General features: G+C 39.6%; 2 protein-coding genes and 1 long non-coding RNA gene across 3 annotated transcripts; all 3 read right to left on the bottom strand.

The window, feature by feature from the left end:
• Positions 1-16,617: 16,617 nt before the first annotated feature.
• Positions 16,618-17,295, bottom strand: LOC115223661. Its single transcript, XM_029794334.1, has one exon. The coding sequence runs from the start codon at positions 17,293-17,295 to the stop codon at positions 16,618-16,620; it is 678 nt and encodes a 225-aa protein (XP_029650194.1).
• An 8,353-nt stretch (positions 17,296-25,648) lies between these two features.
• Positions 25,649-29,189, bottom strand: LOC115223660. The gene is made up of 4 exons (XM_029794332.2): positions 29,173-29,189; positions 28,025-28,134; positions 26,283-26,396; positions 25,649-25,797 (listed from the first exon to the last, which is right to left on the bottom strand). Exons 2-4 carry the CDS (start codon positions 28,122-28,124, stop codon positions 25,649-25,651), a joined length of 363 nt encoding a protein of 120 aa, XP_029650192.1. The 5' UTR covers positions 28,125-28,134; positions 29,173-29,189.
• An 11,752-nt stretch (positions 29,190-40,941) lies between these two features.
• On the bottom strand, positions 40,942-45,505 carry LOC115223563. Its single transcript, XR_003882815.2, has 3 exons — positions 45,369-45,505; positions 42,424-42,656; positions 40,942-41,053 (listed from the first exon to the last, which is right to left on the bottom strand). It is a non-coding gene; the product is annotated as an uncharacterized LOC115223563 (long non-coding RNA).
• Between the last annotated feature and the right edge of the window lie 4,976 nt (positions 45,506-50,481).

Genomic DNA, 50,481 nt, shown 5'->3' with positions numbered 1-50,481 from the left:
ACTCACGCTATTTCCTCCCTTGCCGTCTAATTTATTTTTTACATATGTGGTGTGAGGGGAAAGGGGATCTTTTGAAGTAAGCGTGAAAGCGAAAGAGACTGAGAGAGCACGATTCGATCAGGGAATTTCTTTCGAAGTTGGCGTGCCGTGTGTGTGTATGTGTGTGTGTGTGTGTGCGTGTTTAATGGGGTGTGCAAGACAGAAAGTGTGGTGTGTTCTTTTGTTAGTGTAGTGCTGGTGTGTGTGTATGTGTGTGTGTGTGTGAGAGAGAGAAAACTGAAATTTTTTTAAAACACTTTTTGTAGTGAGTGAATGTGTGAGTGATTGAAAGGGAAGAGAGAGAGAGAGAGAGAGGTTTGTATGGATGAGTGGCTGCAGTAACACACACACACACACACACACACACGATTACACAAAACTTACGTACACCTATCGCATGCATGTTTTTTGGACGCATACTTGTTATATTTACTTTTTTAATGAGTGAACGTGTGAGTGATTGACAGAGTAAAAGAGCAGTTGTTTTGTATGTATGTATGTATGTATGCATGTATATATCTTTATATATAAAAGTGAAGTTGTGTGTCTGTCTCCTACGATTTAGATTCCTAACTACTCCCACATTTTGCGGTGCAGGTTAACCAAAACCGGGTATCTTATAGTCGTGATTCATATCGAGCCCTTCTGGGTATTAGTGCACGTCTATCTTAAAAGGTGTCGTTGCTAGGGCCAAAAACCCACTTTCACAAGTCCACTCCCATTCTTTTCTGTATCTGTCTTCCTCACTCACTCACGCTATTTCCTCCCTTCCCGTCTAACTCCCCTACACATTCTCTTTATAACTTCGTCAAACGGCGTTCTTTTCTGTATCTGTCTTCCTCACTCACGCTATTCCCTGCCTTCCCCTCTAACTCCCCTTCACTTTCTCTTTATAACTTCGTCAAACGGCGTTCTTTTATGTATCTGTTTTCCTCACTCACTCACGCTATTTCCTCCCTTCTCGTCTAACTCCCCTTCACTTTCTCTTTATAACTTCGTCAAACGGCGTTCTTTTATGTATCTGTCTGCATTCATAGAGACAATTATCATCGCCACCACCACCACCACGACACAATCATGAGAACAAATATTATGAATCAGATATTTATTGCGTTCATTTATATGTGTGTGTGTGTGTGTGTGTGTGTGTTCTATATATAAATATGTATCTATAATGTATATATACAAAGTGTATATATCTGTATTTATGTATATTAAACTTTTTAATACTTTTTAATAGTTATATATATTTTTAAACAAATTATAAATATAATTCAATGATTTTTATTTTAAATTTAAATAATTTAAATTTTTCAATTTTATATATTTTCTATATTATATTTTTATTTTTATGTTTTTGTTTTTGCTGTTCATTTGCCTATTAGTGGTTTAATCTCTAATTTAATTTATACATATATATATATAATTGTATACATTTGTATATATAATGCGTGCACACACACACACACACACACACACACACACACACATATATATATATATATATAATGTGTGCATTATGTGGTCGGTCGGTTGAGCTGAAAATATGCACACCTATGTTAAAAGTGCTGGCAAGTTTGCATGACAACTAATTTTTTCCTCAAATGAAAGGCGTGACCTCTAGGACAAAATTCCTCATCTTATAAAATGTAGCCCCAGTAGACCCGTATGAAATCGGGTTAAATTAACCAAAATGAGAAAAGGGGTCTAAATGGGGCTGGAAGGGGATTAAAATTTAGGGGAGCGGGCGTTAAAGAATTCTCTGTTACATCAAGCTAAAAAATTTGTGCCAGCCTTTAATCGTCAATGTGTTGCCGTCCATGATAAAGAAGTTTTGAATGCTTGCCATGGTGAGTCTACGGTCGTGAGAAAGAATCACTTCAAAACTTGGTGTTTACGAATTTTCTTTTACATCAAGTTCAAAATTTTACGCCAGCCGTTAAACTGTCAATACGTTGCTGTCCGTCGTTAAGAAATGCCAGCCATGGAGAAAGGAGAGAGAAACAAAGAGGGAGAATCATCATCATCATCATCATCGTTTAACGTCCGTTTTCCGTGCTAGCACGGGTTGGACAGTTTGACCGGGGTCTGGGAAGCCAGGAGGCTGCACCAGGCTCCAGTCTGATCTGGCAGTGTTTCTACAGGTGGATGCCCTTCCTAACGCAAACCACTCTGTGGGTGTAGTGGATGCTTTTTACGTGCCACCGGCACAGAAGCCAGTCAAGGCGGCGCTGCAATCGGCCACGTTCGGATGGTGCATTTTACGTGCTGAAAGGAAGCAACAGAAAGAAACAACCACACTCTTACCCGCGCGTAGAGCGGGTCACCTTCAGCTAGTATATATATATATGTGTATATATATATATATATATATATATATATATATAGCATAATTAATCTCAGAATGAGATTGAAACAGTAATCGCTCGATAATGTAAAGTATAGAAGCCATCTTATCATGGCTAACCACATTGGGGAGGGGGTGTTACTGTAGCTTTATAGCCAGCTAGAGACGACGATCTCTTGGGGCTATAAAGCTACAGTAACACCCCCTCCCCAATGTGGTTAGCCATGATAAGATGGCTTCTATACTTTACATTATATATATATACTAGCAGTATCGCCCGGCGTTGCTCGGGTTTGTAAGGGAAATAACTATATAAGCATTTTTAGAGAGTTACTTCCCTTATAGATGCCAATTCGGGCTTTCTTAGCCATTTCTGTTTTGGTGTCTTCAAGCCATGAAGTCGTTGTTCTAAAAGAACGTTGGTCTCCTTGACAACGCTTTACGACGTTGATTTCCTTACACTCCCTTCCCCACAGCTTCACGAGGGAGGGAAGAAGGGGGAGAAGCAAACATAGGTGCAGGTGTTTGAGCGTGGACGCCAACTCCGCCGCCATCGACACACAAAAAATTATGCATTAAAATGGAATAAAAAATGATGTTAAATAATTTTTAAAATCGTAGACTCATCGTAGACGCGCGCTAATAGCCAGACGGGCTCGATATTAATCACGACTATAAGATACCCGAATTTGGTTAAACTGCACCGCAAAATGTGGGAGGAGTTAGGAATCTAAATCGAAGGGGACAGACACTCACACAACTACAGTTTTATATATATAGATATATATGTGTGTGTGTGTGTGTGTGTGTGTGTATACATAGATGTATGTGTGTGTATATATATATATGTTGATAGATAGATGTATATATATATATACATCTATGTGTGTTTGTGTGTGTGTGAGTGTTGTGTATAGGTTTTATTTAAAGTGACCTAAAAGTAGGGATTGTATTTGTAAGGTCAAATCGAAAACAGGAAGAAAGGAATAAAGGAAAGAAAAAAAGAAAGAAAGAAAGAAAGGAGAGAGATAATACAGAGATGAAGACAGGGAAAGTGTACCAGTTAGTGGTCAGTCAAGATAACTCGACGGTAGGAGTGGGGAAAGATTAGGGTGATATAGAAAGAAAGGTATTAGTGTCTAAAGAGATTAAAGGGTAAAGAGTAAAGGAAGGTCAGATAGCCGGAATGAGGGGGGGTAATATAGATATACATCTATCTATGTATATATATATATCATCATTATTGTTTAAAGTCTGCTTTCCATGTCAGCATAGAAAGCAGCCATTAAACGATGATGATGATGATATATAATACTAGAAGTATCTCCCGGCGTTGCTCGGGTTTGTAAGGGAAATAACTATATAAGCATTTTTAGAGATGTAAAGTATAATAGCCATCTCAATATGGCTAACCAGAAAGGTGGGGTGTTACTGTAGCTTTTTACGTTTTGAGATTTAATAATAGATTTTTAAAGAGTTACTTCCCTTATATTTGCCAAAAATGCATTAAAAATGGGAAAAATTGATGGTAAATTTTTTTTTAAATCGTAGACTCATCGTAGACGCGCGCTAATACCCAGAAGGGTTCGATATGAATCACGACTATAAGATACCCGGTTTTGGTTAAACTGCACCGCAAAATGTGGGAGTAGTTAGGAATCTAAATCGTAGGAGACAGACAGCACACAACCTCACTTTTATATATAAAGATATTGCTCTACCATTGAAAGTTTAGGTAAACTTTGTCACTCACTCACTCTCATCCCACAACAAAAATAAAACGCATTAGTTACCCGATTTCGGCGCCAAAAATTGCAAAGGGAAAGTGCTTTAGGTTTTCAAATCTATTCTGTAATCTTGGATTATGATGTATTATATCCAGTGATTCTAACAGGTATATTTTGTTTTAATATTATACTTTTACTTTTTCACAGACACACACAAACTCTAACGTGATCGTTTTAGATGCATTCTTTACCATTTTTTATCTGTCTACTGACTTCGTTACCACTAACTTCAGATCTTTTCGGTTTGACCGGCAGTTTTTTAAAATAATTTCCACGTAACAAAAAATTTTTAAACTTCGTATACTAGTAGAATGTGTTTATAAAAAATCTTTTTCTCTTGGCTTTATTGAGAAAATTCTATAGTTTGTAAGATATTTGTTGTTTTTTTCTTCAATTTCTGCAAATTTTCTTCAATTTCAACCAATCACTGACATCTATTGAGGTAAAAAGCATTCTGTGCCGTATGAATATGTCCCTCGTTTAAGAAACAGATTGGGTTTATTTACATTTCTGAAGAAAAAAATATACCCTTACCCCCATCCCTAACCCTGACCCTAACCCTAAAACAGATTGAAATGCAATAGATCGATACTAGGGTCATAATTATGGGTGACAATTTCATATGACACCGCTAGAAAAAACTGCCGTTCAAACCGAAAACATCCGCAATTTTTAACCAATTTTAGGTCACTGGTAATTAATATCATGGTTAAAACTGTTTGTTAGTTCTACTTTACAAGATACACGTACGTGTAACAACAGGATCCAACAGGTTTGTGGTTTATGTTTCTTATCATGCTCACAGTCCCAATGCTTTTCAGTATTTTTTCCAGCAGTCATAGGAGGTATTTGTGTTGTGCAAGTTAATATATTGAGGTGAAAAGTAGGTGATTTTCCTAGTCAAGTGCTTTTGGAATTTATAATAAATATTCACTGACCAATAGGCGCAGGAGTGGCTGTGTGGTAAGTAGCTTGCTTACCAACCCCATGGTTCCGGGTTCAGTCCCACTGTGTGGCACCTTGGGCAACTATCTTCTACTGTAGCCTCGGGTCGATCAAAGCCTTGTGAGTGGATTTGGTAGACGGAAACTGAAAGAAGCCCATTGTATATATGTATATATATATATATATAAATATATATATATATATATATATATATATATATATATATATATATATATATATATTATATATATATATATATGTGTGCTAGTTATAAACAAGGGCAAAAGAAAAATATTTCTGATTCTTTTTCTTTTTTCTTTTGCCCTTGTTTATAAATTGTTTATAAATTTAACCTTTAAAGGTATTTTTTAATATGTTGGCCATTGATAGAGTTTTTTCGAAAAATTTTATCCTATATTAGATGTATATATATATATATATGTGTGTGTGTGTGTGTGTGTGTGTGTGTGTATGTTTGTGTGTCTGTGTTTGCACCCTCCCCCAACATTGCTTGACAACCAATGCTGGTGTGTTTACGTCCCCGTAACTTAGCGGTTCGGTAAAAGAGAACCGATAGAATAAGTACTAGGCTTACAAAGAATAAGTCCTGGGGTCGATTTGCTCGATCGACTAAAGGCGGTGCTTCAGCATGGCCACAGTCAAATGACTGAAACAAGTAAAAGAGCAAGCTATTGATATGCAGGCGAGGCATTTTAAATTGATTTAATTTTCCTGCTGAATGATACCTGAATACTTCTGCTAATCTTGTCATGCTCTGTATTGTAATGATGAATTTATGAATGAATTTTCTGTCTATTTTCTAACTGTTTGTTGTTTTCTTCTTTCAGATGTCTCACACTTGTGAGAATAAGGCAGAGAACTTATGTTACGTTTGAGGTGAGGTAACCTTTGCATCACAGAAGCACAGCAGGAGTGGCTGTGTGGTAAGTAGCTTGCTTATCAACCACATGGTTCCGGGTTCAGTCCCACCGCGTAGCACCTTGGGCAAGTGTCTTCTACTATAGCCCCGGGTCGACCAATACCTTGTGAGTGGATTTGGTAGACGGAAACTGAAAGAAGCCCGTCGTATATATGTATATATATATATATATATATATATATATATATATATATATATATATATATGTGCATGTGTGTTTGTGTATCTGTGTTTGTCCCCCTAGCATTGCTTGACAACTGATGCTGGTGTGTTTATGTCCCCGTAACTTAGCGGTTCGGCAAAAGAGACCGATAGAATAAGTACTGGGCTTACAAAGAATAAGTCCTGGGGTCGAGTTGCTCGATTAAAGGTGGTGCTCCAGCATGACCGCAATCAAATGACTGAAACAAGTATAAGAGTAGAGTAGATATTGCCAAGAGCTTAAAATGTGTGTACAGAGGTTCAACATGGCAACAAAGCCACAACTCGGTCCTTCATGGACCGGGACGGGTGTAACCTACATGAATCCACGCAGATGTGTATGAAGTTTCAGCGGCACTTTGTCAACTGTTTGGGGTGCGATGTGTGTCAGGGATGGAGGTGGCTTTCACCCCCTACTTCAATGGCATGCCACACCTCTCAGCAAAATGCTGATAACAGCCGAAGACATATGGTCTTTTCAGAGGACTTTGGGGTTGGGGCCTATGGATAACTTCCAGAAATTCCAGGCCTGGCAGTGCTACAGGGGAGCCCAGCCAGTTCGAGACAAGCATTGCAGACACAGAAGTGCAGTCAGACCTGTCCGAAATGTCCACAGGGCGATGAAACCGTCCTGCATGCACTTGTCCAGTGTCTGTGCATTACAGACTTGTGGAGCTTTGTCAAACAACTGTTGTCGCGTGCAGGACAGATCTGGTTATCAGCCGAGTCCATCGTGAAGAACGTATTGTTCAACACCCCACTTGTCCCTTGTATTGTGTCATCCCTATTTATTTTATGTTCGGCCCTTGTGGCCAATAAAAGAAAGTATTATTATTATTATTATTATTTTCTTTTCCTTCTTTCTTCAAATTTTCTTCCATTTCTCGCCGGGTGTTTTCCGTACACCTAGGGCAGAGAAGCTCATTGTATGCATTCCCAGATTACACACGTAATTTCACAGATAAAATATGTAATTTAAAACATTAATAAATAAATAAATTTACGAATGGATGTTGTTTTCACAGCGATAATGCTCTTCTCAGTACATGAGTCGTTCCAGTTAATATGATGTTTTGCACTCCCTGAGGGATGGTAAGCCTAGTATCATTTTCAAATAGGTTTCAGTACCTTTTTTTTAACATTCCGGAGATCCTACAATCACTGGTACTGTAGTCGCCTTGAGATGCCACATTTTCTCAATTTCTATTAGCAAGTCTTTATATTTACTGATTGTCAAATTCTTTCGCTGCTATGTCGTGATCGCCAGGAATACTCATGTCAATTAATAAACACATCCTTTTTGGTTGATCTTTTGTAATAATATCCGGTATTAGCTTTTATAGTTTTGTCGGTATGTACAGGGAAGTCCCTCAGTTACAGTTTCAGGATGGTGTTTATACCATTTGTCAGCGGTTTTGATTTTATAATGCTGACATATTGTCCAGTGTAAATACTGGCCGACTCTGTCATGTCTTGCTTATATTCTGCAGGTGCTAAGACTCTACACCCTGAGATTAGGTGGTCTATAGTTTCAATCTCATCGTTACAGAATCGGCGTTTTGGGTCAGCTCCATTTTTATCACATTTTTTTATTTATATATATATTATTATTACTATTATTTATATTATTATTTATTATTATTATTATTATTATTATTACTATTATTTATTATTATTATTATTTATTATTATTATTATTATTATTATTTATTATTATTATTTATTATTATTATATTATTATTATTATATTATATTATTATTATTATTATTTATTATTATTATTATTATTATTATCATTGTTGTTATTATTATTATTATTATTATTTATTATTATTATCATTGTTGTTATTATTATTATTATTATTATTATTATTATTATATATTATATTATTATTATATTATTATTATTATTATTTATTATTATTTATTATTATTATTATTATATTATTATTATTATTATTATTATATTATAGTATTTATTATTATTATTATATCTTGTTGTTATTAAGATGGCGAGCTGGCAGAACCATTAGCACGCCCACATCAGGTTAAATGCTTAGTGGTATTTCGTCTGTTGCTACATTCTGAGTTCAAATTCTGCCGAGGTCGACTTTGCCTTTTATCCTTTCTGGTTCGATAAATTGAGTACCAGTTACGCACTGGGGTCGATGTAATCAACTTATCCCTTTGTCTGTCCTTGTTTGTCCCCTCTGTGTTTAGCGCCTTGTGGGTAGTAAAGAAATAGGTATTTCGTCTGCCGCTACGTTCTGAGTTCAAATTCCGCCGAGGTCGACTTTGCCTTTCATCCTTTCGAGGTCGATAAGTACCAGTTTTGCACTGGGGTCGATGTAATCGACTTAATCCTTTTGTTTGTCCTTGTTTGTCCCCTCTGTGTTTAGCCCTTTGTGGGTAGTAAAGAAATAGGTATTTCGTCTGCCGCTACGTTCTGAGTTCAAATTCCGCCGAGGTCGACTTTGCCTTTTATCCTTTCGGGGTCGATAAATTAAGTACCATTTACGCACTAGGATTGATGTAATCGACTTAATCCGTTTGTCTGTCCTTGTTTGTCCCCTCTGTGTGTAGCCCCTTGCGGGCAGTAAAGAAATAAGAATCGTTAGCACGCCGATCGAAATGCTTAGCGCATGTAAATGAGAATGGGCGATCATTCGTTTTGAGACGACACAAAAAACAAAAAACAAAAAAACACTCTGTTAGTTTCCGTAATCACTTGTTGCCTTGACAACTGCGTGCTTGTTCTGTGTGTAGTAGTAGGAGCACTCCGTCGGTTGCGACGATGAGGGTCCCAGCTGATACGATCAACGGAACAGCTTGCTCGTGATATTAACGTGCAAGTGGCTGAGCACTCCACAGACACGTGTGCCCTTAACGTAGTTCTCGAGGAGATTCAGCGTGACACACAGAATGTGACAAGGCTGACCCTTTGAAATACAGGTACAAGAGAAACAGGAAGAAAGGGCGAGATAAAGTTGTGGTGAGAGAGTACAACAGGGTTCACCACAACCCTCTGCCGGAGCATCGTAGAGCTTTAGGTGTTTTCGCTCAATAAACACTCACAATGCCCGGTCTGGGAATCGAAACCGCGATCCTCTGACCGCGAGTTCGTTGCCCTAACCACTGGGCCATTGTGCTTCCACCACTTCTGTGTGGAATGTAGATGTAACAAAAACAATGTCTCATTTTAAAATTGGAGAAAAAAAGCCTTGCACATTTGTTCTTACCTGGTTCAGGTGTGTATGTAAAAATCTGTAAATTTCCTAGAAGAAAACGCGATTTTACATACGCACATGTAGCAGGTAAGAACAAATATACAAGGCTTTTTTTTTCTCCAAGTTTAAAATGCGACCTCCATACGTGGAGGTTCGTGGCTTAGTGGTTAGAGCGGCGGACTCGCGGTCGAGGGATCGCGGGTTCGAATCTCAGACCGGGCGATGTGTGTGTTTATGAGCGAAAACACCTAAGCTCCACGCGGCTCCGGCAGAAGGTAATGGCGAAACTTCTGCTGACTCTTTCGCCACAACTTTCTCTCACTCTTTCCTCCTGCATCTTGCAGCTCACCTGCGATGGACCGGCGTCCCGTCCAGGTGGGGAACTATAGGCCAAGGAAACCGGGAAACCGGTCCTTATGAGCCAGGGGTGGCTCGAGAAGGAACAAACATTCCGTACACATAGATAAATAAATACAGAAAAAGCATGCTCGCACTCACACTCACACACATACACACACACACACACACACACGTACACTCAATAGCTTCTTCCAAGCGTCCATCGGAAACTAACGGATATTCGTTTTTATTGCGTACTCAAAATGAATGATCGCCTAAGAATGTATGAGTGAGAGACGAGTGTGTGTGTGTGTGTGTACGTGTGTGTGTGTACGTGTGTGTGTGTGCGTGTGTGTGTGTGTACGTGTGTGTGTATGTATGTGTGTGTGTGTGTGTGTGTGTGTACGTGTGGTGTACGTGTGTGTGTGTGTGTGTGTGTGTTACGTGTGTGTGTGTATGTGTGTGTGTACGTGTGTGTGTATGTGTGTGTGTGTCTGTGTGTGTGTGTGTGTGTGTACGTGTGTGTGTGTGTGTGTGTGTGTACGTGTGTGTGTACGTGTGTGTGTGTCTGTGTGTGTGTGTGTGTGTACGTGTGTGTGCACGTGTGTTTGTGTGTGTACGTGTGTGTGTGTGTGTGTGTGTGTGTGTGTGTACGTGTGTGTGTGTATGCGGCCTGTACGGCAAAATCTGGCAAGCTGACTCACGGACATGTTACATCCTGAACTGCGACAAGTCGAATTTAATTTCAACCAATCAGCAAGAATCTCGTTACTCGGTCGCTCGACCTGCTAGAAATATCAGCCAAATCTTCCTCGGCTCACACCCTCGGGTAAAGAAGGGTGCGTTAAAACAGAGTCACTCTAGATAGCGGATCTTTTCGGTTTGAACGGCAGTTTTTAAAAAATATTTTCCACGTAACTAAACACTTTTAAACTTCGTATACTGGTAGAATGTGTTTATAAAACATATTTTTCTCTTGGCTTTATTGAGAAAATTCTATAGTTTGTAAGATATTTGTTGTTGTTTTTTGTAGTGGATGCGTGGATGTATTAATAAATACATAAGTGCTTTGTAATAAATTAAAGATTTATTATCACTACATCAATTTGTAAGCAATGTTACACATCGCTTGTACAAAATGCATATCAAATAGTGGTTGCAAATAATACATTTTAAAGGAATGCATAATACAGGATACACATTAAAGCAGAATATGTTTGATGGTGTGTGTGTGTGTGTGTGTGTGTAAATCATGCAGTACAGAGTCACCTTTCTGAATATTCTTTCGTCGTCCTCATAAATGCGTGACGTTCTCTTAAACGTTGGTTCGGCTTCTCTCCAGATACCTATTTCTCCGTTCTATTTATAACATCTCAAATAGCCAGAAAAATAGATATACCGCAAGAGTGTTATTGCGTACAGTAGGTCGCTGGTCGTCCTGTTAAACTTCGCCTGACCTGCTCGGGTCAGAGGTCGAAGGGAGACGATCCATCATTTTTTGTCAGAACAAAGAGATTCTGATTTCGCGCCTTTTTGTGCATTGGTATTTACGACCAATGATTCTTGGGTCTGATTTCGAATCCAAGCTTTGAGAAGGAAGTGCTAATTCTTACATTTTTTTCTTCAATTCTGCAATTTCAACCAATCAATGACGTCTATTGAGGTAAAAGAAACATTCTGTGCCGTTTGAATATGTCCCTCGTTTAAGAAACAGATTGGGTATATTTACATTTGTGAAGAAAAAAAGATACTCTTCCCCCCACCCCTAACCCTAATCCTAACTAACCCTAATCCTAAAACAGATTGAAATGCAATAGATCGATACTAGGATCATAATTATGGGTGACAATTTCATATGACACCGCTAGAAAAAACTGCCCTTCAAACCGAAAAGATCCCAGAATCACTCTAGATGGTCCTTAACCTAGACACCTCCGTATCCCTGACCCACCTCTACATACTCCTATCATAAAACCTAGTCACATACACACGTAGTTTACTATTCCCACTGTGTCAACAAACAATCGCCTACAACAAACATACCAGTCGATCAGAGCCAATTATTCTCTTTGTTACACTCCCCGGTGTATTATTGGTCTCAAGAGCATATTCTGCATATTGGATCTTTTCTTTTGAACGGCAGTTTTCAACACAATTTCTAGTTAACTAAACACTTAAAACTTCGTATACTGGTAGAATGTGTCAAAATAAAACATTTTTTTCTCTTGGCTTTCTTGAGAAAATTGTAATTTGTTTGTTTAACGTAGTTTAATTTAACAATTAAGAAAAAAAAATAGGGTTAGGGTTAGGTTGAGGGTTAGTGACAGGATGTTGTCTCAGTTTTAGACGCAGCAATGATTTTAGTTCAATCGATTGGTTAAAATTGCCGAAATGCTCGGATTTTCAGACGAAATATCTTACAAACTATAGAATTTTCTCAATAAACAAGAGAAAAAGATGTTGTATAAAACATTCTACCGTATACGAAGTATAACATTTTTTAGTTACTAGAAATTATGTTTCAAACTGCCGTTCAAAAGGAAAAGATCCGTATAATTTGTTTAGTGAATGTAGACGTGTTTGGTTCTTCTGTCGGTCAGAGCGAAACAGAACGGGGTGTTTGTATGGAAGGATAGTCGGGTTATAATTACGTTAGGTGTGAAACTGACGAAGAAAAACAGCATGAAACTGCCAGTCTCCGAGATTAGTTAAAATTTCTATATCCTGATATAAATATTAATCTTTACACGGGATTCACATGGTTCCGTGTTCAGTCCCACTGCGTGGCACCTTGGGCAAGTGTCTTCTACTATAGCCCCAGGCTGACCGTGAGACAAATACTCTTTGCCCTTAAGTCACGTGCCTTCAAAATCTATATATATGTAGCGGGTATGATTCTTGGCCACAACTTTGGTCTGATCTGAGGGTAGCCCTTAAAAGGACTGTTATCGCAATTAGATCCGATCCAAGAATAGTCCTAAAAAGAACTGTTATCGTAATTAGATCGGATCTGAGAGTAGTCCTAAAAAGCACTGTTATCGTAATTAGATCGGATCTGAGAGTAGTCCTAAAAAGGACTGTTATCGCATTCAGATCAGGCTTGAATTAGCCCTGAGAAGGACTGTGGTCGTAATCAGCAAAACAGGACAGACGAAAGCAGTAGTTGAAATGACGAGCAGACAAGAGGTGTAAGTTTATACAGCGATTTATTTCAGGCGTGAAATAGCAGTACAAATGTTCGAGGTGGCGTGAGTGGCGAGCGTGGCAGGCGAGAGGGACACAATTTACATCAGTCGAGTGCCAAAAATCCAACTACCTTTACAGCGATTTATCATGTCTATTTATACAAAAATATCAGCAGTGATGTTAGCCAGTGTCCAATAGAATGGCAGGTAGGTAGCTTTTGTCCAATGAAAGGTCAGGCAAGTCGCTAGAGGTAGTTGCTTTGTTTTCTCTGGTGATGGCAGATGTATTTCCGGTGTCCGTGCAAGTTACTTCCGGTGACTGTACATAGCCCCCTGCCAGATCTTTTGTACAACAAAAGAGCGACAAATCGTACAGTGATGAGTCAGAGAAAAGAAAAATATATATATATAACAGATAAAAATGAACTACAAAATGATGAATGAGCCTGTTGGATTTGGGTTGATCTGCCTGTGGATTGCGTGACAAAAAGTCCCACGGGCAGAGAAACTACCGGCAATAAAATGTTTTTCGTGACAACGACAACATGAGCACATGGTCACTAAATGATGCAGGAAAGATTAGAAACAAGCAATATAGGAATGTTTCGCAAGAAGCATGTTTGTGAAAACTCGGTTTTAATGATATTTCACGTATTGTGCCAACTTGGGGGCCAATGGACACGTCGTCCACTTCTTGTGACAGGAGATGAAACAGGCGGTTTGCTGGGAATGCAAGCTGCTGGTGTCTCTGGCGTAGAAACCGTAATCCTGTCCATGATGGCTTTTTTTTAATCTGTCCACACTGACAGAATTCTGCTTACCATTGATCGATGACAAAATATTTTGTTTGTGTTTCTAGGACACGGTAAGGGCCAGAATATGGAGGTTGAATATTAGTGAAGATGGTGTCATTTCTAACAAAAACGTGCGTCCATTCGCTAATGTCTGCAGGAGAGATGGGAGCAACCATCTGACCAGGTAGAACCAGGGTGGTGCCGTACACTAATCCTGCAGGTGGGTCCGAATTGTCCTAACGGTGGAACGATGCCAAGAAGGATGAGTGGCAGGTATTCAAACCAGTGGGTCTTGTCTGGGTACACTTTATTGCAGCTTTCAATTGACGATGGAATCTTTCCACAAGACCATTAGCTTGCGGGTGATAAGCTGTTGTGCGGATGTGTTTACATCCTAACAGACGAGTCAGTTCCCTGAAGAGATGGGAATCAACTTGGCGTCCTCTGTCCGTTGTTATATTCGCTGGGGAGTCATAACGTGATACCCAGTGTAAAACCAAAGTTTTAGCCACCGTTTCCGCTGAGGTATCACTTATAGGAAGAGCCTCAGGCCAACGGGGAAAACGATCAATGCAGGTGAGCAAGTGAATGCAGTTCTGTGATGATGGTAAAGGTACGACGATGTCGATATGCACATGCTGAAAACGTGCATCAGGTTGCGCGAATGTGCCCAGTGGCGTTTTGATGTGTCTGTGGACTTTGGCTTTCTGGCAGGCAATGCAGCTCCTGGACCAGTCGCGCACGTCCTTGTTAACGTTGGTCCACACAAAACGAGCGGAAATGAGTTTCTGTGTAGCCCGGATTCCCGGGTGAGACAAACAGTGTAACGCAGAAAAAACTTGTTGTCGATGCATCTGGGGTACGTACGGTCGTTCATGACCAGTAGAAATGTCGCACCAAATTTGTCCCGGAGAAGAAGAAGGAATGGGAACTTGCTGAAACTTGAGGGATGGCGAATCTCGGAGTTTGATAAACTCTTCGTCAGTCTCTTGGTCAGCTGCAATTTGATGAAGGTCGATGCCTGAATCCACATGTATTGCGTTCAGCGGGATTCGGGACAGAGCGTCAGCTGCTACGTTGTCTGATCCCTTGATATGCCGAATATCGGTTGAATATTGGGAGACAAAATCCAAGTGGCGAAGTTCTCTCGGTGAATGTCGATCCTGTTTGGTACGGAACGCATAAACTAGTGGTTTATGGTCCGTGTAGATCACGAAATCCGATCCTTCGAGCATGTGACGAAAATGCTTCACTGAAAGGTAGGTTGCCAAGAGTTCACGGCCGAACGCACTATATTTGGTTTCAGTGGGTTGCAACCGCTTAGAAAAGAAGGATAAGGGTTGCCAAACGCCGTCGACATATTGTTGCAAAACGCCTCCAACCCCCATGTCTGATGCGTCCACTAGCAGCGAAAGAGGAGCGCCAGACCTGGGGAAAACGAGCATGGAAGCGTTTGCCAGCATTTCTTTCAGACCGTTGAAAGATGTTAATTCTTCCTCGTTCGAAGTTATGTCTTCATTTTTCCGAGTCGGTTGCGACGAAGGTCCGTGAGGAGTCGGGCTGCGTCAGCACAATGAGGGATAAAACGCCTATGAAAAATTAACCAACCGAGGAATTCACGTAGTTTCCGAAGTGATGTAGGTGCTGGAAAATTGCGGATAGCGTCTACTTTCTCAGGAAGTGGACGAATGCCGTCTTTATCAATCATGTGCCCGAGAAAGGAGAGTGAAGGAACGCCGAGAACGCACTTGCTTGGGTTGATGATGATGATGCCGTTCTCGGTCAAACGTTGGAACATAAGATCCAAGTGCTTCTCGTGTTCTTCCTCAGAAGTACTTGCTACTAGTACATCGTCGATATACGCGTACACAAAAGGTAGGTCACGTAATACGGTGTCAATGAACCGTTGAAAGGTTTGTGCAGCGTTGCGCAGACCGAACGGCATTCGCAGGAATTCTAATAAACCGAACGGTGTTGTGATTGCCGTCTTTGGAATATCAGCAGGCTCCACAGGTATCTGGTTATATGCCCGCACCAATCTATCTTAGAAAAGATGCGTGCGCCTTGCAGAGAGGCAGAAAAATCGTGCAAGTGAGGTACAGGGTAATTATCGGGCACTGTGGTATTGTTGAGTGCACGATAATCCCCACATGGTCGCCAGTCGTTCTCCGTTTTTTGGGGAACAAGTGTGTAGAGGTGCAGACCAGTTGCTGGAGGAAGGGCGAATGATTCCAAGGTCCAGCATGTGCTGAAATTCCTGTTTGGCGATTCGCAATCGGTCTGGAGGCAGTCTCCTTGGTCGGGCAGCTGTGGGTGGTCCTCGTGTCTCGATGTGATGTGTGACACGATGTTTAATGGGTCCATCTTACATACCGGGCGAGTGATGTCTGGATATTTCTGGAGAATGCTGTTGTAACGCGAAGGCTCTGACTGACAGATTACAGGGCTCACTGTCGGTTGCGTGGTAAATATACCTCTCACAGTGAGGTTTGTGGTGGTGTCAATAAGCCTCCGGTTCTTCATGTCCACCAGAAGGTTGAAGTGGTGGAGAAAATCGGCTCCTAAGATAGGGGTCGGTAGGTCTGCCACGACGAAAATGAACTGGAAACGACGCCTCAGGCCTAGATTCAGGGTCAGTGATTTCTCACCGAAAGTCGGAATTGACGATCGGTTCACTGCCGCAGAAAGGACGGTGTTGGATGTCGTTTGCCCGAGACTAGTGATACAGGAATAACACTCACCTGGGCTCCTGTATCACGAGATAGCAGATGCCCGTCGCTTGGTCGTTAATAAAAAACAGACGATTTTTTTTCTCAGTACCACGGGTGAACGTCGTCGCTAGGCCCTGGCCTGCCCGTTTCCTGGGTGGTATTCAGGAAAGAGCACGGGGCCTTGCACTTAGATGACTGTGCGCCGAATTCTGCGTGATACCAGCAGATGTTGCTAGACACACGATTTTGACTGGGACTTCTGGATCTTCGACGGTGAGTGGACCTTGATGAACTGTTGCTGCGCCGCCGGTGTGTTTCCAAGGTCCAGTTTTCTAGCCTGTTTGTGAGGGCTTTAATTTGACCAGCCTGCTCCCTGATCATAGCTCGCAGCTCTGCAATCTCGGAGGTAGAGTCTGGGGACGCTTCGAAAGGGTTCGTCCGATGGTTGATTTGTGCCACAGAAGAAAAGGGGTTTGACACCTCAGCGATTCTATCTGCGACACGCGCAAGTTCCTCCGGAGTTGTTGTGTCGGTGGTCGACGCCAGAATGCTCTGCATTGGTAAGGGCAGGCGCTGTAGAAAAAGCCTTTTCGGAACCTCTTCTGACAGCGGTTGGTCCTCCATCAGCTGTCTCAATTTACGCAGCAGTTGGGACGGGTTTCTGTCCCCCAACTCTTCTGCAGACACGAGTTGGTTGAGTCGTCTCTGCTGTGATGCGGTAGTTTGCATCATTAATTCCTTGCGGAAAGCTTCGTACGACACCGTGCCTGGCGGTGCCATGACTAGGTCTCTCACCTCAGCCAATACTTCTGGTGGGACTGACCCAATGATGTGCGTGAGTTTTGCAGAGTCGTGCTTGATACTATTCGTGGCGAATTGTGCTTCTATGTGGACGAACCACAGGGCTGGGTCGCTGGACCAAAAAACGGGACCTTCATGGTTAAAGCTTCTTGCCTGGTTGGTATATCGGCCTCTGTTGTTGGTTTTGGCGTGTCCATGCTGATTCTTGATATGCTGTTCGCTTGATTCGTTGTCGGGGTCACCAATTGTAGCGGGTACGATTCTTGGCCACTACTTCTGGTCTGATCTGAGGGTAGCCCTTAAAAGGATGGTTATCGCGATTAGACCCGATCCAAGAATAGTCCTAAAAAGCACTGTTATCGTAACTAGATCGGATCTGAGAGTAATCCTAAAAAGGACTGTTATCGCATTCAGATCAGGCTTGAATTAGCCCTGAGAAGGACTGTGGTCGTAATCAGCAAAACAGGACAGACGAAAGCAGTAGTTGAAATGACGAGCAGACAAGAGGTGTAAGTTTATACAGCGATTTATTTCAGGCGTGAAATAGCAGTACAAAGGTTCGAGGCGGCGTGAGTGGCGAGCGTGGCAGGCGAGACGGAACCGATTTACATCAGTCGAGTGCCAAAAATCCAACTACCTTTACAGTGATTTTTCATGTCTATTTATACAAAAATATCAGCAGTGATGTTTAGCCAGTGTCCAATAGAATGGCAGGTAGGTAGCTATTGTCCAATGAAAGGTCAGGCAAGTCGCTGGGGGGGTAGTGCTTTGTTTTCTCTGGTGATGGCAGATGTATTTCCGGTGTCCGTGCAAGTTACTTCCGGTGACTGTACTTATATATATTTCTTTACTGCCCAGAAGGGGCTAAACACAGAGGGGGCAAACAAGGACAGACAAATGGATTAAGTCGATTATATCGACCCCAGTGCGTAACTGGTACTTATTTATCGACCCTGAAAAGACTATGTTTGAAATCATCTATTGAACTGACCACACCTATAATGTAGTCAATCATACCAAAAATGTAAAATCATAAACCATTCTTTATTCTACAATCTTTAATCGTTGTTGAATATCGATTTCATATAAATTAGATCTCAGTCCGCAAAGTTTATGAATATAATTCTCTCGAGAACAATTAAAATAACGAATGAAACTCTTGCAATGAGGACAAAGAACAGGGATTGAGTCCATGAGGAGTCCAGCCCGTTCTTCATTTTGGTTGAGTTTATCTACCAGGTTATTTCAAGGACTGGTACTTGGCAATAGCATCGGAATATCGTAGCTTCTGTTTCTCATGTACACTTCGTTTCAATAGTTGTCTTATTTCGTTCAAAAGATTCTCCAAATGAATCAGCTGGTTCTAGAAATAAAAAGAAAGTGAAATTAATATATATATATATATATATATATAAATATATTATATATATATATATATATATACTTTATTTAAAGCAGCAAAATTCAATAAAACCTGTTACTCTGAGTTTCACGTTCCCGTTCGTCGGACACTTTTTGCTAGAAAAACTGTCCGATGAACGGCAACGGGAAACTCAGAGTAACAGGTTTTGTTGAATTTTCTGCTGCTTTAAATAAGGCATATTTCTCTACCACTGGTATTTGAGTACTCTTTTTTCCACCTTGTTTCACATTTATGTGTTTACTCCGGTATATATATACAGATAAAGGGTGAAATATAATAATTTAATAAAATCAACAATTTCACCGAGTAGTATTTCGGTATGGAAAAGGACCATATTCGGTAAAATTATATATAATTATAACAATGAGGTTTTTGCAACAATTGTTGCAAAGACCCTCATTGTTATAATTATATGTATATTATATATTATCTTCATCATCATCATTTAACGTCCGTTTCCCATGCTGACATGGGTTGGACGGTTTGGCCGAGGACTGGGAATCCTGTAGGATGCACCTGGCTCCAATCTGATCTGGCAAGGCTCCTACAGCTGGATGCCTTTCCTAATGCTAACCACTCTGAGAGTGTAATTCATGCTTTTTACGTGCCACCAACACGGGAGCCAGTCAGGTGGCGCTGGCACTGACCACGTTTGGATGGGGCTTTTTATGTGCCACCAGCACAGGGAGCCAATCAAACAGCACTAGCATCGTCCTGATGCTGGAGTTGACTTTGCTCAAATCTTAGAACTGAGAAGCAGGACTGGCACCAGGTCCTATGTTCTGATGCTTTTTTTTTTTCCCAGGAAGAAAAATGGAATGTTGCATCGCTTCATATTTTCTTTTAGTTTGTCTTTGAAGAACAAGAGTGGAATTCCAACAGACTTTCCTGCTGGAAAATGGCCAAAGAGAAGTTGCTTTAGAATTCTAATATCACTCATACATGAGAGATGATCTCATACATTCTGGAAACTACCATACCTATTTCTTTACTACCCACAAGGATAAACATAGAGGGGATAAACAAGGACAGACAAACGGATTAAGGTCGATTATCGACCCCAGTGCGTAACTGGTACTTATTTAATCGACCCCGAAAGGATGAAAAGCAAAGTCGACTCGGCGGAATTTGAACTCAGAACGTAGCGGCAGACGAAATTCCTATTTCTTTACTACCCATAAGGGCTAAAACAGAGAGGACAAACAAGGACAGACAAACGGATTAAGTCGATTATATCGACCCCAGTGCGTGACTGGTACTTATTTAATCGACCCCGAAAGGATGAAAGGCAAAGTCGACCTTTACGGAATTTGAACTCAGAATGTAGCGGCAGACGAAATACTACTAAGCATTTTGCCCGGCGTGCTAACGTTTCTGCCATTGATGTAATTGGTTGGGAGGCACTTCACGAAACTGAGGAATTACCAAAACTAATGGAGGACCGAGATACCTGACATAATTTTTTCCTACTATAGGCACAAAGCTGAAAACTTGGACGAATGGTCTAGTTAATTATATTGACCCCAGTACTCAACTGGTATTCTATTGACCTTGAAAGGATGAAAGGCCAAGTCAACCTTGGTAGTATCTGAACTGAGAACATAAAAGAGCCAGGAGCAAAACTGGTAAGTATTTTGTCTAGCAAGGTAACGATTCTGTCAGCTTGAGGCCCTAACCTGACATATCGCTATGGTTTCAAATTTTGGCACAAGGCCAGCAATTTCAGGGTGAGCGTAAATTACGTCAACCCCAGTGCTCAACTGGTACTTATTTTCTTGTCCCCCAAAAGAACAAAAGGCAAAACTGACTCCAGCAGAATTTGAACTCAGAACGGGAAGGCGGACGAAATGCCAATAACCATTTTGCCCAGCATGCTAATGATTCTACCTCCTGTTTGACACCTTAATACAGAGAATAATATTGATTTCGCATTTTGGCACAAGGCCAGCAATTTCAACGAATCGGGTGGAAAGCTGATTACATCGACCCCACTGCTCAATTGGTTCTTATTTTATTGACCCCGAAAGGATGAAAGTTAAAACTGACATCAGCAGAATTTGAACTCAGAATGTAAAGACGGACGAAAATCTCTTAAGTATTTTGCCTGGTACAGTAACGACTCTGCCAGCTTGCTCTTCTTTAGCTGACATATCATAATAAAATTCCTCATGGTAGCAGCTACTTGAAGAATGAAGAAGTCATACCAACCCATCCTTCCATTAATCCTGAGCCTCTCAACCATTTTCTGCCCTCTGGACCACTTTGGATCCTATTTTACTCAAAGAGATCTTCTTAACCATTCAATGTTTAAAAATACCCATTCATTAATTTTTTTTATTCTTTTATACACTTCAACCCTAAGGCTGTGGCCATGCTGGGGCACCTGGTTATTGTATTAAAACATTCTTAAAGTATTGGGTCATCCCATAAATGAGGTTTTTTCAGTTGCATGCATTAAAAGTCAACTTCCTTTATAGCAGGTAGTAATTTTACCATGTACTTATTCTTAGTGCAAGTTTTGAAGAGTGCACTTCGATTTTAACAGTTATTTTTTCAAAGCTATAATGGAAGCGACAAAGGAGCATATTTGGCATATTTTGTTTTATGAATTCAATAAAGGCAACAATGCAACGAAAAGTGCAAGGAATATTAGCAGTATATGGGGTCATACAATAAGTGTAGCCAGTGTCAATAGTGGTTCCTGAAATTACGAGCCGGAAACTACAACCTAGAAGATTGGCTTCATCTTGGAAGATCTGTAGAGCTCAACAAGACAACCTGCAAACCCAGTGGAAGAAAATCCCATCGTAACTGTTGAGGAACTAGCAGAGAAGCTTGGGTTTGGTAATTCAACCATTCAACTTAAGTCAGTGTTAGAAGAAAAACGGCCATCTTTGGTTTCAAGACGGAAGTTGTACTTCCATTAGGATAATGCTTGGCTACATACAACGATGACATTCCAAAGCTGGAGCAGTTTGAATGGGAAACGATGCCCCACCCAGCATATTCACCAGACATTGCTCCATCTGATTATCATTTATTCCACACTCTTCAAATAATTTGGACAGGAAAAATATGAATTATGTAGACAAGGTGTTGCCCCAGCATGGCCGCGGCCTTCGGGCTAAAACATTTTAAAGGATTTAAGGATTTAAGGTCTGAACCGTACTAGAAGAGTATTTTCTTTATGGACAAATGAATTTTGGTAAAGGCCCTTGCAAGTCTACCAGATAAATAATGGAAGAGCATTGTAGAAAATGAAGGTGGGTAACATTTAGATTAAAAAAGATTTTAATTATCTTTATTTTGAAAAATAAAAGAAATATAAAAAAAACCACATTATTTATGGGATGATCCATATTTTTGTGTATTTTAGAAGTATAACCAATTTATCAATCATCAATCAAACAATCATTAATCCATCAATCAACCAATCAATCAATCCATCAATTAATTCATCAATTAATCCATCAATCAATCCAGTAATCGATCAAATAATCAATCATCATCAATCCATCAATAATATCCATCACCAATCCATCAATCTGTCCACCATCTATCCATTAGTCAATCTATCAATAAACAACGACAACATATGTGATAATTAACCATACCTGAGGGTTTTCCAAATTGAGATAAACCATGTGTTCTAAAGCCATTGAGAGAGATGCAGCCTCTGACGAACCGCTCAACAAACGGTCACTGTAACCTTCCAGCATGTCCTTGAAACAACTCTTGGCATTTTCGAATTCCTCTTTCATCAGCAGATAGCAGTGCGCAATCGCATGAATGGTATTCATCTTTCCGGTGTAGTTTGGGTGTATCTGGTTGTAGATATCCAAAGCCTCATGAAAAAATGTCAGGCTGTAGGAGATTTCATGCCTGGAATATGATGGCCATAGTGGTTCAATGGTAAGATCGAGTCCAAAGTGGTAGTGGTGGTGGTGGTGGTGGTAGTGGTGGTGAAGGCAGCAGTGGTGGTGAAGATGTTAACAGTGATGGTGATGGTGATGGTGGTGGTGGTGGTGGTGGTAGCAGTAATAGTACAGATGGCAGTGATTGGTGGTGATGGTGGTGATGATGATGGTAATAGTGGCAATAGTGGTGATGATGGAGATGCTGATGGTGATGGTGGTGGTGGTAGTGGTGGTGGTGGTGGTGGTAGCAGTAATTGTACAGGTGGCAGTTAGAGGTGGTGATGGTGGTGAAGGCGGCAGTGGTGGTGAAGATGGTAACAGTGGTAGTGATGGAAATGGTGGTGGTCCTGGTAGTGGTGGTGGAGGTGGTCATTGTCATGACAGTGGTGGTGGCGATGGCAGTGGTGGTAATGGCAGTTATTCACGAAACAGGGAGAGAGAGTGAGAGAAAATTGGGGTGAAAGTGTACAACAGGGGGCGCTACCCTCCCCCTTGTGGAACTTTAGGTGTTTTTTCTCAATAAACACACACAACGCCCAGTCTGGGAATTGAAACCATGATCCTCCGACTATGAGTCCGCTGCCCTAACCACTGGGCCATTGCACCCCCACACATATATATATATTATAACTTAGGGTATCTACGAGATACCGGCATGCTGAAAATAGCAGCCAGGATCTGACTCTAAAACCACCTTAAGTGTTCATATAACACAAGGAGAGAAGACAAAATGACAAAATAAAACTAGTAAAAAATTACTGGATAATTCCAGATCCCGGATTTCTAGAGTTAGATCCTGGCTGCTATTTTCAGCATGGTGGTATCTCGTAGATACCCCAAGTTATAATTTTAATAATAATTATTACCTTTGAAGGTTTTTATTTCCATGCTGGCCACTTGATAAGATCGTTATTTGATTTAAATTAACAATCTTATCCTTATTTATATATATATATATATATATATATATATATATATATATATATATATATATATATATATATATATATATGTATATATATATATATATATATATATATATATATATATATATATAATATAATGCACACACATATATATATATATACACATACATACACACACACGATATGTTTTTGTGTATGTGTTAATAGTAAGAAACTCTCTCTTCAGTGTGTGCAGAGAAGAGTTCCAATACACAAACTCCTTACATGGTCATACTAATGGCTGCATGCTCCAGACATGTGTTATATGACAGCAAACATGGAGCAATGTATGTACATGTTCATCATCATCATGTAATGTCCGTTGTCCAGTGTTTGAGTGGTACCTGGATGGTTTGACCAGAACTGGCAAGGTGGGGAGCTGCATCAGACCCCAGTCTGATTTGGCAAGGTTTCTATAGCTGGATGCCCTTCCTAACACCAACCCCTTCACAGATGTGCTGGTTGCTTTTACATTGCACCACATGGGCGCCTTTACATGGAACCATATGGGTGCTATTACATGACATTGCAGAGCTACTTTTATTTGGTACCACCAAAAGAGATTTGCACCACCAGAAGGATCAATCTTAACACTTCTCCATCAGAGTACGGGTCTTCTTGAGTACGGCATGGTACCGGGTATCACCATGTTTAATCGAGGAAGATCTTTTACGGGTCTACCAGTGGTATATGCTGCACACTGTACCGACCAACTATGCGCTCCTCTCTTTTAGGCCAGTCTTTTACAGTGGAATGATTCCTGTCATTGCAGCTGTTCCAAACACACTACAAGCACATATTTTTGTATATCCAGCTGCAGTCCTAGAGGAGGGAAATCACCTTTAATCAAATATTCATGTTTAAGCGTTTGTATGTAGCTACCACACATGTGGCATTAAGTTTCTTATATCTTCTTGACTCAATGTGGAGAATTTTGTGATTCAGGACCAACTTGAGCAGCATAAATAAAATCATGTTTAACTCTTGGAATAATGTTTGTCTAAATTACACACAGCCTCACATTCACAATCAACCAATTACTTACATTCGCAAATACATTCAGTTAATCTGGTTGGTCAAACGAAGCTACTTACAATCTCAAATGCACTTGACCAATGAGGCTGATCAAACCAAAGTACTTACATTCTCAGATACACAAGACCAATGTAATGCAATACCAAGGAGGTGTTCATGTGTAGCCATCTATGCTTCTTTTGGATATCCTTGGCACTGAACAGGAGTTGAAGTGCTTTACCTGGAGAAAGAAGAAGAAATATTAGTTTCAAATTAGGGTTAGCAAGTTCAGGGGTGGTGAGTAAATCAATTACATTGACCCCAGTATATTACTGGCACCTATTTTATTGACCTCAAAATGATGAAAAGCAAAGTCAACCTCGTTGGAATTTGAATTCAGAATATAAAAACGGACCAAATACTGCTAAAGATTTTACTTAGTATGTTAGCGATTCTACCAGCTTGCCGCTATAAAAAGGAGAAACATTGGTTTTAAATTTTGGCACAAGGTCAGCAATTTATGGGACGGGGTTAGTCAATTACAATGATGCCAGTGCTAAGTTGGTACTTATTTTATCAACCCCGAAAGGATGAAAAGCAAAGTTGACCATGACAGAATTTGAACTCACAATATATAACTGGACAAAATACCACCAACAACTTTGCCCAACTTGTTGGTAATTCTGACAGTTCACCATCTTAAGAAGGAGAAATATTCTTTTCTACTCTACGGACAAGCTCGAAACTTTTTGTAGTGGTGGTGGGGGGCAGTCGATTAGATCAACCCCCAGTATGCAATTGGTACGTAATTTATCGATCCCAAAGAATGAAATGCAAAGTTAACCTCTGCGGAATTTGAACTCAGAACGTTTAGACAGAAGAAATGCCGCTAAGCATTTCACCTGGCACGCTAATGTTTCTGCCAGCTTGTCACCTTAAGAATATTAATAAAGAAAACGACCAAATATTTATATTTGTATTTTAGATTTTACTTAAAACTTAAAACTCTGTACTTACTTGTGTTTGCCAAAGTTTCGGGATAATAAATTTGCTACATTAGAGTACGATATCACAGATATCTGGGGATTTACAGTAACAATTTTCAATCTTTCACTAAGTGCAGCATTATAAAATTTGATTGCTTTATTATATTGTGAACCATCTGTTGAAAGAGAAAATGAAATAATATAAACGTAATATTTCCCTATGGCCAGAGATGCTTTCACAGAAGACTGTAAATGAACAACACTGCATGGATGACAGTGACATTCGTTTACAACTATCATGCAAAGTCAAGGTAGGGAGATAGCAACACACTCATAAACACAAACGCACAAACACACACACACACACACACACAAACACACACATACACACACACACACACACACAAACACACACATACACACACACACACACACACACACACACACACACACACACAAATATATGGCTTTTATCAGTTTCTGTCAACCACATCCACTAAAACAAATTGATTTGGTTGGCTCAGGGCCATAGTGGAAACCATCTACCCAAGGTGCCAAAATTTGGGAAACAAAATTCTTCACCATACAGCCACACCTGTGCTTAAATGGAAAGTAACAAAATATTTAGGGGAAAAAAGGGGGCTGGTGGTACCATACTTACTCCTTTCGTAATTAACACCCATTGTATTCAGCATTTTAGATAAAACAGGAGTAGTCAAGCCTGACGTTTTCTTTAAGTTTTCAGTCAATATTTTCTCACATTTATCATAATAACCTGCAAAGAAGAAGAAGAAGAAGAAGAAAAAGAAGAAGATGAAGAAGAAGAACAAGAAGAAGAAGATGAAGAAGAAGAACAAGAAGAAGAAGATGAAGAAGAAGAAGAAGATGAAGAAGAAGAAGAAGAAGAAGAAGAAGAAGAAGAAGAAGAAGAAGAAGAAGAAGAAGAAGAAGAAGAAGAAGAAGAAGAAGAATCATTGTATGAGTATATAAACACACTTACCTTTGGTACACCTGGACAGGTGAAAGACAAACATGTTCATCTAAGTGGGGTGATGAAAAGTTACTGGTTTTAAGGATATCGAGAAAGGCCTGGCTGGAGGTCCAACATTCTGAGTTCTTTTACAGGGCTTAGAAAACTGAAGGACGACTGCAGGAGGTGTGTGAATCTGAGAGGGGAATATCATTGTCATCGTCATCATCACATTTAAAGTCCACCTTCCATGCTGGCATGGGTTGGAATGTTTGATAGGAGCTGACCAGGCATGAGCCTGTGCTAGACTTCTGTGTGTTTTGGCACAGTTTTTACACCTGGATTCCTGTCCTAACACCAACCACCTGGCAAAAATCATAATTTATTGATCCTCCTCTATTTTTTTTACCCAAAATTTGGAACTTTTCAGCGTCCTCTTGTGCGTACTTATCACATGTTTTATGAGGGGGTGCTGGAAAGTTCCTGGCTTTAAGGATATCGTGAAAGACCTAGTTGGGGGCCCAACTTTCTAAATTCTTTTACAGGACTTAGAAAAACTGAAGGACCTCTGCAGCAAATGTGAGAATCTGTGAGGGGAATATGTTGAGTAAAATCATAATTGACTGATCCTCCTGCACTTTCCTTAACTCAAAGCCAGGAACTTTCTCAGCATCCCCTCATGTCCACATACACTTAACAACCACATGACAGAATCTATAATGTAGTCTTCAGCTTTGCATACATGGTACATGTTGGGCTATGGGTTTGTGGATTGTAACTAGTCTTGCAGTCGGTTTACCTACGTGTCAGACATGCGTATAGTCAGGAGAAAGACCCCTGACTAAACAACAAAAACACAAACACACAACACCATCACCCGACTCATAAAGGCCAGTTTCCCAGTTTCCATGGTGTAAATATTTCCCTCCTGGATAGGACACCAGTACCTTGCAGGATTACTCACTTTTTGCCAGCTGACTGGAGCAATGAGAAAATGAAGTATTTTATTCAAGAACACAACACATCGCCCACTCCAGGAATTGAAACCACAATCTTATGATCATGAGTCTAACACTAAGACCTGCGCCTCCACTCATGGCAACTATTACCAGACACAAACCACATTCTGTCACATATTACACATGACCACAACTGCAAATCAACAAAGAAGCCTGTATGCGGTTACTCAACTTGCTAGAAATAGATAACAATCAAAATTTCCCCTGCAAATCACTGCCTTATTAATAAAAGTGCACATTAGACAATGTACCCCCCTTGTTTCCCTACACATAAGAAAAAGGATTGACGACTTTTACAGCTGGTAGACGTTTGATCATAGATCTGCTAACAAGTGCTGACCTGGGGCCAAATAAAACCACCACCACCCACCCCACCATCACCGCACCGCCAGAGAGACATAATACAGTTATTACCAACAAATGAGAGTTTGTAGGCCAGGTCAGAGGCACATTTGATCTTCGCATCCTGCACCATCTGTGGGCTCGCATCATTAACGGTCATGTTGTAACCCATTTCTGCAAAACTGAGAAACAAATCAAGCAGTTATCATCATTATCATCATCATCATCATCATTATCATCATCATCATCATCATTATCATTATCATCATTGATACCACACACCACCACCACCACCACATCATCATCATCATTATCATCATCATCATCATCATCATCATCATCATCATCACACTAACATTATATTCCTCATCAACACATGAATTCATAGGGGTCCAAATGTAACCCCTTCTTTATTATATTCCTGTTAAAAATGCATTAAAAGCTAATGTTTGGAACATAAATTAAGAGGGAATTTTGAGAGATGAGAAATCATTATTTTGATAAAATGTTTTAATTTCGATAATTATGAGGAAATTTTAATAGAATGTTTTAATTAAGAGGAAATTTTGACAAATGCTTTAATATTGATAAAGTGTTTTCATTTTGATAATTCAGAAGAATTTTTGATAAAATGTTTTAATTTTGATAAATTCAGAAGAAATTTTGATAAAATGTTTTTGATAAATTAAAAGGAAATGTTGATAGAATGTTTTCTCAGAGCTTCTTTCTCCAGTTTGTGCTCCGTTCAGTTGAGGGGTTTCATCTTGCAGATCCTTGGTGATCTCATTGGTGCTTGTGGCATTTAAGAAGAATCCCAGCTGCAAGACCATGCCAAAGCAGGCTTAGAAGCTGGTGGAGCACTCTGGTGTGTCTGTTCTGACCAAACTGTCCAACCCATGCCAGCATGGGAAAAGAGACATTAATGATGATGATGATGATGATGATATTTAATTAACATAAATATGTAAGTCATATAGGATCTAAGATAATTAACAAGCTGAGTATTACATGTTAATTAGTGTGCATTATACTAATGAACAAAAGTGGGAGTGAGGAAAAGTTAGAGATGAATGAGGAAGAAAGGAAAATAGGGAATAAGAGAAAAGAAGGTTGGGAGATAGTATAATAGACATAAGAGATAGATAGATAGATAGATAGATAGATAGAGAGATAGAGAGTGGGATGGAGAGAGATTTTCATCTCTGACTTGTACAACATACTTCAAGGCTTCCACATGATTCCCCGCATATGAGCGTTGTCTGCCATGCTATTGTACAGCAGCACCTGTCGGTACTGGATGTTCTCTCGATTTCAATACATCCAAAGCCTTCTTGTAGTGCTCCATGGCTTCTTTGTATTCTCCATAACCTGTGGAAAACACAAGAAAATATTCTGTGTTACAATGATGCCCAAAGTAATAGCTACACACCACAACAACAACAACAGCAACATCTAGAAATAATAAAAAACAGCAGACAACATCACTGGCAATGGTAGCCTCGAACAGTAACTCAACATTGTCAGAAATAACAGCTAAATTTCACTCAAATCACACTGAGTCATCTTAAAAAAGGAAGATCACACTAGATGATGTAGTCGTAGATATACACAGCAAATGGTATGATCAGATAGAACACCTTTGATCAGAGGTCATTCTATCAAAACTAACCAGGAGGTCAGCAACAATAACAGCAGCAGCAACAATAACAACAACAACAACAACAGACGATAAGTATTAAAGGGATGGAGGCTCCTACGTAGTATTTTGATCAGCTAGAAACACCAGCCAAATCTCTCTCAAGTCTTACACTCGGCGTATTAAGCCACGTGAAAATATACAATAGACTTTATCTTCATAAAGTTATCTCTATACATTCTCTATAGAACTAGAGCCAGCATTGAAAGATGCACTGTTTCCTTAGCGAATACATCTTTGTAAACAATGTGATAAAAGGTAGAAAAATAAGTAATGGGTGTATATGCATTGAACAACAACACAGTATAAACTGATAAGCCTTTAATATACTCGGTTGTGTATTATGATTCCATAACGAGATATGGCGTCTCAACCAGTAATTAATAAGCTTAAAGACTCACATGTATTACATAGTGGGTATGTGGTTCAAGTGTTAATTTGGATTCCATTGCCTTTTCAATATAGAATGGTGTGTTCAATTCACACACAGCAGACAATGATGTTTATCATCAATTATTCATTGAAAGGCTCCGACATGGTTGTGTGGTAAGAACATCCTGCTCAACCAAAGGGTTCTGAGTTCTGCCCCACTGCATTACACTTTGGACAGGTGTCTTTTGCTATAGCCTTAGGCTGGCCAAAGCCTTATGAGTGGATCTGGTTGAAAGAAACTGAAAGATTCCCATCGTATATGTATACATACTTACACACATACACACACATATGTGTATGTGCATATATATATATATATATATATATATATATATATATATATATATATTATATTATATATATATATATGGGAAAGTAAGAAAAATAGACGAAAATGCACATTGTATATTCCATGACATGCTTAGGATGTAGTAACAACTATATTCGCCAAACAGGAATATCACTCCGTCGACGAACCACTACCCACAAAGAACAAATCCGCCACCCTCAATACAGACAGTTACAGGTTAGTGAACACATAGAAAGGTGTGCTAGGAATCTTAATCCTAATTAATTTCAAAATTTCCCCCTTCTATCAATGTTCACAGAACACCTCAATGCAACAAAGAATGAATAAAGAGCAACTTTCATCAATAAATAACTTCCACAACTAAATATGAATACATAACATAAGACAGAACACTACTAACCTTTCAATTAATACCACTAACCTCCATACATCCCTTACACCATTCACATTACAATTCTATATCTAACCTAATTGCAACCAAATCCAGAACTATTTACCTCCCTTACAAATAATCATTTTTCTCAGGAACTATTAGACCTGACACCGTCCATTAATCGGTGTGCATTCAAAGCAATGAATAGCAATGATTAGTAACTTATGAAACCGGTATGCTTGAATCTCTTTAATAATTTCACAATAATGACTTTCATTACTTTTATTCCTACCTCAGTTCATCCAATTGTATATATCTTTCGTTAATTTTTTTTATTTACAATGTGCATTTTTTTCATCTATTTTTCTTCTACTTTCCCCTTACATTACCACGTGTAGTTTCTATTTTCTTTTTGTAACATATACTATTTTTAATATATATATATATATATATATATATATATATAATATATAGAGAGAGAGAGAGAGAGAGAGAGAGAGAGAGATTTTCTTTCTGTAACACATTTCTATTATATATATATATATATATGTATATATATATATAATCTATATAATATATATATATTATAATATAATATTAGGAATAATCCAAATTACAGGCAAAAAATCAGATTAGGATTAAATCCAATTTTATAGTAAAATATTATAAATATATTATTAGAGACAAAACCACTATTTTGCAAAACAAACAAGGAAAGACTTAATCAATTCCTTGTTTTTTTTGCAAAATAGTGGTTTTGTCTCTAATAATATTTATATATATATATATATCTAGATATAATATATATATAGACATATATATGTATGGATGTATGTATGTTTGCATTAAAGTAAACAAAGTTTGCTTTAGAAGCGTTGTTTTGAAAGATACAGAAATAATTATTCTCAAGAGTTGGCTGGTAATGATTTTTTCTGTTAAATATGGATAGTTTTATATACTGTTTATGCTATTGTATTAGCATCACCACGCATTTGAGAATAAATTATTTCTGTATATATATATATATATGGACATCCAAAGCCTCTATACTGTTATCCCTCACCACGAAGGACTGCAGGCCCTTCGACACTTTCTTGACCTCCGCTCTAACCCTGTACCTGACACCTCCACACTCATTCGTCTGGCCGAACTTGTCCTTACTCTGAACTGCTTCTCGTTCGCGGGCGAGTTCTACCATCAGGTCTCGGGAGTGGCCATGGGAACGCGAATGGGCCCCAACTATGCGAACCTGTTCGTTGGCTATGTTGAGGCCCAAATATTCTCTAATTTCACTGGTCCCACTCCTGAACTATATGGTCGTTATATTGACGATATTATCGGTGCCACCTCACTCTCCCGCGAACATCTAGATTCCTTCCTCTCTTTCGTCCAATCTTTCCATCCAGCCCTCCACTTCACTTCCACTATCTCCAACACCTCTGTCTCCTTCCTCGACATTTCGGTTAGCATTCTTCACTCCACTCTTACCACCTCCATTCACTACAAACACACAGACTCACACTCATACCTCAACTTCTCTTCCTCCCACCCAGAACACACCAAGCTTTCCATCCCCTATTCCCAATTCCTCCGTCTACGTAGGCTCTGTAGTGACGACCATGACTTTGAGACTCAGTCTCAACGTATGGCTCACCACTTCACCCTACGTGGATACCCCCTCACCACTATCCACATCGCCCTTGCCAGAGCACGGTCCGTGGACCGTGTATCTGCTCTCTCTCCCCGAACCCGCCCTGTAGTCTCCCGCCTCCCTTTTCCCCTCACTTACCACCCCACGACCCTACGTCTCCAACGCACCATTCTTCGAGCTTTCCGTCATCTCCAGTCCGACCCGTCCACTTCACACCTCTTCCCTAACCGACCCCTCCCCTCTTTCAAACGAGCCAACACCTTCGAGACCTTTTGGTTCATAGCTCCTTCCCTGACCCTACCTCCAACCCGGCTCGTTCCCCTGCTCCCGCCCACGTTGCCGCACTTGCCCTTACCTCTCCAACACCACCCGCCTCACTAGCACCCACCATCGACCCTATCCCATCATCCACTCCTTCACCTGCACCTCCAGCAATATTATCTATTGCATCTCTTGCTCTCTCTGCAATTCCTTGTACATCGGACAAACGGGACGCCGCTTGGCTGACCGGTTCGCGGAACACCTTCGTGACATCCACCTTGCGAACGACACACCGGTCTCACGCCATTTCCGCTCCACCGGTCACTCCTTGCAACACCTATCTGTGTTCGGTTTGTCCTTACACAGAGGCCATCCGGATTCCCGTATGCGCCGTGAACAGGAATTAATTCTCTCTTCGCTCTTATACGCCATTTGGTCTCAACTCTCCCCCCCTCCTCATCTAACCCCCCTCTCCCCCCTCCTCACCTATCCTTTCTCCCCGACCCCTACTTCTTCAGTCCTTCATCCTTTCACCCCCACTCCCCTTCCCTTCTTCCCTCTTCTCCTCCCTCTTTCCCTTCCCTCTGCTCCCTCACTCCTCTCTCCCCTTCTCTCTCCCCCTCTCCCTCTTCCTCCTTCATCCCCTCCTCACCTTCCTTCTCCCCCATCGTCCTCTTCCCCCTTCTCCCCCATCGTCTCCTCTCCCCCTTCTCCTCCCCTCTTCTTCCCCCCTCCCCTTCTCTCCCCCCTCTCCCCCCTCCCCCTCTTCTCCCCTCCCCCTCTTCTCCTCACTACACCACATGACTTTACACATCACATCACATATGATGTGCCATACTAATAACACACCCAACTAATACATACTAATACGTACTAATAATACTAGTACATACTAATACTTACACCAACCCTATACATACACACGTCCAGACCCCGCATACGCACTTATACTCTCTCTCACACACACACACACACCCTACATACCAATACGTACTAATACATACTAATACATACTAATACATACACCAACCCCATACATACGCACGTCCAGACCAATCTTACGCACTAATACTCTCTCATACACACACACACACACACACCCTTATACATACTAATACATACACCAACCCTATACATACACACATCCAGACCCCTCCCACGCACTTTTAGCTGGTCCCTCAACCCTTTTATCAACCCTATTATCTCCCCTTATTTCGCTCTCGCGTCTCATGTTTGATCTTTGACCTCTGGCCGAAATCAGATCGCCATGTTGATTCGTTAGCTACTGCACGCATTTTTTTCTCTCCTTCTTTCTGTGTTTTTCTCTCTCTGTGTATCTTTCTGTTGAAGAGCGTAGGCTCGAAACGTTAAAGACTTGTTTTATTTATATTTCCTGAGCGCCATACTAATACAATTGTTCGTTTGTTTTTCCACCTGCCTTCGTCTTTTGTTTATTTTCATAAAGCTTCCCGTTATATATATATATAATATATATATATATAATATATATATATATATATATATATATATATTAATAAAAGGAATTCCAACCTTGTCTGATTTTCACGTTTTATTTACAATCTTATAATGATATTATAAGATAATATAATATAATAGACTAAAATAAAATAGTAGAATGTTAAATGTTCATTCTGATTGAACTAGTACTTTCATGCATTAAATTCTGCAATCTTCAGGTTCATGTAGTAGTTGTGACAGTCATGCTTCACAATTTTTGACTGTAGCGAGATGATTGAATCTGTGCCTTAAATACAGCTGCGTAGGCTCCAGATTGCTAGGTTTTGCAAACTGTATTCTGACCAATCAGTGTGTAGTATCACTCAATTACTCAATTACTCAATTACTCAAGAGTCCTGTATCTTAACCCTGGGCGAAGCATCAATTTTTGGGCTATTTTTAGAAATGTTAAGATACAGGACTCTTGACATGTTCAACAAAGCGTGACGCCTAAACCAATCAGCTCAACCAAGCAACCAATCAGCTTAAGTAATTGAGTGATACTACACACTGATTGGTCAGAATACAGTTCGCAAAACCTAGCAATCTGGAGCCTACCCAGCTGTATTTAAGGCACAGATTCAATCATCTCGTTACAGTAAAAAATTGTGAAGCATGACTGTCACCACTACTACATGAACCTGAAGATTGCAGAATTTAATGCATGAAAGTACTAGTTCAATCAGAATGAACATTTAACATTCTACTATTTTATTTTATTTTATTCTATTATATTATATTATCTTATAATATATCATTATAAGATTGTAAATAAAACGTGAAAATCGGACAGGTTGGAATTCTTTTTATTAATATATCTTCTATACACAATCACACCCCCCCATATATATATACACACACACATACATACATATATATATATATTATATATATATATATATAATATATATATATATATATATATTATATATATATATATATATATATATAGATATAGATATAGATATATATATAGATATATATAGATAAAACTTACTTGGAAATGTATGTGTGGTGTTTGATAATATAATAATATAATAAAATATAAATATACGCATGTATAAATACATATATGTACATACCTACATATATATGCATATATACATGCATATACGTTTACAGGACATCAAAAGAACGGGAACAAAATGAGAAACGAGAACAGAAAAAAGCAAAACCATAGAAAGCGAAGTTCTTTTGAAGAACAAAAGAAATAAATAGAGAAGCGAGACAGGCAACATAAAGAACATTCCCCTCAACAGTTGTTCCCTGTTTCGAAGGTAGGGACAAGATGTGACTACATTGAAACAGTCCTTCCCACAAAGCAAATTAAATAAATTTTGAGATTTTTTGCGGAGGGTTAAAGTTCTAACAAAACCAGGACAGCAAGAACAAAAATAGTAAAAACAAATGGTGAGGGCTGCCAAGCCAAGACAATGCGACGTGGGAAACGCTGGAAAAACGAGCTTTCAGAATAGACAGGCAAATGCATATCTTGTCTTTAGGAAGGAAGTGGAAGAAAGAAAGATAGATAGCCATTGGTCACGTGTGAGCAACGAGTGTCAAAGAAGAAGAGGGAGAGAGAGGGCGAATGGTGAAGAGTAGGGGAGAAGAATAGGGAACGAGAGGAAGGGAAAAACGAAAGGAAGAACAATAGAGAGAGAAAGAATAGAGATAGGACGTAGAGTGCACATTGGAATTATTACGATAAAACTTACGACGCATCATAGTCATATCATACCTGGTAAATCTGTCAATGATACACCATATGCTATATTCATAAAGCTTGTTCTTCTTCATTACCAAATAACAGGGAGTTTTGTAGACATGCTGGAAAAACTGCCTTGAATCTCTAGGGTGACATAGCATCAGTATATCTGAGGCTTTTAATGTTATCTAAAAGACAAAGACAGTAACATGTGTTAATATTTTGTCTGTAGGGATAATGTGGTGAGCTGGCAGAACCATTAGCACACTAAACAGAATGCTTGGTGGCATTTTGTCTGTCTTCGTGTTCTGAGTTCAAATCAATTTTCCTCTTCCAGAAATTGCTGGCCTCGTTCCAAAATATGAAATCAATGTTTTTATGAAAAATATTAATGATTTCAAATCTTTGCTGCCCCAGGGAAATAATAATAATAATAGTAATAATAATAATTCTTTCTACTAAAGGCTTGAAATTTTTGGGAAGGAGCCTAATCGATTACATCGACCCCAGTGTTTCACTGGTACTTAATTTATTGACCCTGAAAGGATGAAAAGCAAAGTTGACCTCAGTGGAATTTGAACCCAGAATCTAAAGACGGATGAAATGTCGCAATGCATTTTGTCCAGCATGCTAACGATTCTGACAGCTTACTCCTTGAATAAAATTAATAATAATAATAACTAGCAGGACCCATGAATACTTCACAGAATTAATAGTAAACCTATTGGGTTATTCCTGAAAACTTTACCCCAAAAGCGTGAAAGCGTATCCTGTGTCGTGTCTGAGGATAGTCACTCATCTGCTATTCATTGAAAAGTGAAGGAAATTGGAATACGGCGATTATTTAATGCATTATATATATATATAATATATATATATATATATATATATATATATATATATATATATATATATATGTGTGTGTGTGTGTTGTGTGTGTGTGTGTGTGTGTAAGTAGACAAATGAATTATCTTATTACGGATAATTCGAATGATAACCGATACCTGGGTAGCAAACTCACAACAGAAAAGGCACGGTTGAAGTAACGACCATAGGGCATAAAATCCGTGCCTTAGTGCGGACATTTGAAGTTTTATATATTAAGTATAGGAAAGAATGGAGCTGAACGAAGATTTAACAAAATTCCTTTATTTTATTTTATTTTCGACATATGTTTCGAAGTCTGCAAAGTCCCTAATTCCGAGTGAATAAGGAGTCCGTCCATTATGCAGCTTTCTCTTCAGGAAAATCCAGGAACTTAATTTTCCAACAAAATGCACAACAAGCTTTTCGACGACTGCTCACGAGGAGCCCATAAAAATAATGATAAATAATGTCTATTTATAGGGGGTGACGCCAGATTGGATGAAAGCAGGAGAAATTGTCCGAACTCTTTCATAATCTGTTTGCCCGAGGCCGACTAATAAACTCAATTGTTGAGAGTTTTTTCAGATGCCTACACTGGAAAAAGCATACCTTTCTCTCATACCAATGAAGTCTAATATAGATAACCCCTGGATTTCCTAAAAAATTTGAAAGGTGATATCTCATCCCTTTTAGTATAAAAGACTTTCTTATAGTTGCCAAGAACTACTACAATCCCAACAGTAACCTTGTATCTTGTCATTGCTATTGTGGCCGCCCTCTCCCTATTAAGTTGACACTTTCGAACACACAGACACAGTCTTTTCAGTTCTTGACCGTTAATTCTTGCTATCTCTCTCTCTCTGCCTTCCACACACACTTTCACGCATTCAAAGACGCACACACACACACTCATTAAGGCAATTTTACACACTCATACATTCGAGCACTCATTCATAAAATAAATCAAATATAAATACCAGTCATACTGAATACATTCACTCTCTTTAATTTTCCTATACCTTCCTTCTCCTACCTTGATTCTGCCCTTGAACTATGTCAACGGAGAATTCTCCTGCTTTCATCCAATCTGGCGTCACCCCATATAAATAGACATTATTTATCATTGTTTTTATGGGCTCCTCGTGAGCAGTCGTCGAAAAGCTTGTTGTGCATTTTGTTGGAGAATTAAGTTCCTGGATTTTCCTGAAGAGAAAGCTGCATAATGGACTCCTTATTCACTCGGAATTAGGGACTTGCAGACTTCGAAACGTATGTCGAAAATAAAATAAAGGAATTTGTTAAATCTTCGGTCAGCTCCATTCTTTCCTATACTTAATATATATATATATATATATTTATATATATATATATATATATATATATTGATAAAAACGGTAAGATAACAAAAGAAAGATACATCAATATTATGTAAATAGAGGAATTTATCTGTAAATATAATATGTGACAATAACTCGGTAGCCAGAATAAAACTTGGAGTTTCGGGTGCTGAAGTGGAAATCCAAACCACCATCTCTTCAGTTATCCGGCCATCGGAAAAATCTCTTCAGGTATCTGGCCATTTTTCAGATGGCCGGATAACTGAAGAGATGGTGGCGTGGATTTCCACCTCGACATCCGAAACTCTGAGTTTTATTCTGGCTACCGAGTAAATGTCATATTATATTTACACACACACACACACACACACACATATATATATATATATGTGTATGTATATATATATATATATGTGCGTGTGTGTGTGTGTATGCATGTATATATACTTTTTATACTTTATGCACAATTTTTTAGACTCACTGCACAACCGTCATAAAATAAATATCCACATATTTTCCCCATAAAGAGAAAAAAATTACATTTAAAATGTACATGGTCACAATTTCATATCTAGAAAACAAAAATTTGATAGTAAAAAAAATATTTTTTTTTGTACAAAATAGGGATCATAATTTCATAAGAGTAAAAATTTAATTCAACATAGCATACTCAGAGCCAATAAATAGGGCGCGTAAGATATTTGAGGAAAGATTTATGTTTATAAAAAAATACCAGATATATAATAACAGATAATAACTTCATTTATCAAAAAATGCTATGAGGATAAAAATGAAACTTCTTTTCTTTAATGTTATTCAATAAAGCCACCTTCAGCTTCAACAAATGCTTCTATATGAGATCTAAATCCCCTACATGCTCGAATCAAGTGGTCCTGGTTCATTTTGGACATTACTCTGACTATGGCAGCTTTCAAAGAACCTTTGGCGTTATAGGCATGTTCATTGAGCTCTCTCTCAACAACGCTCCACACGTAATAATCCAATGGATTGAGATCTGGGGAATTCGGAGGCCAAATGTGATCGTGAAAATTTTCAACCATCCATTCCTGTGTTTCTAGAGCCATGTGTGATAGTGCAGAGTCTTACTGAAACACATATGGCTTTCCATTACATACACAGTTATCTAGGGTTTAACAATTATTTCCAGGACCCCAATGTAGGTGGCAGAGTTAACTTTAAGGCCTTGTGGAAAAAAGTAAGGAGGCATAACATGTCCTTCATTGTTGACAAACCCTAAAACCATGACAGTTGAGGTCAGTTAAGTCTCAGATCAACTAACCAAATGAGGTCTGATACGTGATATACTGAGTCAGACTCAGATCTGAACAGACAGAAAGTAGGATAGACTGAAACTGTCAAAGAGGCTGAGTTTGATGAACTAGAGTGAGTCTGACCTAATATATTCTGAGTGACACTTAGTCCAAGGTAGCCGGAGTGCAGATTAAGATGTAACAAAAAAAAAACCAAGTAAGATGCAATACAAGACAGAATAAGATGTAACAAAAAAGGATTTGTAAGAAGGGGCAGAAGAGACACTAAGCTGAGCTTACAGCAGGGTTTCTCAACCGTTTTTTACCTATAGACCCCTTTGATTGCTATTCTACTCTACTGGACCATCCTAGACATTCGATGTTTAAAAAATCATTTATTTTGTACTTAAATATTATTAAGAATTGTATTAAAACATTGTTGAAATATTTTGTGTATTGTCGAAGTATAACCAATTTCTTGCTGATATATTTTAACAACAGCAAACTCTTATATGGACCCCTATGAGCCATATGGCCCTCAATTGAGAACCAATGGTAAAGATGTGGGAAGATATAACACAGGTTCAACAAAAATGTGACATATGAAAGACTGACTTACAACACAAGATACAAGACACGTTGTTAAGGACAAAATATCTTACCTCGTAATAAACTCCATATGTCCTACCATCTGAGGGTGCTTCAATCCCTTTCTTCATCAGAAACGAAATATTTTCCCAGTGGTTCATTATTCCAAGTGCTTCATATATGAGGCCTTTATCATAAATATCTTGAGCCTTCATCAAACTTTTCCCAATAATGTTGTATATTTGAGCTTTACCAAATCATTGCTGTGTACATTGTCAATCTGTTGTTTAGTAATTGCCCGTATTAATTCTTGTACTTGGAAATTCTGTAATTCTAAATCTGAACTGATCAAACCTTGTTCGACAAGTGGCATCAAAACATGCATCTTGGAAGCTGGTTGACTAGAAGAACCAGTCATTTCAACAGCTTCCTCAATACAAAATCTTCCAGGAAAATATGAAAGCACTTTGATAGCATCTTGCTGTTCGTGAGAGAGTTGAGAAAAGTACTTGTCCATTTCTTGCTTAATATTACGTCTGTTAATTGTACATTCGTCCAGCCAGTCATTGAGCTTGGTTTCATCACAAATCATTTTGTAGATATCATTAAAAGAGAAATTATGACGAAACTGGGAGATTTTTTCTGCAAAGTAAATAAGAAGTCCTGGCAGGCCACAGGCATATCTGATGATGTTGTGTTTGTTCTTTGTTCTCATCATCGTCTCAATGTCTGAACAGCGACCGAAAAGAAGCTGGGCATCTTTAATGGACAATGGACTCACTTTACACTTTCCAAACCTGATTCCATCAAACTGAAATGGTTTTCCACCACTTAATATGAGAATGATTTTTAGATTTGGGTGCAGTGGAAAGTCATTGTCGCAAAGCTCCTGGAAACCTGGAAGGAAGCTTTCTTGAATGTTCTGGAAATCATCAAAAATACAAATTGTCCATTTCGTATTGGTGATACTACAACAATTGTGAATGTATTGTACATGTTGGAAATATCAGACCAACTGCTATTATTAGAAATATGGATGTGTTTTATGTGGAGTCTTTCGGGGTTGGTTTCATCCTTCAATTCTTGACAGACCTGTCATATTAGAAACAAACATTAGAACAAGTTCAAAGATTTCCATAGATTCACTTATTTTATTGGTCTCTCAGTTTTTCTCTTTCTCTGTCTGACTTATTACTCCCTCTCAATAACTGTCTCTTTGTCTATTCTTTTGTCTATGCATTAGTTCAGGGTATCCTTTATATTCCTTCATATTCATCTTACAGTTTGTCTAAGTATCTTTCTGGAAAACAGTTTGTCACTTTGCCATTCTATCTCTTTAATTATCTTTCTGTTAATTACACAGATGCTTTATCTCTTTTACTATCCATCTCTTATTTCATCTACCTCTCTCACTCTCTGTCTATCAATCAATTATTCTTGTGCTTGAGAAGATCTGTCAAGTCAAGTGAGGTCGTAGTCAGGGCTGATGCTGGTGTTTCGTAACTGGCACGTAAAAACACCCCTTACACTCTTACAGTGGTTGGTGTTAGGAGGGCATCCATCTGTAGAAACCATGACAAATTAGATTGGAACCTGGTGCAGCTCCCCAGCTTACCAGTTTTCAGCCAAACTGGCAGACCCTCTACAGCCAGATGCCCCCCCCTTCGGAAACCAAACTTACTTGTTTCCAAGGAAATATTTCTCTATAGGAAATTTCCATGGAATATTGGAAGTTAACGACATTCATTTACAAGAAATCTACAATGTCAAGCCGAGGAGATGCAAACATACACACGTTCACAGATGCATACAAGCATAAACACAAACACACAAACACACATATACACACCTGTCTGCCTACCTACATACTTACATACCTACCTACCTACGTACCTACCTACCTACATACCTACCTACCTACATACCTACTTACCTACATACCTACCTACCTACATACCTACCTATCTACTTACCTACCTACCTACCTACCTACATACATACCTACCTACTACCTACCTACCTGCCTGTCTACCTACCTACTACCTACCTACATACATACCACCTACCTACCTACCTACCTACCTACCTACCTACTACTTACCTACCTACCTACCTACCTACCTACCCACCCACTCACTTACATACATAATATATAAAGCAGTCAAACCTCTCCCAAATTGCCCACCTTCTTCATAACATAGGACAGGATACATTAAATAATATGATCATTGCCATAGACAGAATGGTTACAGGAGAAATACCTTTGATCATAGGTCAACCATCAACTCACCAAATGGTACAAAGACTTCAGTGACTGCCATTGTATGGGATTGAACCAGAAATGCTTTCCTCTTTAGTCAGTAACTTAACTGTAAACCTCAAGAATCCCTAATAACCTACAGAAACGCAAAATGCAATAAGGTTAACGTAAAAAAATGAGAAAACAATAGTAAATTTCTTACAGTTTTCACAAGACTTGTTTTGCCAACATAAGGCAGTCCATAAACTTGTATTATTTGAGTATCTTCATCCTTGATCAAGATCTTCAGTTTTTCCCTCTCATCATGTCGTCCAACAAAGTGTCTGCCAGAATTGCCTTGCTGTCTCATGTAATTGGGGGGTAATCGATATGGTGTTGCCATACTGATACTTTAGAAATTTCTTTCGTCTTTCTGAATTTTCAAAAGCTGGAATTCTGGTGAAGATAAACAGAAGAGATAATTGTTGTGTCATGGGATAAAGTGGAACCCTCAACTATGTATGATGCTTAGAAAAATAAAATTTTATAAATTTTCCACAAGAACAAAGTCTACATCAAACTTAGGTGATGGGACACTTGCAAATGATGGAGGGTTCGAAGAAGTCGTAGAGGATTCTGCTGTTGAATTGCTCGTGTCCCAGATAGATTGTTAATTAATCAAGGAACTGACTTTGTTAGATCAAGAGTAAAATGAGTAATGGTCGTGCTGGATATCTTGGAAGTTTCCTTTACATCTTTGAAACTGAAACCAAAAAAGATTAGTATGACTGGAAATAAAAATAAGAGCTTTTTACGGTTATCTCTTTAGATTTTTCGGGAGAAATTGTAACCAGCAGTGGTTTGTTATGGTGTTTTGTATCCGAAGCAAATGAGTGCTGGCTATATTTCTTTAGGAAATCTTTAGAGATGTCTTTAACATGTGATTTAATAGCACTGCTAACACAGGAGAAAACAGTATTGACTTATAAAAGTATTTAATATATTTTGCTGTATATTCATCATCATCATCATCATCGTTTAACATCTGCTTTCCATGCTAAACAGATGGCTGCACCAGGCTCCAATCTGATCTGGCAGAGTTTCTACAACTTGATGCCCTTCAGCTGGATGTCATCGGCACGAGGGCCAGTCAGGCGGTACTGGCAACGGCCACGCTCAAATGGTACTTTTTATGTGCCAGCTGCACAGGAGCCTGTCCAGCGGCACTGGCAACGACCTCGCTTGAATGTTGTTTCACATGCCACCAGCAAATGTGCCAGTAAGTTGCTGACATAATTGTTTCTCGTACGTATGTATGTATGTGTGTGTATGTATGTGAACGTATGAACATATTGTATGTGTACGTGTGCTTGTGTGAGCAAGCGCATACTGTATGTGTGTGTGTGTGTGTGGTGTGTGTGTGTGTATGTGTGTGTGTGTGTGCATGCATGTGTGTATTATCATTGAAAGCGGAGACAGATGCACACGTAACTGGAATTCCACACAGGTTTTAACAAAATGAGCTGTGAGTCATCAGTATACATGCACATTGTACAAACGGGGGGAGAGAGAGAAGGAGAAAGAGAAAGAGAGAGAGAAGGAGAGAGAGAAGGAGAGAGAGAAGGAGAGAGATAGAAAGACAGAGAGAGAGAGAGAGTAAGAGAGACTGACTGACAGTCAGAGACAGACAGAGACAGAGACAGGGAAACAGTGATATTAATCACATCCTTATTCGAGTGTAAAGTATTATTACCCAAAAATGAATTCTAGATAATGTTTCATTCTGAGTGTTAGGACATTATCACGGCCAGATTATATCATAACACTGAGATTATATCATAACACTGAGATTATAGCATAACACTGAGATTATATCATAACACTGAGATTATATCATAACACTGAGATTATATCATAACACTGAGATTATATCATAACACTGAGATTATATCATAACTCTGACATTATATCATAACGCTGAGATTATATCATAACACTGAGATATATCATAATACTGAGATTATATCATAACACTGAGATTATATCATAACGCTGAGATTATATCATAACACTGAGATTATATCATAATATTGAGATTATATCATAACAATGCAAGAACAGAACTATTATGAAGAAAACTAGTTTCAGTTTTACAATTTTCAGTTAGGGGCCCAGTCCCTCCGAACGTCTTAAATGCCACAAGTTGGAAGAGAATGTTCACTGTTAGGTCCCAATACTTCAGGGTTTTCTTCTATTCGGCTACGGAAGCAGTAACCCTCCCATAATTGCAGCATCCAGGATGTGGTGGGGAAAAAATGAATTTCAGACTGTGGTGTCCCAAATGAGGGGCTTACCTCTGACCCAGGGACAGAGGGTAAGACCATCTGGTCTCTTTCCACCACTTCGGGATAACCCCAACGGCTCCTGGACTGAGGAGATATTAATCTGTGCCAGGGTTTGCTTAATAATTAGGTTTAGCTTGATGTGATGAGCAAAACAAACCAGCATTTGGGTGGTAGACAGACCTGTGGGGTTGAAGGGCCTACTAAATTTCTCTCACTCTCTCCTCCTGCATCTAGCAGCTCACCGCGGCAGACCAACGTCCCATCCAGGAGGAGAACCTATACGTCCTTGAAACGGGGAAACTGGTCCTTAGGAGCCAGGAATGGCTCGAGAAGGAACAAACAACAACAACAACTTACATCTAAAGCAAAATGTTTTCAAGTCCCCTTGAAATACTATTGTGGGTCCCCAATTCACTATTTTGTTGTGTAGACCCTAAAGGAACTTTTATGGACCCTGGTTGAGAACCACCGATCTAGACTGAGTAGACCCCCAATGTGGCCACAGGCATCAATCCAGTTCCCCAGAATTTTGGATGAGCTGAAATTAGGTGACACCTTGACATTTGATCAGATTGATCAAGGAGAGAGTTGAGAGTGGCACCTGAATGTAGATTGTCCCCACACTCTCTATTCCGTCTATCCTCCACTGTACCGGAAAACCCAAGGTCTCTCCACTGACAGACCAGCTCTGGAGGAGAGAGGATGTTGCCTACCAGAGGGGAACAGGCGTGGTTGGAATATGGTGTGTTTGTGTGTGTGTGTGTACAACATGTTCGCGGTCCAGTGACTGAAACAAATAAAAGATATTTAAAATAATAATCACCTGCTCCTGATGTTGATGTACTTTAAACTCCCTTCAATCCTGAACAAGCAGACCCATAGGTTCAATAAGACGTCTTAGCTATAACCACCACCTCTTATTTTAAAACACTGTGTATCTAGGGCTACATAATCCAATGTGCCTACATTATTATCTTTCTCCAATTTTTAACGACAACAGCGGTTGATGTAAATGTGGAAAAAATGAAATTTTCTTCTTCATTACCTCACGAAAATTACACACTGAATGAATATCCGGTGGGTTATTCCCCACTCCCTGTCACAGTCTAATTACTCTATCGGCTCAAGTGTTCTATATAATTTGATAGCCCCCAGATTTTGATTCGTTGTCTATATCTTTCTCCACTCTCTCTCTTTATTTTCATGTCACTCTCTCTCTTCCTTCTTTCTTTCTTCCTTTCTTCCTTCCTTCTTTCTTTCTCTCTCTCTCTCTCTCACTCTCCCATCTCATATTTCTCCAGTCACTGCCAGGAGCACTCTCTGTCTATATCTCTATCTATCTATCTATCTACCTATCTATTATATCTATCTATCTATCTATCTATCTATCTATCTATCTATCTATCTATCTGTCTTCTATCTATCTATCTATCTATCTATCTATCTATCTATCTATCTATCTATCTCTTCTCTCTATCTATCTATCTATCTATATCTATCTATCTATCTATCTATCTACCTATCTATCTACCATCTATCTATCTATCTATCTATCTATCTACCTATCTATCTATCTATCTATCTATCTATCTATCTACCTATCTATCTATCTATCTATCTATCTATCTATCTATCTATCACTTTTCTTCGTATATCTTTCCTGTATCTGTCTAGTATTTAGTACTATCAGAGAGACTATGTGACATTTCAAATGCTGTATGCACGGATCTCAAACGCCTACCTGCTTCATCTCTTCCCAGGTAGGGAAACCTGTCGACATCACTATTTCTGTGGAGATTTCTGGTTGACATCAGAACCTTGCGGGTGTTAATGTCTATGCAGTGGATTTCTTCTACAGACCAGTCAAGCGTCCCAAATGTTGGAATGTTCCACGAATTTATGTATTTGTTGGAGGTACTCGAAGTTTTTTAAGAGATAGTTTTTCAAGAGAACATCCTGCTTACCAGAGAACATACTGCATAACCATTCCAGTTACCAGTTCCACTCGAACCGTCTAACACATACCAGCAGAGAAATCGGGTGCTAGATGATAGATGATGATGATGATGTGTGTGTGTGCATGTGCGTGTGTGTGTGAGTGTCATGCGTGTGTGCATGCATATGTGTTGTCTTTGTTGCGTAGCCTGCTGCTACGTTGACTGAGATCTCTAATGGAAGACATTCCGACCACGACCTGTTCAACTTCTAACATTATCTACACACAAATTCCATAAAGTGTCCTTCCTTTTTCAAGACAACAAGATGCATTCAGATGGAGCTTCACTATTTCTAGCAGGTCAGCCAACCACTTAGAGACACAGCCTTGTCTGTCTGTGTGTTTATTTGTATAATTGTATATGTAGACGTGTGGTGTGGTTGTGCGTGTGTGTGTGGTTGTGTGTGCTGTGTGTGTGGTGTGTGTGTGTGTGTGTGTGTGTGTGTGTGTATGTGTGTGTGCATCGGAGAAGATTGTATGTGTTTACTTGTTTTAGAATATACTAGTGTAGGCTATATGTGTGAGCATGTCTGTGTATATTGATACAGATTGATTGTATGTACGTATTTATGTATGTATGTATGTATGTATGTATGTATGTGTGTGTATGTATGTGTGTATGTATGTATATATTATATATATGTATATATTTATGTCAGGTCACTTTTGAGTGCTACTGGTAACATGTAACCCAGTACAACCTGTTGCATGGTCGGGTCGTCGGCGACTAAACCGGCAACCCCACCAAGCTTGTTTGGTGAGGAGGGTGTTTATTGGACACCGTGCGGGATGAAAAAACAAAACCCGTCAAAGGGCGGAGGAACTCTTGAGAGTCAACGGCCATCCAATAAATGTCTTAAGGCTGTATCATGCGCGGGGACATAGAAATAATCGGACTGAATACCCGATCGCGCGGTAAAACCATTGGGAGTGAAGGACTCCTAGCCTTTGTTAGGACATCCTTCTAGGAGAAGGTAACTCATGTAACTGGGATAACTCCGACATAAAACCTGCGGCTCAGTGGTTACCGATTATGTTGACTTGTTCTTCTTTTCGGATTATGGCTGCTGTTGCTTAGTGAGTGGGATTGACTCAGTGCACAGCCTTTCCTCAATTTAAAAAAAATCTTCTTGCACAGGCATTGCACGATAACAACATTGATTAAGCTTCGTGCAATGGCCATACTCGATAACGAGGGGGCAGCCACCATGTATGTATGTATGTATGTATGAATATATGTATGATGTATGTATGTATGTATGTATGTATGTATGTATGTATGTAAGTGTGCTTTTGTGAGCATGTGTAGGGCAGTTTGTGGAAGATGGAGGCCGTTCTCAAAACGCTGAACGTTATGAAGGCGGTAATAGAGGACCAAGACATGTGGTGCATTCCTGTACTTGAGAAGTCTCACCTACCACAACAGAATTGAGATCCTAAAACGAAGGTGCATGTAAAAAGCGTTGGTGTGGGTGCTGGTGTCACGTAAAAAGCGCCAAGTACACTCTGTAATGTGGTCGGCATTAGGAAGGACATCCAGCCATAGAAACCAATACAAAACAGACAGTGGAACCTGGTTTGGTCCCCGGCCTTTACCAGTTCCTATCAAGCCATCCAGCTCCTGTCAAAATGGAAAAGGGACCGTAATGTTGTGGCTGCTGCTGCGTATGAGTGAATTGAAGTAAGGTGTAGAATGTGTGTGTGTGTGTGGGTATGTGTGTGTGTGTGTGGTGTGTGTGGTGTGTGTGTTTGCATGTCTGTGATATAGGTGTGGTGGCACAATGGCCCAGTGCTTAGGGCAGCGGACCCCCAGTCGTAGGATCGCGGTTTCGATTCTCAGACCGGGCGTTGTGAGTGTTTATTGAGCGAAAACACCTATGGTTCCTCGAGGCACCTACAAGGGGTGGTGGCGAACTCTGCTTCACTCTTTCACCAGAACTTTCTCTCACTCTTTCTTCCTGTTTCTGTTGTACATGTACTTCAAAGGGCCAGCCTTGTCACAATCTGTGTCACGCTGAATCTCCCCCGAGAACTACGTTAATGATACACGTGTCTGTGAATTACTCAGCCACTTGCACGTTAATTTCACGAGCAGGCTGTTCCTTTGATCGTATCAACTGGGACCCTCGCCGTTGTAACCGACGGAGTGCCACGTAAAGACATTGGTGCAAATATCTTGTACTTCATCTCTAGGAGGAGATAACTCCTGAAAAAGGAACGTAACTCAAGGTACACTCAACTCTGAAGTATTAGATAAAAATGTATACCAAATTAACTACTGGGGTTGATATCGAAGTAAGTGCTACAGCATGACCACAGTCCAGTGACTAAATCCAATAATGTGACATGACTAATCAGAGGGCTCCTGTGAATTTTTGGAGGGAAGCAAGGATGAACTGAATTATATTTCCCTCAGTACATAACTGGTACTTGCTCTATTAAACCTGAAGTGATGAACAACTAAGTAAACTCCAGCAGGATTTTGATACCCAACATAAAAAGGGCCATTCAACTTCTTAAAACCCGGAAAAACCGTTACTGCAGAAACCTGTAGCGTAGTTCGGGGATATTCTCACTGTTTGAGAGATATATTAGAAATGATATCGCGTTAGATAGCAACCATTTTCGGCTATTTGGATCCTGTTGTCCACTACTCTCATTGGTTGGCATTGGCGTAGTTTGTCTCTTGACTTATTTCGCGCCAATGTGTGAACCAACCAATCAGAACTTTCCAATATAATCACGTGACACAGTCTTTTGGATTTTCTTCTGGAGCCTCTAGCAGGTTATAAAAGGCGCCAGCAAATCACAATATCTTGGTCTTTGGTTCTAGTCCTTCTAAGGACTAACCTCTGACCACAGAGCAACTCAACCAGGTTCCAGCGACTCAACCAGTTCCAGTTCCAGCGACAGACAACATGCAACAACTCAGGACACTTTCTCCACCGTCGCCATCACCATCGTCATCTTCACTCATGACGCAGTCATCAACACCAACGCCAAGTTTATCGTCACCCTTCAACTTCATGTCGTCTCCCCCAACGCCTATATGTACACAGCAACTCCCTCTGGTTTAGCTTATACGCAATTGTGATATTCACCAAGGTTAACAGCACAGCCCCACCGGCGAGATCTTCTGTACCAATGGAATCTCAGCACAGCATTGAAGCCACAACCGCTACACGACATGTGTTCAACCGGCATTCCGCACTTGTGACCCCCAACATCCTGTTCCAGAACGTACTGCGATCGTGTACCTGTACGAACAGGTATTTATCTCCGTCTGAAATATCCTGAGAGACTCTTTTCTATGCTCTGTATTTTGTCTAACACGCATACACCTTGTTTGTATTTATTTTCACTCTTGTAACGCTCACACGAACACACAGACACAAACACTTGTTGCATGCACCGTTGTTATACTTACAATGGACACACAGACACACATGTGCACGCACTCATACACTACACTCTGCTACCACCCATACTTTATCCTATTGTACACTTCTGTAAATAAAAGCTATCTTTCTCTCAAGCAGTAGAACGGTTGTGTCGTCTTTCTTATTTATTTTGGCACTTATTCATTTATACCGTATATTTCACTTATTCTTAGCAGGGTGACCGTGCGGCGTTCAAAAGGAAACATTTCTATCACCAACTCCTTTACGTGCGGTCGTTTTACTACAAGTATGTTGACATGAAATTGCCAAAATGTACAAAAAAAACCTTTTACTCCTCCGTCCAAACTGGTTAAAAGAAGGGGGCCAGCCATTCTTCATGACAATGCTCGACCACATGTTTCACTAGAGACGCTCCAGAAGTTGAAGGAACTTGGCTACGACGTTCTTCCCCACCCAGCCTATTCCCCAGACCTTTCTTCTAACGACCATCACTTTTTCAAGCACCTTGATGGTTTCTTGCGAGAGAAGGAGTTCAAAAA

The sequence above is a fragment of the Octopus sinensis genome, linkage group LG23 (assembly GCF_006345805.1).
Source record: "Octopus sinensis linkage group LG23, ASM634580v1, whole genome shotgun sequence".
Classification (NCBI taxonomy): Eukaryota; Metazoa; Mollusca; class Cephalopoda; order Octopoda; family Octopodidae; genus Octopus; species Octopus sinensis.
The sequence above is the reverse complement of the archived record's forward strand: the minus strand, read 5'-3'. Positions and strand labels throughout refer to the sequence as shown.

Excerpts from the sequence above, each read along its gene's own strand:
- LOC115223661 (XM_029794334.1), bottom strand. The coding sequence starts at position 17,295 with ATGGCACCGCCAGGCACGGTGTCGTACGAAGCTTTCCGCAAGGAATTA.
- LOC115223660 (XM_029794332.2), bottom strand. The coding sequence starts at position 28,124 with ATGGGTTACAACATGACCGTTAATGATGCGAGCCCACAGATGGTGCAG. Across the intron at positions 26,397-28,024 it reads CTACAAACTCTCATTTGTTG|GTTATTATGATAAATGTGAG; the intron begins GTAATAACTGTA and ends TCTTCTTTGCAG. Across the intron at positions 25,798-26,282 it reads GGGTGTTAATTACGAAAGGA|ATGGTTCACAATATAATAAA; the intron begins GTAAGTATGGTA and ends CTCTTTCAACAG.